The 59760-nt window shown below is 34.5% G+C and overlaps 3 protein-coding genes across 11 annotated transcripts; all 3 read left to right on the top strand.

Moving 5' to 3' along the window:
• The first annotated feature begins 5301 nt into the window (after positions 1-5301).
• On the top strand, positions 5302-10176 carry LOC122307632 (putative serine/threonine-protein kinase). 5 transcript variants are annotated; one of them, XM_043120634.1, is made up of 8 exons: positions 5302-5677; positions 6718-6935; positions 7032-7240; positions 8112-8238; positions 8535-8606; positions 8956-9145; positions 9366-9546; positions 9821-10176. In XM_043120634.1, exons 2-8 carry the CDS (start codon positions 6785-6787, stop codon positions 10082-10084), a joined length of 1194 nt encoding a protein of 397 aa, XP_042976568.1. In that variant the 5' UTR covers positions 5302-5677; positions 6718-6784; the 3' UTR covers positions 10085-10176. The 5 variants fall into 5 exon arrangements, with proteins under 5 accessions (XP_042976568.1, XP_042976567.1, XP_042976566.1 ...); XM_043120633.1 differs by having other exon boundaries at positions 5302-6130; XM_043120632.1 differs by having other exon boundaries at positions 5302-6311.
• A 10806-nt stretch (positions 10177-20982) lies between these two features.
• LOC122308503 (probable magnesium transporter NIPA8) lies at positions 20983-34695 on the top strand. 5 transcript variants are annotated; one of them, XM_043121864.1, is made up of 14 exons: positions 20983-21389; positions 22084-22242; positions 22318-22405; positions 22526-22587; positions 30903-30988; positions 31094-31167; positions 32045-32147; positions 32259-32387; positions 32483-32582; positions 32715-32834; positions 33338-33428; positions 33506-33575; positions 34078-34174; positions 34266-34695. In XM_043121864.1, exons 2-14 carry the CDS (start codon positions 22150-22152, stop codon positions 34485-34487), a joined length of 1335 nt encoding a protein of 444 aa, XP_042977798.1. In that variant the 5' UTR covers positions 20983-21389; positions 22084-22149; the 3' UTR covers positions 34488-34695. The 5 variants fall into 5 exon arrangements, with proteins under 5 accessions (XP_042977798.1, XP_042977797.1, XP_042977795.1 ...); XM_043121863.1 differs by having other exon boundaries at positions 20983-21395; positions 21974-22242; XM_043121861.1 differs by having other exon boundaries at positions 20984-21395.
• Positions 34696-35373: 678 nt separating this feature from the next.
• Positions 35374-36221, top strand: LOC122308505 (germin-like protein subfamily 3 member 4). Its single transcript, XM_043121866.1, has one exon. The coding sequence runs from the start codon at positions 35411-35413 to the stop codon at positions 36047-36049; it is 639 nt and encodes a 212-aa protein (XP_042977800.1). The 5' UTR covers positions 35374-35410; the 3' UTR covers positions 36050-36221.
• The last annotated feature ends 23539 nt before the right edge of the window (positions 36222-59760 follow it).

Raw genomic sequence — 59760 nt, 5'->3', positions numbered from 1 at the left:
TCTGTGGGTGATGATTACAGGTGCTGATATTGGAAAATGTTTGTAAGGCAGTTGTTTTTATGCACTTTGTTGTTAATAGTTGTCAATATATGTAATTACAAGTCCATATTAGCAAGCTGTATGACTTGAGATTATCTATCAAACTTTTCTGAAAAATTTACTTGCAACTCTACAGACACACTTCTAAACATGTTTTTAAAGGCAGCTGTCATTTTGGGTTCTTAGAAAATAGTTATATCAGAATTTATAACTAGTGCCCAAATTGGTTCTGTTTTGCCAGATTTAATATGGCTGGAAATGTATATTTTCTGTTATAAATGCACACAGAAAAAGACCAACCGAGGTTACTAAAATGGAGAATTTAGTATGCATATTTTGATGGAGACAATTTCTAATTAGATGAAGGCCTACATGTTTCTTTTCATATTATATTAGCCCAAAAAACACCAAGATTTTTTCTGCCTCTTGTGTTGGGTAAAAATATATGGTGTGTAACTTGTAACCTCAATATGTGCATTGGAGCACTTTTTCTGGGTTGTGTACTGCTGAAATGAATATGTTAGAGCTGCCATACAGCCATGTTAGAACTTTTAGTTATACTTTATGTGGATGCTCTTAAAAGTAAATCTATTTCAATAGTGGTTGATCATTTGCATAATTATGCAGGTAGACTAAAGTATGAATACAAGTTTTGATATGTGGCCATACATTGATAAGGTATTATCCTATCTCATAGTTATTTTGTTTTTTGGATATTTATGTTAGGGTCAGGATCCCCATTAAGATTTTTTATGTTTGAGGCAATTTGCAGTAGATTAGAACCATAGCACAAGGAATATTTCCAGAGTACATGCATAACTTATAATATAAGCTTTGATGTATTTAGGCCTAATTTCTGGGTTCAGCAGTGATGTAATAAACTGATAAATCTAGAAATCACTTCTGAAGATCATCTAAGCAGAGAACTTTATATACAACATGTACAGCTATACACGTTGTATGTGAGTACTGCATGTAATTGCTTGTAAGATAATTAGTTTCAGATGCATATATATATATATATATATATATATATATTGTTTGTATAAATTGAGTAAAACCTTCTAGAGCTCATGTGTGTGTTTCTTTCAAACATCTTTACAGTGTAATTATTTATATAAGCAGCAAATTTAAAAGTGCTAGTTTCGTGATTAAGGGTGTTTTGCTTAAATGACTGTAAATCCATTTCTAGATTTTAGATTTAGACCTTATGTTCTACTTTTTGGCAATTGGCGATAATGAATGAACATTGATGTTTACAGGCCTAATTGAGTATTATTTTCTTGGTCATTATTCAATGTTCTTATGTGTTAAATTAATCAGTTTACGTAACAAAAATCTATATGGTCATTGACAGAATGGATCGGAGAGATTGAAAGGCTGCAAAATGCTGAACAATGAATCCCCCCCCCCCCACTTGATGCAGACGTCTTGAAGTTGTTCTATCCAATGCCCAGGTGCACATTGTTATCGATGACATGAACTAATTCTAACTATAGAAGAGCAGGACAGTTGAACAATTGTTGATGAATGTGGAGATTTTCAATTAATGTTTAGGAGCAAGAAATAGGATCTATATATTTAGTAGTTTGTATGTACTGTAGGTTTTGCAAGTAGAAATTGGTCCACCCTTGTGTATATAGCCCATGACTGCATATTAATGTGAATTTCCCATTGAGTTTAGATGAATGAATGTGTTTGATTTATTATAATCCTCAAGAAAAGGTTTTTTCCTATAATGAAAGTAGTGAAAGAATTTCTCTATATTTCGTATTTCTAAATTGCGTGTTGTCAAAACTATAAGTGTTATATAGCAATGGAATAGAATTGGATATAGGTTTATGTGTGAATGGTTCATGTAGGAAATTTTAAATTTGTGGTGATGCCAATGAAGTTATGTAATTAATTGTTGTTAATTAACAACAATTAAGCTATTAAAATTAGGTGAAGTTTAAGGTATTAAGAAAAAGTTCATTGATTAAGGGGGCTAGGTAATATCATGATTAAATATGTGAACATTACTAAATAGTTCATTATATTTCTTACTAAGTTTGAAAAATATGGTTATATATATAACAAATATATTAGGCGAGATAACGATCTTCCAACAAAAAAAAAAATGAAATATAATTAATAGCAGCGCTTTTCAGAGTAATTGCAGCGATTTTAAATGCTGCAATTATACTTTAACAACGATTTTTCAGACATTTTCCAAATTTGCAACAGTAAATAACCAAATTGCAGCGCTTTATTCAATTTTCCAGCATTTTTATTACGTTGCATTCACTTATTTGCAACAATTTTCAAATAAATCGCTGCAATTAATTCCCTCTCTTCCAGCGCTTTTAGGCAATTTTCAGCATTTTTATTGCGTTGAAAAATATTATTTCCAACAATTTCAAAATAAATCGCTGGAATTGCCGAACTTATAATAGCGATTTTTATCTCAATTCCAGCGATTTTAGATACTGCGATTACGCTTTAACAACGATTTCACATACAACAATGGACACAATCGTAACAATCTTACCTATTTGCAGCGCTTTTGGCTGATTTTTCAGCATTTATATTACGCTGTAATAGAGAATTAGCAACAATTATTAATAAAATCGCTGCTATTAAAAACTTAATTGCAGCGCTTTTTAGAGCAAATACAGCGCTTCTAAATGCTGAAATTAGATATTAACGGCGATTTTCCAGACATGCAAAATACAGTACCAATAATTTTTCATAGTTGCAGCGCTTTTGGGTTTATATACAGCATTTAAATTACGCTGCAAATACTTATTTCCAACCATTTTTAATAGAATCGCTGGTATTACAGGATCAATTGCAGCGCTTTTCAGAGTATTTGCAAGGATTTACAATGCTGCAATTAAGATTTCTCAGCGATATATGCTTATACAGTTGCGGGCAGTTACAACGATATTTTGTAGTTTTAGCAAGGAAAAAAAATCGTTGCTAAATGTTTTAAAAGCAACGAATTTTTATTTTTCGCTGCTTTAGGCAAAAAAGACGCGATTATAGGGGCGACTGTGCAAGGATTTTTAAAGCGCTGGAATTGAGTATATACAGCAGTTTATAGGCTTTATTGCAGCGATTTTGTGCGCTGCAATAGACGTGATTTCTTGTAGATATTCAATAAGCAATATTTAATTGAAAAATTCTGGTCATCATTCTGACATTACATATTATACATTTTTATTTTTATTTATTTTTTACTAAATATATAGTATATAGATAATGAATAGAAAAAATCAATCAATTTGAAAATAATAAAATTAAAAAAATTAAAATAAATATACTATATAATGTGTGTGGAAGACAATAGCAAAATTCTATTGACCTCATTTATTTGAGAAATGAGATAAGTTGAAAGTTGAATAAAATATTATTAAAATATATTATTTTAATATTATTTTTGTATTAAAATTTTAAAAGGTTAAATTGTTTAATTTATTTTATATAAAAATTTTAAAAAATTATAATAATAAAATAAAATAAAATGAGATGTTTTAAATAAAACCTTAAGGCCTGTTTGAGATTGCGGTGAGAGGTCTAAAAAGTGTGGTAGAACAGTCTAAAGTGCTTAAATGAAAAAATTTATCCGTTTAGTAATTTTACATCAAAGTACTTCTAAATCAAGAAAAAGTAGAAAACTACATTTCAATAAAAGCATCAAAGTGATGCTTTTTGTCAGAAGCACTTCAGAAAAAAGTAGTCCATATTTTACTGTACTATATACATTACGAAATGACACTTATCATTTTAACACAATGACAATTTTGCCCATTTATATTTTTCATTATTCTCTTATAATCTAATCAAGACTTTACCCGTCAATATTTTTCATTCTTCTCCTATCACTTATGCATCGTTGAAAAAATTTTCTTTTTATTATAATTACTGAAAAATTTATTAGACTATTTTTGTTATTATTTTATTATAATATTTGATTTTTATCAAGTATATGTCATTTTGTGTCATTTCTATCTCAAAAAAAAAATTTTTTTAATTTGTTTCCAAATAAATCTAATATATTTGAAAGTGTTTTAAACATACGGATCTCTAACAATAAATAGTTTTTTAATCGTAGAGCTTATTATTTTAAGCTTTAAGATATAAATCTTAAGTTAAAAGTAATATTTTTCACCACAATCTCAACATGCACTTAGAGCATCCTTATTGACTTGGCCAAATGAGATGTTTGGCCAAATTTTACATAATTTGGCTCAAAAACCTTTCATATTAGATTGAGCAAATCTAAAATAATTTGAACTTTTGCTACAGTAGTTGGTTAAAGATAAAAGACCACTATTCATTCACCAAATATTAAAATATTAATTTATCATTCAAAATAAATAAATAAAATTAATTAGAATACAATTAACATTTAACATTTATAATATAATTATTATTAACATTTAACAATACTTTTTTTAATATTAATTTAATTAGAATATAATTACTATTAACATTTAATAATACTTTTTTTAATATTAATTTAATTAGAATATAACTATTACTAACATTTAATAATACTTTTTTAATATTAATTTAATTAGAATATAATTACTATTAACATTTAATTGGTAGAATTACAAAATGTGATAAAATAAATTAAATATAAAAATTATTAATTTAATAATATTTTATTATTATATAGAGAATGAATAACTAATTTAATGTAGAGATTAAATTTAGATAAAATAGATAAATATAAAGAAATATTAATATTAAATAAATTTAAAGATAAATTTAACTAAGCCACTAAAAATACTCTTTAGTTAGGGAGTAGGAGCAACGTCAACGTAGCTGGCTGGTGGGGATGATACCAACCCCACTCCCCACAAGCTGAAGCCACAGCATCGAGTCTTTTTCTCGGTTGCGTAGTACGATATATTTTATTAACACAAAAATATTTTAGAGCCACGCTGGTGGGCCTAGCGGTAGCGGTATCGTTCATCGTTATTCCCCCTGCTCTCTCTCTCTCACACACACGAACAAACGCACACTCGCTGCCTCGCATTGTATGTTACAGCAAAGATGTCCTGTACATGATACAAAAATAATAATAAAAATGTTAAATATAATTAAAAAAACTTATAAAAAATTTACTTTTTTATATATTAATTATTGGTCTCTTGAAAATTATAAAACTTAAATTTAAAAAGAAAATTAAAAATAGTAAAATTACAAGAAGAAGTGCTTACTCAAAAAATAAAACCCTTCAACTTGCAGTACCAGACAACCATTATTCTGCTTTACAGCCAACACATATCTCAAAATTAAATCGGATTAGAACTCCACACAACCACCCCCCGCCCCCCAAACAAACAAAAAAAATTCTCTGTTACTTGTCTTTGCTGTTTCAATTGTACCTTTCGCTCGTATGGGTTTGCTCTCCTTTGAGACATCAAAAGATTAGAAGATCGTATTTATTTCTGGAATATGTGTTTTCTTACGGGTTGTGGGGTTTCTATATTTACTGCTGCGTATTGATGATCCTTTCCAACTGGGTGGTTTGGTAGAGGTGAGAGGGGAGTGAGCGAGAGTGTAATAAACCCCCGAAAGTGTTGTCGGCGCATGGTCACTTTCTGTCGGCATTCTGTATCCAGCGATGATACATAGCGAGAGAGTGAGTGACTCAGAGCATTTCCATTAATTTATTCCAAAGTACAACAACAGAGTTTGATAGAGAAATTAGTTAGAGAGGCTTCCTGGGTTTCTTTTATTACCATTGCTTGGAGGGCAGCTATCATCTGCATCATCACTCCCCGAAGAAGCATATTGATTTGGACCTGGCCATGCTTTGTCTTTATACCAACTGGGACTTCAAAATTCGCTCTTGATCACAACTGGATTTCTGTGCTTTTTATCCCCAACACACATTCTGTTTTTCTTTGATTTGTTAGAAGAGTACTTGGAGTATCTTCTTGATTTGACTGCTGCCTTTGTGGCGTTGGATAGAGGATTGTGGATGAATATTGATTTGGGGGGTAGTGGTATTAGAAGATTCTTTCGTATTGCCTCTGGCAAATGAAGCTGTGGTTCATTGAGATCTGGCAGCATTACTTATCTGGGAATAGAGGTCTGGACCCCGTCCTGTCCATGCTTTAGTTTCATCTAGGTCCAGCCCTGATGGAATCGGAAGAAGATTTCAGATGTTAATTTGCGTTTTTCTTCAATACCTTATATGAATCTCTGATTGACATCCAAGCATTTGCGATTAGAGCCTGGGGATGATCGTATTCAGCCTTGTGGATTGAACAGTTATTGCAGAACTTTCTAAAGATGATTGGTTGTTGGCATTATTCATTTTGTCGTATTTTTAATTTTTTCTATCGGTCATTCAACATCAATGCATACCTTCTACACTAGTCATGTTCTTTGTAGTTTTCTTTGGGAAAAGAAATTGAACTTCCAGTCGTGATTCCGACTGCTGCTTTGTGTCTGATTTACTCCTATTCAGATAATTTTATGAGAGATTAGCTATGATTCTTAACAATTGCCCACTTATAGTTTTAGTGTTGACGGATGCTGCCTGACTTGTAACCAATTGGTTGGGGATATATAATAAATGTGAATGTTGCTCCTTTTTATGCTTTATTTTTGTTGCATTTCTTCTTTTCCCCAGTAGATTTTGATTATTTTTCTTCTGACTCCTTTGCATTCCAGGTTCAATAAATAATTATTTGTGTCCCAATAATACTCTAGAGCATAGCTGAAGTGGCTCCCATTACAGATGTCAGGGCATCTTGCAGCAATAACAGCAGGTGCTGCAGGAGCGGTGGCATTGGTGGGGATAGTAATCTTCTTCATATGGCTCTGCCTATCTCGCAAAAGAACCCCTACAAGAACTTCAGAGACAGGGTCCTCTGATCCGTCTGTTCAAGGTAACTTTCACAACATGTGTTTCTTTGAGGGTGTCAATAGAGACGAACTCAATGTAAGGTACAATCAGTTCAGAAGTTTGTTCTGTTAACCTGCAGTGGGAAGAAATGTTGGTTTTGAGCTGTCCTTGCGTGAAACAAGGCGTTTTGAGATCGAAGAATTGTCTCTTTCCACAAAACAATTTAGTGATAAAAACCTAATCGGGCAAGGAAAGTTTGGGGAGGTATATAAGGGTTTGCTTAATGATGGGATGCTAGTGGCTATCAAAAAGCGACCTGGAGCACCTAGCCAGGAATTTATCAACGAGGTAATAATGATTCTTCCCATCCAGCTAAACTCGATCATATAAGTTGCTACAATACAAGATAGAGGAAGCAACAGAGAGTAAACTAAGATTACAAGCATTCACCACCCATTCCTTAAAGAAGAAGTTCAAGAGAATATAGTGAAATGTTGAAGTTGATTAAACAAGATTCTTTCAAATCTGGAATTTTCTTGTTACCCGCAATGTAAAAACGTGGTGTTTTTTTAACTTTTACCTATAAAAAAAAAAAAAAAATCTGAAATTTTCCTGGTATTATTAGAGTTGCAGTTTAGAAGAGTTCGTGGTATCAGTTGGCTAAACAAACTTTCCTAGGATAGATTAGTGAATAAGACTATTGATCACTATCTGTGTTTTCTTTTTTTCTTTCTTTTTTTGGTTTCCCATATTCGATAGATGCATTCACCCTAGTTTTAGCATTACAGAAAATCCGTGTCGTATGCATAGAGCGGTAATCTTTAATTTTGCTTCACCATGATATATCCAGTTCCTTCCTTGCTTCAAAATATGGCATTTAATTATTAACTCATTGTAAACTCAACAAAGTCCTCCCTGATTAACTGTTCAGATGCTGGATTTTTCTTTCCAATATTCTCAAGACATTCAGTCATTTCAAACAGAACAAGATCTTTTTCTTGGTTGCCACACTCCAACATTTGAAACAAGTTTCTCAAGTTGGAAGTTGTACTTCCTCTTTTCTGCTTTTCTTATTTCTTGAATTAGACTAAATTATAACTTACATTTATATGTTTCCCTGGTTTCTCCGCTCATATCTTTGTACTACAGGATACCTCTTATTTTTAGTATTTTCATGGTTGGATCAGAAGGACTGACTTTAACTGACTTTAACTACCAGGTACTCTACCTTGCACCTATCCGGCACCGGAATCTTGTGACTCTGTTGGGCTATTGCCAGGAAAAAAATCAACAGTTTCTCATTTATGAATACATACCAAATGGAAGCGTTTCAAGTCACTTGTATGGTAACTCCCTGTCTAGTCTACATATTTGCTTTCATTTAGCTTACTTCACTCAATTATAGTGGTGAAGTAAATATCATAACTGTCTCTTTTGCCCATTCGAAATTTCCTCAATTAATTCAATCACGTTATCTTCACCTTAACTTTCATCCGATATGTCAGAAAAATCATGGTGCATACAATTTATAATCACTTTCAAGTTTCTTCCGTTGTTTGTTCTTAGCTTAGCATGTACCCAGACCTTGAATCTCTGATGTTTAATTCTGATGCATGTTCAAACTGTGAATTTCTCTTTGCAGGCACTGGTCAACATTCACCTGAAAAGTTAGAATTCAAGAATAGAGTTTCAATTGCACTAGGGGCAGCTAAAGGTGATCCTTTGCAAAATCAGTGAGCATTTGTGGCTTTCCTGGTATCGGTTTTTCTTTTTTTCTTGTAAAATATCCAAGCATTGATATCGGCCCCACAAATTTCTGTTGTAAGCTACAACAAGACTTTCAGTTGGAAATGCTATTCGTAAGCTTTTTACATTACCCATCCAAAAAACACTATCCAGAAAAAACTATCCTATCATCATCCTGATGCGAAACATCACCGAATGATGGTTAAAAAGTTTACAAAATATCATAATTTTTTTTTCAATTCAAATTTCTTTCTTATATGCAGAAGGTCTTGAAGCACTGCTGTTATGTAAATCTCATTGGCCTTGTCTGTGTGCAGGTTTGGCTCATCTTCACTCCCTAAGTCCGCGTTTGATACACAAGGATTTCAAGACATCCAATGTCCTTGTTGTAGATAAGAATTTTACAGCTAAGGTTGCAGATGCAGGTCTTCGTAATTTCCTTGGAAGAGTTGATATTGCTGGCCCATCTTCTCAAGTGACAGCAGATGAGATATTCCTCGCCCCAGAGTATAACTCCTTGATTTCTCTTATCTTTTTGTGATGAGTGATTGTTCCGAAGGGAGAGTTATCCTAATGATATCCACTTCTTTAGGAGTAGAGTTATCCTAATGATATCCACTTTTTTAGGAGTAGTCTCTATCCCTTGTGCTAATTTAAGGGTTAATTTTCTGTGTTGCTTATGATAATTTAGTTGATACGATAATCTATAAGCTGTTTACTGGTGCAGAGTGCGAGAATTCGGTCGATTTTCTGAAAAGAGTGATGTATATAGTTTTGGGGTATTCCTCGTGGAATTAGTAAGCGGGAGGGAAGCATCGGAATCGCCCTCTTTTGACCCAAATCAGAACCTGGTTGAATGGGTATGCAATTGTATTCGTACAACATTGATACGCTGTTCATGCACCAAGGCATGTGACTCTTCTCATGCGGTGTAAAGAATTTTATCAGCTTCTAGTCTCTAGATTATTTGTTGATAACTAGGTGCTAATATGTTGGTGGCCCTGTGGGTGGCTAGCTGCAAAGATCATTACACATTTATAAAGAAAACCAGCAATCACACGTGTATGTGTTTCTTTGTAGCAACTTTTGCAAAATGAGTGGTGTACACGCAGAGTAGCTTTGAGGTATTTGTTTGGTGGGGGGGTTTATCTGAAACTAAATCATTTTTGTGGTAATGTAAAGGTACAAAACAATCAAGAAGATGGCACCTTTTCCAATATCATTGATCAAAGATTAGAGGCTACTTTTACAGCTGAAGGGATGGAAGAGGTTATAAAACTGATACTCCGATGTGTGGAAGCTTCGAGTGAGAGACGGCCTGCCATGAGCTATGTGGTAATGGAACTTGATCGGATACTCGAGAAAGAGATGAGCTTGACGACAATCACGGGCGAAGGAACCCCAACAGTGACCCTCGGAAGCCAGTTATTCAGAGCTACAAAATAAAAGATACTTGTATGCAAGTTGCAACCCTAATGCCGGGAATGATATATTGCAAAGGGTAACATACTTATACCTTCTTTATTACTGTTTTGCTATTCATTTTTTTTTAAAATAATTTTACTCTTTGAATCTGGATTAAAAATCTCATAACATAGTCTTCTTGTATAATCTAGAATAAAATAAATTCAAAAAGTCAATTTTTATAAAATTAAATTTATTTTTGTATAATTTAGAAAAAAATAAATTTAATCAATTAAACGTAATCATAATTTAATTCAAAATAAATTCAATTTTATAAAAATTGACTTTTTGAATTTATTTTATTCTAGATTATACAAGAAGATTATATTATGGAGTTTTTAATCCAAATTCAAATAGTAAAAAGAAAGGAAAAAAATAGTTGAATTGTAAAGCAGTAATAAAAATATGTAAAGATATCGTTATTATTGCGAAAACATATCATTTAATTTCTATTCTTTAATTTTTAATTTATTTTTGAAACATGAAAAAACAAATAGCCAAGTGTATAAAGAACAGCACCGCTTCTTGTACCTTTTTTTTCCTTTTATAAATGTACGATAATTCTTGTCGTAAATCGGTGGAGGATCTAAAGTTCCATATTTAAAAAAAAAAATAAAAATAAAAATAAAAATAAAAAATAAAAATAAAAATCTAAAAAATAGATATACTCATATTTCAGCTAAAATTTGAAAAGTAAACAAAATTCATGAAATATTTGAGTGTTTCTTAAAAGAATAATGATAGGCTTGAGGCTACGTGTTGAAAAAATAATAAATTTTATTTCAGTTGAGTCCCTTCCAAGTTTTTCTAATATTCCCCCCTTTTTCTATCTTGTATACATGATTTTTTTATTTATTAGAAATTATAATACAAGCCCAAATGTACAAATCTTACGTAAGCTCAAGTTGGACTCCATCACGGAGAAGTGTGAAAAATTTACTTTTTTTGGTTGGATCCATATTTTACAAAAAAAACTTATACAAAATTTGTGCATTTAAAATTTGTACGTATCATTACTTTTTTTTCTTGAGTTCCTTTTAATATTTTTCTTACTTCTCTTAATTTACAGCTTTAAAGGAAGGAAAACGCTGAGTCTATTTTTTATTATACGTAATTTATGATCTCCCGCTGTCCTAGACGTGCACAATATACTTCTTCTAGTTGATAAACGTATTGAAAATATCTTTTAATGTTAAATTTTGGTTAGGATGTTTTTGTATTATTTATAACTCAGATATGCAGAAAATATTTAGCTATTAAGACCCTGTTTGGTTTTACAGATGGTCTCAACTTATCTTATCACATCTCAACATCCAATAATCATTTTAACATATACACTTTTCAATTTTAGATTTTCAACTTTTTCATATAATCATTATCTAATAATTACAAAGTTTCTAAACTTCTAAACAAAACAGAAAAAATAATTTAACTTTTTCAAATCTCAAAATAAAAATAATATTAAAAAATTATATTCTAATAATATTTTAACTTTATAATATTTATATTCAAATTTTTCTCTCTGTTTTTTCAAAATCTCATAAAACATATTAATGCAAATTTTCTAACAACTATTCACAAGCTATATAACTACTATTTATATATTTTTCATCTCATTGCATTCCATTTCATCTATATAACCAAACGATATCTAAGACCCACCATTCAAGCGGGGTTGTGGTTATAGCCATTTCAAAGCATTGCAATTGTCGATATCATGATATAATATATATATATATATCACTTACAAACAGATTTTTCTATATATATATATATAAATCTCCACTCTCAAGGTTGTCTCTTTCTATCAAAATTTTAAATTTTGTTTTGGTGATCATTTTGATTTATGCATTGAAACCATATATTTTAGTATTATTATATATTGGTATTCCGTTTTGAGATACATATATAAATATATATATATATATATTTGATCATATGTAACAAATATTTTTATATATGTCAATTTATACTGAATATGATAAAACCTTAATATAAATCATTTTGTTTTACCACCTTTCTTCAATTCTTGCCCACAATGTATTACACTACAGTGTTTTTCAATTAAAGTCATAAAGAGATATTAAATTCAACATATAAAAATAATATGTTATAACTAATATCAAACCGTTATAATTGGTAGAGTCCAAACTTGCGTATTAAAGAGAAAAAGGGTAACGATAAAAAATATAAAAATAAAAAATTAAGAAATGATATTTTTAATTATAAATGTACAAGTGTCTCCATTTATTTTTTAAAAAAAATACATAAATTTGAGATCTATATAAAAAAAATTAATTTTTTTATAATAAATTTTATTTTTATAAAAATAATGCACGACACAATACATAACAACTAATATTATTAAAAAATATATAATATAAAATAAAAATCATATGCGTAGAGAATGAAACAAAAGAGGAATAGAGAGATATTTTACTGAATTTGGTGATTTAGAGTATTCTCATTGGATTATGCAAATGTAAATTTAATGAGAAATTTAACTAATAGAACTTGAAAATACTCTACATTAGATGATCTAATTTCAAAATTTTTGACTTTTAGCTACAGTAAAACTAAGGTTTACAACCAAATTTAATTATTACTATTTCACATCCAAATGAATAAAAAATAATATCTTTATACACTCTCTCTCTTCCCTCTATTCTCCCTCCCATTCTCATTCTTTCTCCTACATTATTTCTCCATATTATTTAATAAAAATAATAACGTATTTTCATATAAGCTCTTAATTTAAAAAAAAAATTAATAGAAAAGAATTAAAAAAATTATTAAATTTATAATATTTTATTATTATTTTGACTAATAAATGGATAATCCAATTTGAAAATAAGTTTTGAATGAAATGGCCAAATGTAAAATCATGTCACATTATGCAAATTGTACATTTGCATTTAGATAATCCAATGAGAATGCTCTTAGATGGGTGCATTACTGCGTTGGTAGATAGGAGAACATAAATAAATAAAATGAGTCTGCATGATTAGATGGATTTAGGGCTGTACACCGATGGGTTCGGCGTCGGTTTCGGCGCCGAACCGAGACACCACTGAACTCTCCAATGTCCATATTAAACTAGCTGAAACCGAGGGTTTGGGGAGAGAAAACCGATCATATCGGTCTCGATTAGCGTCGGCGCGGTGGTCGGTCTACCGTCGGCGTCTTCTGTGAAGGAGGAGGAGCTGAGGAAGAAGAATGAACACCGGTGTCGTCGTCTGCCATGGATGATGAACGAGTTGCAGAGAGGAAGAACAGGTGCGGGGAAGAAGAAGAAGGGTTGGGGGGGTATGAACTCATTTTGAAACGGCTTTAAGCCAAACGACGCCGTTCTATTATATTTTTTTTAAAACCTACATGATCTAAACGACACCGTTTCACTTACTTAAGTGAAACGGTGCCGTTTTATATTCATATATTTGAAAAAATAAATAAACAGACCGGATCGGTCGGTTCAGCGGTTTCCCAGGGGGCCAAACCGCCGCCGAACCGTCGATGTCGGTTTCTCTGCATTTTCTCTCGCCCACCGGCTGGTTCTTTGCCGGTTCCGGCCGGTTCTGTACTCCGATCGTCGATCTGATCGGTTCACGGCCGGTTTAGTCGGTTCCTGTACAGCCTTACGTAGATTGAGGCAAACAATAAAAAATAATAATTTGGGATGATTAGATGGGTGATAGGTAGAGTGAAAATTGACTGTGGCAGTTTCGGTTTGAACTGAACCAATCACTTATATAAATGTTTAAAACAGATCGAAATTATCTAATAAAAGAGGAGAAAATCAACGACATCGGGTTTGACATGATCCCAATTGATTGTAGGTGTCCCTTTGGCATCGCGATGAAACCGAAACTTGGAAAGAGAAAGACCGAAAGAGAATGATGCCGCATCCACATCTACATTGCGATGAGAGAGAGAGAGAGAGAGAGAGAGAGAGATGTGCGGAAAACGGTGAATTACTGTGCAACTACGTGAGAGGAGAGAGAGAGTCTAAGATGAGAATAGAGAGAAGAACAATGAGGGAATAGGGTATTAAACCTAAATTGAAACAACAACGGTATCTTTTCATTTTAATTTTTTTTCCTAAACAATACATCGATTATTTTTTTCTAATTTTACCTCAAATTTATATAAAAATATTAATATGTATATATATTATATTGGCCGGTTTGGTGTTTGAACCTAGTTTAAACCAAGACCGAACCAGCTGATGTCGGTTCATCAATTTCCTACTGTCTACCGACCAGTTCTCTTCCGATTTCGGCTAGTTCTAGACTCCAACGGCTGGTTCACATCAACGACAGTCTATTCCATGGTTTCTTAGACAAAGAAAAAAAACAAAGCAAAAGGTGTCATGATTATAAAAGATCAGCGACAAAATGACCTAATTGTCTAATTTTTTAGATGAATTTAAAAATTGCCATCCTGCAAAATTTTCAACCGGAATGTACATTTTGGCCATAATTCAAAATTTCAGTCAAAACACTCTAAAATGATTGAGATTTTGGCCAAAATGAAACACACTATACATTTGTATCGAATACTATTTTAGCATAATAGAAAAAATGAAAATAACAGATAGTAAAGTAAAAGGTGATAACAGAGGAATGATTGAGAAGAATTGTTAACAATTCTCATTACTTCTTTGAATATATAATACAAATATCCTTGCCAGTAAAGTATTTACAAAAGAATATTCTAAGAAGTCATATATCAATGGCATAACTTACTATGTACAGATCACATTATAGATACTAAAAAAAGAAAGAAAAATAAAAGGAAACAAAGAAATCAGCTGCTAATTCCACCGTATTCTTCAATTTCCTTTTCTATCTGATTCTTGTGATTCCAACTTCCTTCTAGAGACTTTGATCCATGTTAATGCTGCTGAGTAGGCAAATCTTTCTTCCTTAGCTGGTAATCTTGCTAGCAATTATCATTTTTATCTTCATATTTCAACATAGCACGAAAATTCTCACTATTCCAACTAGAACAGAACGAAATTAAAAATATTGTTTCTTATTATACCTATTCCTCAACCAATGCTGTATATCCCCATGTCTCTCTAATTTATTCTTTCCCCATGCATTCTGGTTCAATAAATAGATTGAATTAGCATGAACTTCGGGGTTGGATTTGGTTCAATAAGAGTTCAAGATTTGTTTATCGGAAGTTATTATTAAATCTATCTTATAATTTGAATCAAGTCCAAATTTTTGGAGTTGGTTTTAGTTTGAAAAAGACTGGAGTAAATATTATTAAATATGTGCTTTAATATTGAATAGATATCATAAAACAATTCCACTTTCAAGACAACAATGTTACAAAAGAGAAGAACCAAATAGTTGTTGGGGAAAAAACAAATTCAATGAGTTTTATCGAGTTCCAAAAACATGCCTCTACTAGTTATGCCATATATTTGACCTAGGGCTTGTTTGGGAAATAAGATGAGATAATAAATTAGATGGTTTGAATTGATTTTGTAAAAGTGTGTGGGTCTCATTGTGATATGTTCGGGTCCACTTGGCATTGGCGTGTATGAGGTGGAGGCAGGGATTGGGAAGTAAGTGCTAAGTTTTCTTGGCATTGTGGAATGGAGGAGTTGGAATGGAATGTCGTATTCACCACAAGCAAAGGGCAACACGGGATGCGATGGAGGATTTTTCGAGCTGAGTTTTGTACTATTGGTATAAGAGAAGTCAGTTTATGGTCTTCTCAATGAATATTTTTGAAATAAATGAGAGATTAACTGAGATGAGAGCATCTCTAAGTAAATTGGTTTGGACATGTGAGTTACTTTTTAACTGTACCAAAATATTTGAGATGGTTTGTGTTTCGTCTAGGTTAGGTTTGGATGCAAAAAAAATTTTCATCTCATTTAATTATTACAATTTTTTTAAATTCCCACACAAAATACAATTAACAATTTAATTTTTTCAAATTCTAAAATAATAATAATATTAAAAAATAATATTTTAATAATATTTTATTCAACTTTCAATTTTTATCTCAACTAATCTCATTTCAACTCACTATCCAAACATCTCCATCCCCAAATGAGCCATTAATGTCTTGGTGAAAGTTGAAATGGTTGCTGGAAATTTTACCTTATTTTGTTTAGGCCGTATTTTCTTTTTGCTTAAGTTGAATATTTGGACTTTCAATAATGATTTGATATCATATCTCAATGGTCTTAGTGTGAAAGCTTCATCATTTATCCAATCCAATTGTATAAGATTACTTCGTTAATTTAGGGTTTGACTCAAGTGTCAAGAGCTTTAATTTTGATGGTATGCTCTTGATATGCTCTTAATACGTCTTAATGCTCGAGCCTTTAATTAGGTGCAAATAATTTCTAAAAGTCATCAAATTAGATTTTTTTTTTTTTAAAATTATCTAAAATGAACTTGTGGAAAATTATTGTCAAGAGCTTGTGCATTCTCGATTAGTTCGAAAATTGTTTTTAGACATCCATTGCCAATAAAAAAATATAGTGTTTTTGGACGCCCATTTACCAATGTATCTTTGGTAAATGTTATCTATTTTTGTTTTTGTTTTTTTTTTTTTTTTTTTTTTTGTTTTTGTTTTTTTTTGTTTTCACTTTGGTTGCATTATGTTGAGTTTATGGTTTTATATTAATTACTCAACTTTTTTCCTTAATGAGATAAGTGATAATACAACTTTGTGGTATCTTGTTAATTGTGATTAGTTCTTTGCATGAGATATGATTGAATTCGCACATTCATGGTTATTTTGGGCATAGACCGAATACAACATGAAAAAAAAGGGGCTTAGAATGCTCATGTTGAAGAAAAAGAGAACACATCCAATGGTCACTTAAAACTATATTTTGGGTATTTTAGTGAAGGTTTAACATTGTTTGAGAATACAAATATTTTTCAGGTATACTAAGATATTTTTAAATATTTTATTCCTAAACACCACTCAAATATAAAATATTTTTCAATTTCAAACATCCAATTAAAAATTTATATTCAAACAATTTTTTAAATTTATAATATTTGTATTCAATTTTTTCTCTCTTATTTCTCAAAATCCAATAAAACATTTTAATCCAAATCATTTTATTACTATTCACAGATATTTTCAAATATTGTAAATGTCCAAACAAGTCTTAAGAAAGTAAATCTAAATGTGTCGTTTGCATAGTGAGTTGAGATTAAATGAGTTGAGATGAAAGTTAAATAAAATATTATTAGAACATTATTTTTTAATATTATTATTATTTTAAAATTTGAAAAAGTTGAATTGTTTATTATATTTTGTGTGAGAATTTAGAAAAATTGTAATAATAAGATGAGATGAGATGAAACATTTCTTGTATCCAAACGAAACCTGTCTCGTTTGTTTTCGCATATAAGATGAGATGAGTTGAGATAAAAGTTGAAAGTTAAATAAAATATTGTTAAAATATTTTTTAATATTATTTTTATTTTAAGATTTGAAAATTTTGAATAGTTTATTTTATTTTATGTGAAAATTTGAAAAAATTATAATGATAAAATGCTGTGGACAACCGTCTCGCGTCCTCGCTGCGGCCTTGCATCCAACGTGGCATAAAAAAGAAACGGCGTTGTTTTCATTTATTTGGGTTGGGTCTTCCAAGGTTAATTATATCAAATTTAGCTGTAAAATACAAGCCATGGTTTTCTGTGGCAAAGGATTATCTGAGGACATCATGGTATCATATGACTTTGACATGGTTCTTGCCTTAATATCCTTTCATCCAATTTACACTGAAGGGAACATTGTTTACGGCCTCTTTGAAGAGGAATTTGTGGAGGAATTTATGTTGAAATTGCTAAATCATATCTTGGAAAGTCAGTTACAAAGATTGAGTCACTGAATTGCATCAGTGCTCCCAACCTTGAGGATATGTTGTTTGAAGGGAACAACAATGTAACAACCCAGCTTGAAGTGCACATTCCATGAGGCCCTATGAGCCTCAATTATCCTTTTTTTTTTTTTTTTAATCTTACATTTGAGCCTTTAGATTATTAGTTGGACTTTACGTTGTATTAATAGTGGGCTTAGGCCCGTAGTCTTGACTAGCTGCAGACTGTGCTTTATTATCTTCTTGTTGCTTTTAAGCCTAGGCCCATTACGTAGGTTATATGTACTGAACAACTTTGCTTTGGAATGATCATCCAAACTGTAAAGAAAGTTCAATTTTTTTCTTCTTTCCGGAGGTACTCACCCTCGAAATGAGATTATCCCTTAACCCCTTTGGGATGTGTTACATGATCTAAGCACCGTCATGCTGACTCAATTTGAGTGTGTTGAATCCAAGATTTTAAATTTTATGTGATTATAAATCTACACATAGATTTTCATGATAACAAATGAATTCAAAGAATAAAGGAGTTTCAAGCTCAAGTTATCCACACAATGGAGTCAAGCACATCAAAGAACCAAACATGAGTAAGAAGAAAACAAGTTTAACAATTTAAGTCAGAGTAATGTTGTAAATCTCTTAAAATTCGAAATTAGAATTAATGTTCAAAATTAATATTTTATCATAAAGCATTAAAATACATTTTTCACATGTGCATGAATATTTTTGAAAATTAAATTTGAAAATTTTGAAAGATGATTGATTGTCATCTTTTGCATGTGCATGCCTTGATTAAAGGGTTGAATTTTGAAAATATTAAAGATGATTGATTGTCATCTTTCACATGTGCATGTTTTATTTGAATATTTTCAAAAGTGACTTATACAAAAGGTAGATGATTTTGTTTGAAAATTTTGAAAAGTAAAGTGTGCTCATTTTGTCATATGCAAAAAGTAAAAGATTAGGTTTGAATTTTTTGAAAAGGAAAGTGTGCTCATTTTGTCATATGTCAAAAGTAAAAGATTAGGTTTGATTTTTTTAAAAAAGTGAATGATGTTGTCTTTGACAATTGAAAAAGAAGAACATTTTATTTGAATTTTTTGAAAAAGTGAATGATGTTGTCTTTGACATATGAATCTTTTTAAATTTGATTATGAAGTCTCATATGCCTATAAATAGATCATTTGAGAGCTTCACATTCACAACACCAAGAGCATACAACATTCATTCAAAACTTTCATTCTCTCTTCTCTAAGCATTGAGCCGTAATCCTTGTTCATTTTGAGAGATATAGTTTACGCTGTATTGTTCTTATTTCACTCATTGAGGAGTGTTTTCTGATAACCTACCCACTATCAACTTTTGTATCAGAAAAAGGGTGTGTATAACCCTTGTGCGTGTAGAAAGTATTCTATACGGGGAATAGTTGAATCACCACGTGTAAGGTGATTGCAAGTGTAGAGAGTGTTCTACACGGATTCTTTGTAGCGGTGTTGTTCAAAGGTGTAATAGGTTTCTATCTCCACCTGAAGGAGGTTGAATAGTGAATTTGAGAATTCTCAAGGGGTAGCTTGAGGTGAGGACGTAGGCAGTGGGGCCGAATCTCGTTAACATACTGAGTTTACTTCTCTCTTACCCTTACTCTTTATATTTATTACTGTTTCGCATTTTGTTTATATTTTATATTATATATTTGATTTATAATTATAATTTTTTTTAAATATAACTCAATTTATCTCCCATTTTATGTTAGTCATCTGGACAACAGAGTGGCTTTGAACTTCAATCAGCCCGCTATCGAGTGACCACCGTTGTTGAGTGGTGCTTATATTTTGAAAGTAACAATTTCTTATATGAAATGATATGAAAAAAAGAAAAAGAAAAAAATAGAGAATTGAAAAGCAGACACTATTTGGGTTGCCTCTTTGGGTTTTGTTAGGTGTGATCCGTCATCCTGTCCTAATTTTTCTCATTTATTAAGAAAATAATTTGTTTACAAGTCCTACTTTTTATACATCAAACACATTGATAATGTGAAAGTCTTCCAAATCAACTGTTTAAAAAAGTTACGCTACTTGTTATTCTAAACTCTTCATTTAAAATAGAGTTTTTTTACATATAAGCTGATGTGTTAATATTCCACTTATTTTATTTCTTAAATTTCTCAAATTTTTGTTTATATATTTCATAATTTTTCTAAAACATTTGATTTGATTTTTAAAACAATTATAGGTTTTTCTATTATTTTTCTTCTTCTTATTATTATTACACAATTTTTTATTTAATATTTTACGCAACTATATTTTAAATGAGGAGCATTTTGATAACATAACTTATAAAAGTAACATAATTTTATAAAATACTCTCATTTAAAAATATTGTTGTATAAATAGTTATAAAAAGGTTTGCTGTGTGTGTCATTAGTCATTTTTAATGGATCAGTACCATTTTGATGATAGAAAGACTTTAATAATTAAAGCTGAAACATGGAAAGTAAAAAGTCGAAATTAAAAGCACCACTTTATATGAGTTATTATATATATGTGCCCGGTATCCAAATCAATGAAATTAATCAGTCAAAAATGAAAAAATTAAGCTGTTGATGAAAATGAATGAACAGTGGAAAATTGGTACCTCGAAGCTAATAGTCACAAGGCCTTGGAACCAATTTTTTATTTTTTATTTTAAAAACATAACCCAAGGTCAAAACGACGGTGATTTAAATTTTGAATTCTCTACACTAACTTATAATAAAAATTTTCATTTTAAAATTATAATAGCCTATTAACAAGTGATTACGACGTCTGAGTTGATTTACAAAATAAGTTGAAATATCAAATATTTCTCAAATTAAATTTTACCTACCAACTATACGAAAGATGCAGTAGAACTTTACAAAAAATAAAACATTATTATCTTTTCTAATAATTGTACATTGCTAATAATCAAACGGATTTACAAACATTAGTTATCTTCGCTAATAATCAAACGAATTTGCAAATGCACACGCCTCCCCGGCGACCACAAATTTGGAAATTGGAATCCTGGTCCCACGACGACCTGAGTCTTAATGCACAGCAGTACGGCGGCATTGGGGTTCGGTAAACGAAGACTGTTCCTGCAAAATTCGAAAGTATCACGTTCTCTCTGCTATTGACTACAGAACCTCCCTTCCTCTCTAATTCGTCTCCTGTCCACGTTCGTGCATACCCGATTACTTTCGGACGAAAGAGCGCATGTACGCATCATTGACATTTTTCTTTGTATTTTAATTAAAATCCCGATTATTGTTCTTCCTCAGCCCCTGTGGATCTGGTGGGACGCTTGAAATATCGGTTCTTCGGGAAAAAAAAAAAAAAAAAAAAAAAAAAATTCAAACCCCTTCTTCTGTTTCCTCCATCGATACGTTTTCTGAAGGTAAAGGTAAAGCTCCGAAACTCCTCCTTACCGTTTCTTTTTCTTTCCTTCTTAAGATTTTTCTGGGTATTTCTAATATACAAAAATAGTTTCTTTCTTTGTTTTACTGTGGTTTATTCGTTTGATGCCCCCTTGAATCGATGTGCTATATCCTGACATGATTGATCTGGATTGAGCTGTCCTTTGTTTCTTGCTTTCTACCATTGGTGCTACTATAGGATCTCATCTCAATTAGCAAACTATTTTGGTTCCTCTTTTCTCTCCTTTTGTTTCCATAATCATCAATCCAATAATTTCAAGTCTTTTTCTCCTTAAATTTCTTTCGTGTAACCATCTCACCTCAATATTACTGCTGCCGTCTAATCTGTGGTCACATCTTTGGGATAACTGCGGCTGTGGCTCTAGCTTTCAATCATACGGCTGCATCTTGATTCCATTTAATGTTAATTGATATGGGATGAGGATTATGTGGGATTATTTCTAGCAATCGTTGTGCAATCTTTGGAAACGTCCTAATTTTTTTCAGAAATACATAATCCTGTTCTGGCAAAATCACCCGCAATATCATTGCAATTCATATCCAGATGCTAGCTTATAAAAGAACTCTGTGGCCTAATCAATTCGTGCGTGACTAAGCATCAGCTTTTTAGCATTTCTTTCACTCGAATGTGATGATGGTTCATATTCACTAAAGGGAAGCTGCTGATTCGGTTTTGTACTGCTTGTGGGATCTCCTTCACGGCTTCACAACTTTTAAACCATGGGGGAGTGGATCATTGGAGCCTTCATTAACCTCTTTGGAAGCATTGCTATCAACTTTGGAACCAACCTTCTTAAATTAGGTCATAACGAGGTAAGGATTTTCCACCATTGTATTATTCTTTGCACTATGTTGTAACCTATTGATTGTCTGAGTATATACTTGTAGAGAGAGAGGCATTCTGTGCTAGAAAGTGATGGAACAAGCGGAAAGCTGCCTTTGAAGCCTATTATATACTTTCACACTTGGAGAGTTGGTAAAATCTAGTGTCAATCCTCTTAATTCTGTATGGTTTTTTTTTTTTTTTTTTTTTTTTTTTTTTTTTTTTTTTTCTGTGCTTTCAGTATGAAAAGATACAGAAATTCTTATTTTGCAGGAATTTTATTTTTCCTTCTTGGAAATTGCCTTAATTTCATTTCCTTTGGATATGCCGCTCAGGTCAGTACTGATTATATATTTTTCTCTGCCTCTCTTTTCTCTCTTCTCTCCTCTCTCAATGGCTATTTCTGGTGATTTTCATTAGAGATAACTCTTCTCTCCTCCTTTCTCTCTTCCAGAAAGAGTGTCATTATTAGTGTCCTGGTTTGTGTTTACGTTATGGGACTTGCGAAAAATTGGTGGTAGTTTTGAATCCGTTTGAGTTCTTGGTGGAGGTTGCTTATGCTTTATGCATCAACGAGAGTAGGAAGGTGGTGAAGGATGCGTACTTTGGTCGAACTAGTGTGGGAGGTTTGCAGCTATGGTGGAAGACTGTGCCCAATCGACGAGAAGAAAGGAGTTTGTCAAAACCCACGCATAGAAACAAAGCCTTCATCGTGCCATGATGCTCTAATGGATATGATCGCTATATGGCACTGGAAGAATATGATTGTGGTATATTGCATGTGTACTTGGGGCCTTGCCTATTTATGAGGACCAATAAATTTTTCTTACTTATCAAAAAAAGAATATGATGGTGGAGGGAGGCATGGATTCATTGTTAATTTGTTATATTGGAAGAGTTGGAGAGGAGGGTGCAATATCCTGAATTATGTATACGAATGTGGTGAATGGGAGCCACATTACTTGTATGGGAGAAGTTCAACCCCTTTATAATTATTATGAGGTGCCCTAGTTGTAACTTTGACTAGTCTTTTTGAAGCATAGGGCTGGACGTGGCTTGAACTTTTTTTGGGGCATTACAAATGGTTTCAAAGTTAGATCCAACCCGAAATGTGGGGCTTGAGCGGTCCTTCTACATGGGCTGTTTGACAAGTATGTTTGGGATTTAAGGGGGTGATTGTAATACCCCGGTTTGTGTGTAGATGGATGGTGAATGCAATCCCAAATTGCTTGGGAGGGAGAAGTTCAAACCTTTTATAATGATTCCAATGTACTCTAATTGTAAACTTGACTAGTCCTTCTGGAGTATAGCCTAAATGTGGCTGAGCCTTTCTTGAGCCATTAAAGAGTGGCTGGAAAAGCTTTGTTGAGGAGCTGCATAAAGTCTCCGTTCTAGTATTGGGCATGAATGTCAAATTGGTTTTAGCATCAGGCACAAATTTGGCAACCAGCTTGCATGCCATCAATAATAAAGGTGATAAAGGTGTTTTGGAAATCTTGGGCTATGGATAAGAAAGTTGGTGGTTGCCTAACAGGGGCAAACCTGTTAATGAAGTGCTAACATTGGTTGGATTGGGACAACTCTAAGTGACCCAAAATCATAGAAGGGGATAAATGGGTAGTAACGTGAGGGAAATATCCATCGAGTATACACACTAGCCAATGTTGCGGAAGTTTGACCCTCCTATTGTTCACAAACCAAAGTTCATGCAATAAATGTAACACCCCATTCCCGTAGGATAGAGACGTTACTAACATACATGATATAATGCCTGGTAAAGAGACTCAATATTCTGAAATACCTCATTTATTGAAAAAAAAAAACTTAATTGAAAAGAACATAAATAGTCTTTGGAACTTGAAACTGAAAATAAGGTAAAACATAAGCCAGTCTTAAACAAGATTAGTTATTGAAATGACATAAAAGAAAGCTAATCATTGTGTAATTGACACTTATTCCTCTCTAAGTCTTTATACTAGAACTACTCTTGGCCATCCAGCTCCGCGTCATCATAATCACCATTTGTGGCAATAAAACATAGAAGAAAAACAGAAAGACAAACAACAACAAAAATGAGTCGAATACTCAGTAAATAGCACATCATAACATAAAATATTATTTAGCTTAGCATAAACTTAATTTTTAAAGCCTCTTCATAACTTACATATAACATTCATAGATTCTCATAATTATAACTTAATTTAATACATGCATATATCGTCACAATTTACATAGCATGTCTATATACCATTAACATGAGTAGAAAAATACATAATCATGGCAAACATGTAACGTGAATGCATGAATAATTTGTTTATCTTGATTTTAATGTATCATATGGTGAATCATGCTTGAGTCTATGGCACCCTATAACTTATCATGTAGTGAAACACGCTTGAGTTCATGTTTCACTTAACTTTGAATAATTTGTTTATCTTGATTTTAATGTATCATATGGTGAAACACGCTTGAATCCGTGTTTTACTTAACTTGCATAACATTGAGTGAAACACGCTTGAGTTTGTGTTTCACTTAACTTGCATGGCCTAGAGTAAAACACGCTTGAGTCCATGTTTCACTTATCTTGCATAACATGGAGTGAAATACGCTTGGGTCCGTGTTTTACTTAACTTGCGTAACATGGAGTAAAACATGCTTGAGTCCGTGTTTTACTTAACTTGCATGACATGGAGTGAGACACGCTTGAGTCCGTGTTTCACTTAACTTGTGGTAACCACGCTTGAGTCCATGGTACTGTCTTAGCATAACTTGTGGTAAACACGCTTGGGTCCGTGTTACCTTAAAATGTTTATCTTTCTTAATGCATGAGAACTTTCTTGGACTTCATGGACTTTTCTAGCATGACATATTCTTGTACATGACATATTCTTGTACATGATATGGCATAATATGATATATTCTTGTACATGGTATAGCATAACATGACATGGCCTAACATGATTTAAACATTTTATGACATTTCATGGCATACATGATCTAGTACTACATGAACATGGCATACATGACTTGAATACTACGTGAACATTACATGGCATATGTGTTACTCCTTTTGATATATAAAATATTTTACTTATCAGAAAAGAAAAAAACATTACATGGCATACATGACTTTTTAATAATATTTAATTCATCAAGCAACAAAACCATACATACAAGTATCATGTTATAATCCATCAAAGATCATGAAAGGAATCTAACCTTGACTTGGCTCTTAGCATAGCATATATAACCATCATAAGCACATCGTATTTTCATACATAACAATAATATTTACAATACACATGCATATATATGATCATACTATTTACCTCTTAGCACTGTTTCCTGATTTTCAACTTGTAGCGCGTTACCTATACGAGATGCTAATTGTCACTAATATTTCTAGGAAAATATATCATAGCATTCTAAGTACTAAGAATCATGCCATAAATTAATTCAACAATTATTCAGCCATACTAAAATAATAAATATATAATATTATTTAAAACTCATAAAATATTCCTTGGTTTTTATATTTAAAAATATAACATAATAATTTACACAATCCGATCTGACCAGTCAATGAGAAAATTGATTAAAAATAATAGGTTCCATAGTATTCATTAAAATATAGTTTAAGACATACTTTAAATCCTTAAATATACTCTAATAAAAGTAAATTGTAAAACTTGGTCTGATCTGCAAGTCAGCCCCAGTCCCAACTAAAGAAAATAATCCAAAGTTACTAAAATAGTTTCAGTACACAAAGAATCAGCCCACTTAAAATCTAACAGTTTTTTAAAAGAAAAGTTGAGTCCAATACATGGTATGGCCCACTGGGCATTTTGTAAAATAAAAAGGCTCTAGGCCGAATGGGCCCCAAGGCCCAAAGGCCTGTTTTAGCTTCAGATGATTGAAGCCCTGTGTGTGGAAAACACATGGGCAGAAACTGAAAACAGAGGCTCCTGAGAGGAGCCTTGTGTGACAGAAAAACAACTCACCGAGGGAAGGGACCAGCTGCGACGAAGACACTGGTGGCTGGGTGTGACCGGCGACGTAATGGGTCTTCTCTGGGTAGGGTGATGCAACAAAGTGAGAGAAAGGAAGGAGTTAGAGTGAGATATGCTGAAACTGAAAAGAAGCAGAGAGGGAGGAGAGTGAGTGCGATGGCAGTGGCTTACCGGAGGAAGTGGGTTTGTTGGAGATGAACTGGCCGGTGAGTTCTGTGGCTAATGGTGGTTCTCTGGCGTCCTGGGGGTGGTTGGCTGAGGGTGCAGGAAAGTAAGCCTATGCGTGAGTTTTCTCCATCCCGTGTAAACTAGATTTATTTATTTTCTTTTTGTGTGATGAACCAGAGTGTAACGTGGGATTTTATGAAGGAAAGAGTTTCTTATTTACGTGGGTCTGCAGGAGATTAGATAGGGTCTGGTTTGAGTGTTGGTTCTAATATAGGAATCTTTTTTTTTGTTTTAAAATTGAAACTCATCCGATAACAACAGAGGAACCAAGATAAGGGGAAACTACCTTATGAGCTAAAAACTCTATTTAATCTGGTCTGTTATCCCATTTGAAAAAAAAAAAATAATAAGAAACCGATAAAAAAAGAAGAAGTAAATAATAAAATGAAATAAATAAAATAATAAACATAATAATTATATATAAATAAATAAATAAATAAATAAATAAATAAATACTAACTAAATTAATCTTAAGTCCTATTCTAGGTTCGTATGTTACAAGAAAGGATGGTGACGGTGTTTTGGAAGCCAACATAGTAGAAAGGGAAGGGAACAATGTTCTAAAAGTTTGCAAAATTGGTTGATGGAAATGAAAGGAGTTGTAATCTGTTTTTTTTTTTTTTTAATTTTTTTTTTAATAAGTAAGGAGTTGTAATCTGTTCATTGAGGCTGGTGGATTCGAGCTTGGATACAACAAACCGGTGCAACAAATGATGAAGGAGCCAATAGGTTATGCTAAAAGAAAGAACAATAGGTCTAAGAGAGAGATATGGGCTTAAACCCAATAAGCTCGAGAAAGGAAAACATAAAACTGGACTTGGCCCAACAACAAACACTACCAGGTCGACCTCTAAGTGGTAGGTTAAATGGTATTTTGGGTCTTCGATTTTTGAAACAGGTTCTACATCAGGTCTTCTCGCAATGATGCTGACAGTAGCACTGCCTCAGTCATGGGTGACATAGAAAGGATTGGTAATTCGCCTCCTGCTAGAGTATCATCATTAGTACCTTTGCCAAAGATGGAGAAAATTGAGGTAATGATACTTAGACTTATTTCAAGTTGTCAAGCACCCCAAGCCTATTATACTCTGCTCTCGAATATGAAACCCACTTTAGAGAGCTTTGAGCTTTTGAAGAATTGGTTGTATACACACCAAATTACTCTTGGGGGGTGTGGGCTTTCGGAGGAGGTCACGAGTGGGATGTAGGGGGACATTGGTGATGTGACATTGGCTTTTGATCATGTTGTGAAGAGGATAGATGGTTCTATATTTAACAACTGTTAGTGACAAGACCAAAGGCTTTGGGTGGTCATTGGTGACTAGAGGAGGGGAACATATTTCTCATGGGGTCATGGTGGACCCAAGTAATGTTATTAAGTGGAGCCAGCAAGGTGGAGATGCAAATGTAGGGGAGGATCATATCTGTCTAAATTCTTTGTCCTAAAAATGAAAATACAACTTAGATATGTCATTAGCATGGGAATAACCAAAGCTTTGAAGATAGAGAAAGCTCTTTGGAAGATCTCAAAAGATTCTTTTGGCAATACTTTATTCTTAGGTCATTGATTTCAATGGTGCTAACTTTCATGATTTTCTTGTTTCTCTATCAAGCACCTAACTCTATCTAGGTGTTTCTTCTTGTATGCCTCTTGTGTCTTTAGGCTACGCTCATTCATTTGATTTAATAAAATTTTATTTTATCTTTGAAAGAAATGTCATTGGAATGGGTATTACAAAAAGTGAAGGAGATTCAAAATTGTGTGGGGATATTGTGTGAGGGACTGGAAGTTCAATTTGTGGATGCGTTTACTCATTGCCATTGAGGCGAGATCTTCCCATCTAGGGGTAGACTCTCTAACCAAATTGAGCAAGGAATGGAGTACTTGGTCTATTTATTACATTGCAAGAGAGGGAAGTTAAAGTCATGGTAGAACTAGGGGGAGGGTTGTGTTGGATATCTTATGATAGCCAAGATTCTAATTTGAAATGTTACAATGCATTGGAAGGTAGATATTGTTTGTTTGTAGGAAACAAAGCTAGAAATGATCTCTAGAAGCAATATTTGGAGTTTATGGGGTGCCATCATTTGGTGTGAACCTATTTAGTATTTCCCATCCAAAGGGGCAGCTGGTGGAGTTTTGCTATGTGGGATAAGAGTGGTGGAGAAATTGGCAATGTGTGAATTCGGAGGTGTGAAAGAGGATAAAGCACTTTCTGAACTATAGCAATTAAGAATTCATCCTCAAAACTGGAAAGGGTTAATTTAATGTGAGGGTTATCATGGAGCGAGGGAGATAACTGCACAAAATTTTGCATCGAGTGGCTAACTTGCATAGGAGGAACAATGCTATTTAGATGCTTATAGTTGATGGTGTAGTATCCTTGGATCAATAGGTGAGATCAAGGATCATATTGTTCTCCTATTCCAAATGGAGGCTTGGGGATATGCAATTTGCGAACGTTCAATAAAGCTTTATTGGGTAAATGGTTATGGAAGTACCACTTAGAGGGGAACACACTATGGAAGGAGATTATTGATTCTAGACATGAGAGTGCATGGGGAGGCTGGTGCTCCAAGGAAGTAAGGGGGAGACATGGTGTGGGCTTATGGAAATTTATTAGGGGGGGTTGGTAGGCTCCGAAAGTCACATACGATTGGTGGTGGGAGATGGTTCCAAAATCAGGTTTTGGCATGATGTCTGGTGTGGAGAGTGTGCTTTATACAGAGCATTTCCAGCACTCTATAGTATCGCAGCTAACAGAGTGGCCTCTGTTGCAGATATGAGAGTATTCTCCCATAGATCTTATCAGGGGAATATTCATGATTGGGAATTGCAGGCTGTGTCTAATTTCTTCAGGTTGCTCTATTCCATGGGAAATAATACGGCTCAAGAGGATAGGTTGCAATGGAGGGCTAATGGTAGTAAAAAATGTACAGTTAGGACCTACTACAAGATTTTGTCAACCCAAGGCCATGTATCATTTCCATGAAAGAAGATTTGGAGATCACGGGAACCTACTAAGGTAGCTTTTTTTTTTTGTATGGACTGCTGCTCTTGGAAGATCTTGAATACGGACAATCTGAGAAAGAGGGGAATCATAGTGATGGATTGGTGCTGTTTGTGCAAAAAAAGGGAGAATCTATAGATCACTTGCTATTGCATTGTGAGGTCATGAGGGGGTTATGGAATGAAATTTTTAGAAGAATGGATATTGCTTGGGTAATGCCTCCGTGGGTGGTGGATTTATGGCTTGTTGGAAGGAGCTTCAAGGCTGTCCTCAAGTGGCGGCAGTGTGGAAGATGATTCCGTTGTGTATCACGTGGTGCACATGGTTAGAGAGGAATGAGAGGTGCTTTAGAGATGAAGGTTTCCTGAGTGATAAGAAGTGTGGCTTAGTGACGCAACAGCATGCCTGGATGGATTTACTCTGGCGTTCTTTCAATCTTGTTGGGATGTGTTAAAAGATGATATCATGAAGGTATTTCCAGAGTTTTTTTTTTCAAACTATGCTTTTGAAAAAACCTTAAGTGCCACTTTTATAGCACTCATTCCTAAATCAATCGGGGATATGGATGTTAAAGGTTATCGTCCTCTCAAAGTTGTTGCTAATCTGCTGAGTGCAGTAATGAAGAAGATTATGTTGAAGCTCTAGAATGCGTATGTTAGAGGTAGACAAATACTAGAGTCGTTCCTTATTGTCAATGAATGCCTGGATAGTAGGCCTAAACTAGGGGTGCCTTGCAAGCTATATATGGAGTAGGCCTACAATCATGTTAATTGGGACTTCCTGCATTATCTGCCTGCGAGATGTGAATTTGGGGAGAAATGGCACTCTTGGATAGTGCATTGTATCTTCACAGTCCATTTTTCTATCTCGGTGAATGACACCCCAGCAGATTTCTGTAGTAGCTTTTGTAGGTCGAGACAAGGTGATCCCATTATCTATAAGGTTGGTAGACGTTCTTGCAAATTGGAGATACTGATATGGCAGTCCCAAACCACGGCAGTAAGAAAGATGGCTCCCATGAATGGACAATGAATAAACTTCAAAGTTTTTTCTTCAATACTTTATTGCTTTGGGAAATTGTTATAGATTTTCATGGACTAAGCTTCTGTGATTTCCTTGTATTTGCTTCTATTTCTTAATTTGGTGCTTTCCCTTGTGTACGCTCCATGTGCTTATAAAAAATTTTCATGGGCTATTCTTATTGTTCTTGTCAATAAAATTTTTGACTACCCATAAAAAATCCTCGTCTCATTGTCTTAAAAATTGTAGTGATTTACAAACTACATGAATTGATTTTACTTTTTTTCAGTGACCAGTACATGTTTTGTGAGGTTCAAAAGTATAATTGTGTTTGACAACTAGAATTCTCTATTCTTTCTAATTTTTTCCCTTCTGATGCAGTCTCTTCTTGCGGCCCTGGGATCTATTCAATTTGTGTCCAATATTGCATTTGCTTATTTTGTGCTGAACAAAATGGTCACTGTCAAGTATGTAAAAATCTGAAGTGAGGACTTACTTTCAGAATGAGCACACAGCACGTCGCATTATTATGCTATTTAATCTCGATCTTATTAATGTTGTTCCTTTTACAGTATACTTGTTGCCACTGCTTTTATTGTCCTAGGAAACATTTTTCTCGTTGCCTTTGGCAACCATCAGTCACCTGGTATGTTACTCGCTTTTGAGACATCTGTCTCTTTAATTAATGCATTCTGCCCTATGCCACATATATTTTCTGACCGACATTTTTTTAATTAATTAGTGTCAAGTACTTGAGCATTACTGTTGCAAGATGTGTGTTATACCCAGGAAGCTATGTTATATGATCCAACATTTTGCCCGAAAATTGGTTCGAGCACAAATTAGCTAGTTTAACCCTACCTTAATGGGCCTGATGATCTCTCTCATCTGTACTCAAGTTGATCTACTCAATTTATTTTAATGTTTTTGGGAAGATTATATTTAGTATGCTCATCAAGAACCCAAAACGTCCCTCAAACTAATTGCAAATCTCTACCACATTGAGAGAGAGCCCAAAAAAAAAGGAAAAGTTGAGGTGTATTCATGCTATATTTTAAAACAAGAAACACGTTCTGGCTGATGTTCCATTAGCAAACAATCTATATCTGTCTTAATCGTTAAAGACTATACTGTAATAGTGGTGGCCTAAGCTGTATTAGTTGGAAGTAAACCTTATGTATAACGATGAACTTACTCAATTGATAAATGGCGAATTTTAGATCATAAACTAAAAGTAAAAGCTTATGGTTTTAGATGCAGTGTTATTTATTCGAACAGGAAAAATATGGAAGTTTCCTGCTTCCACTGGTAACTTGACTAAGTTAAGTTTGAATAGATAATGTTATCTTTTTTGTGCTTCTAACCATGGTAAGAAGTAACTGCCATAAATATTCAAGAATGGATAGAAAAGATAGAAAAAGAAGAGGAGGGAAAAAGGAGCGTCGAAGGACATCACACATACATCAGATAGTGTTGGCAGAAAAATAAAGGAATTGAAGTCTGGCTATATTTCTCCATTTCAGTTTATACACCAGAACAGTTGGCGGAGAAATACAGCAACATTTCATTCCTTCTTTACTGTCTGATTTTGATCGTCATTGTTGCCTTACATCACTCCATCTACCGGTGAGCACTTGAGAGCTGACTGCTCCACTGTTGTTATGTATCTTTATTGATTTAATTGATCCAAATGTCACCAAGCATCTACCCTTTTTATGATCAACATGTTGAATACAGGAGAGGAGAGCTTATGCTTACTGTTTCTGGGCATGATCTTAGACCATTTTGGCATATGCTGCTTCCTTTTTCCTATGCTATAGTTTCAGGTGCTGTAGGATCATGCTCAGTATTATTTGCAAAATCTCTGTAAGTCAGTTACCTTGGACATAATCGCCCTTCTGAGACGACTAATAAAATTGTGCAGTTCCTTTTTTTCTAACTCGAATTCTTTCTCTTTTCAGTTCTAATCTGTTACGATTGGCGATGTATAGTGGTTATCAATTACACGGCTGGTTCACGTACTCCATGCTTCTTTTATTTCTTAGTACAGCTGGATTCTGGGTAAAAACTATAACAGCACTCCTTTTTTCCCTCTTTGTTTTCAAAATGTTTTAGTGGGTCAAATTTATTTAGACGTTTGTTGCATCCAACTTCTAGATGAATTCACACACTCTGTTTCTCCAACTAATGCAGATGACAAGGTTAAATGAAGGATTGTCTCTGTTCGATGCAATTCTTATTGTTCCCATGTTTCAGATTGCTTGGACTTTCTTCTCCATTTGTACAGGATTCATATACTTTCAAGAATATCAGGTTCTCTCTGTCTCTCTCTGTCTCTGTCTCTGTCTCTCTCTAAATTAGCTTATGTGCTTGAACAATGAGCCATGCTCAACTTGTGTGTGTGTGTGTGTGTGAAAGTCAGATATTTATGTTTTGTTGATGTTTTTAAAACTTAACATTCTGATTGGTGGTATTCTTGGGAGTGCTCATTATGCCTCATCTTCCTCTCTCCATGAATTGAATTTCATCCTGAGACATCTCTGAAATGACTCCATAGGAAACCTGTTTCCTTGGTTATATATCTTTCATTTGAGAAATTGTAATACCTATTTTTGAATGGCATACTTCATGCATGCTAAATCAGCTTCCATCAGTTTGACTGTGGAGAATGCCCCATTAGATGAGTGATCCATATAGACATAAAGTACCGGCAATTGATGTCTTTGTATGGGCTTTTTTTTTTTTTTTTACTTATCAAAAATAAAAGTTATGATTAAAGATTTATTGCATTCTTTATCATCTGTTCCCCCAAACAGGTATTTGATGCACTAAGGACAACAATGTTCATACTTGGAATGATGTCTGTCTTCATAGGCATTTCTTTGCTGGCACCTGATGAATCAAAAGGTTATATGGTCGTGGTAGTTGTTGATTTTAATCTAGAAAAGTAAAGATGGGGGGACTTAATTCTGAAAATTTAGCAGGTAGTGACGGCAAAGATAATTCATCTTTAGTTTCTGTGGTGTCTTCAAGCATTTCAACAGAAGTGGATAGGTATGATGCTTTATTTGACCTGCAGAAACATTCTGTGAATTGATGGAACCTTTGGTTTTCCAACGATCTATATTTGTTATGGGTTTGAAATAGAGGAGAATGAGAGCATAATGACTTATATAACTGATCTTACCTAATTCAAGGTTGTCAAACTATCATTAAGATACTTTTGCTTTCTTGCATCCATGTTGCAAAAACGTAAAATAGGGACAGTTTGTCTTAAATAATAACACTGAAAAAGTGAAGTCTAACAGTATATGATTCTGTACTCTACTGGTTATCAAAAAAAAAAAAAAAAAAAAAAAAAGGAAGGAGAAAAGAAAAGAAAAGACAAATCTGCACTCTAGTATTTCAATAGTTTCTGTTGTAGTAATGTTTCAATATTGTAACTTATCAAAAAGTAGTGTTTCGTTATTGGATATCCGTTCATTTATTGTGCAAATTTTAGATGTTTTGAACTGTGCTTTTCACTAATGTATGACGTGTATTTATCTGGTTTTAGGCTGGTTGAGCCATCTGAAGATGCACATAGTAAAGACACGAGATCATTTGTGCAAGTAGTGCTGATGAAGATTACAGATATAATAGCCAAGGCAAAGGTGCTGCTAATTGGCATGAACGCATCTTTTTGAATGATTAATATGTGACTTGAGAATTAGCTATTTGACTTTTTATCTCGTGCTCTTGCAGAGTGCTTGTGCATTGTCACTAGGTATTGGGGAAGATTCAATCAATGCATCCGCAGTTCTTGTGATGCCCATGGTGTCATCAAAGATAACGGGCTTTAGAGGAAGTAGGTTTGACCGGGCCAAGATTATGTCCTTAAGAAATTCCGGTTGGACTAAGATCTCGCTGGATGAAGAAGCTGCAAAAATGACCGACAAAAGCGCAGGGTTCTCAGATAACCTGTAATAGGAGTATCAACAAGTCTTGATCTCCGCCAGAAGTTTATTTTTTTTTAACTCTTAATTTGTTTAGGGTCCATTATTATACCACTTATCCAGAATTCCTCGCCTCAAAATTGTGATATGTTGTAGTATTGTATATACTTGTCACATAATTGAAAGAGGAGAGTATTTTTTGTTGGGACGTTGTATCAAAATAAAATTTTTAACCGAAATATCCATGTCTGCATTAGCAATCTAGAATTTACATACCGTTTGACTTTTATTGTGAGCTGAATGTTAAACGAAATATATTTACGAAGTTTAATTCTAATGCAGGATCGTCTTCCTGTTGTTTGGAGTTGGGTAAGCCCCCAATCCTATAATTTTTCCTTATTTCGCAGAAATAAGATAAGGGGTCTTATGGGTATAAGATATTGGCTCCCAAGAACGTCGGGTTGTTAAGTAATATTCTTGTACAACCTATTTACGTTTTATTTACAACTTATCAATAAAATAGTATTTAAAAAAAAAATTCAAACACAACAAATCAAAATCAAAACTAAAATAAATATTTCAAAACGTATTATTTTATTTGAAGATTTAGGAAAATTTTAAAGAAGTAGCTTTAACGAGCTGGCATAGGCATTTTGCTTTCCTTTTTCTTTGGGCAACGTTTTTCCTTTGCTGTAATCGCAAGGAAGACTGAGCCGGTTTAGTAAATATTACCAAAATGATTTTGAAAAGAATGACATGAACTACATGTGGTCCCTCATAGACTTTTTTTCAAGCACAAGGAAAAATAATCTTTCTTTAAAGCAATGTGCTTCTAAGAACATAATCCATTGCAAATCCAGTAGTGAACTCTAAGCCACCTCAAAAGCATTACGTATACATACAAAAATATAAAGACCAAAGAAGTCCGTCTTAACTTCACAACAGCAACCAAACATGAATTCTTCTCTTCCCTTCCACATTGTCTTTTTGTTTTTTATCTGTTTTTGCACCAGAATTTCCGTACAAGATTACGATAACCTTCATGACACTTGCCCAACGTCTACAACAGGAAAACAAACAGTCTTCATCAATGGCTTCACTTGCAAGAATCCAGCCAACGTTAGTGCTTCGGATTTCAAGACCTCAAATCTGAACCAAATCGGCAATACAGACAACTTTTATCATTCCTCAGTGACCATTGTCACTGCTGCAGATTTTCCAGGCCTGAATACACTTGGCCTCTCAATTGCTAGAACTGACCTAGACGTGGATGGTCTGGTTTTGGCCCATTCCCACCCAAGAGCTTCTGAGATGCTATTTGTCAACAAAGGCGTTGTTATTGTCGGATTTATCGACTCTGGAAGCAAACTGTTCCAAAAACTTCTTAAAGAAGGTGATGTATTTGTGTTTCCCCGGGGCCTGCTCCACTTTTGCTTCAATGTTGGATTTGATTTCGCTACTATGTTCTCAGTGTTTAATAGCCAGAATCCAGGGATGGTGAGCATTGCTGATGCCACGTTCGAGCAACTTGATTCAGATTTAAAAGATAAGCTAGTGAGGCGACTAATCCCTCTTCCTGGATCCAAAGGTTAACCGAATTGAAAATGCGACTTTGGTTGAATTTTCGACTCTATACTATACATATATATATATATATATATATATTCAATTTCAAAAATACTATCTTCGTAAGTTTTTGTAAGTTTGTGCTTAGCAAAAAAATAAATCGATCGCTAATATAAGTGTTTGTTGGTACTTGCATGAATTTGGGAGCAATCCGTACTTGTGATTCAATTCTATTACACATGACCCGGTTGTTTGAAACCCCCCCCCTGTATTTAAAAAAAAAAAAAAAAATCTATTACATATGACGTTTGTCGTCTTTTGGATAATAATCAAAATGTCCAATTCAACCAAGTAGACGACATATTACTAGCAGAATAGAGGCCGTGAAACAGATAGTCCCACAAACTTTGTTGGAACGGCTTATTGTTGATTCGAATGATGATAAATTTGTTCCAATATAATAGTATGTGTTTGCACTACAACATAATTGGTTTTTTGAGTCTCAAAAAATCCAAATTTTGTCCCTAAAAGTTTTTGGAGACAAAATTTTTTTATCTTTATTTTGTCTCAGAAAGACCGTTTCAAAAACTTTTTGTAGAGACAAAAATTGATTTTCATCTCAAAAAAGTATTTTTAGGGATAAAATTGGGCGGAACCAGTCGAAACGGTTTGAACATAATTTTTTTTTGAGACAAAAATGTCGTCTCAGAATCAAGTTCGAATGAAAAAATTTCTGTTTGAACTTACACTTTTGTTTGAATAACATGAAATGTTAATTCGAACCAATAACTATATCTGATCCTTTTCGTTCTAACCAACATATTTTTAAGTGATTTTTGTTTCAAGAAAAATATTAACCGTTCTAACAGACAATCTTTTTTTGAAAATCTTCTGTTCGAACGGAGTTTTGAAAAATAACGTTATTTAAATAAATATTTAATTGTTCGAACAAACGTACGGAATGTATTTCCCGATACGTTCGAATGAGTTTTTTTTTTTTGGTTCAAATGGGTCTATTTTTGTTCAAATGTATGCATAAATGGTAATTTACCATTTGAATCAGTTATTTAAAGTTCGAACAGTATTGGTCAAACAGAATGAAATTTAATTAAAAAGAACATACTAATATTACACAAATTGTAATCATATATACATCTATTATTCAAATGTTTACGAACATCATAAATAAAGGCAATTAAAAAAAATTAAATGAATTATGATTGTGGTGGCATAGAGTTTTGAGACATCATTGATTAGAATTGTTCGAACATTTTTTGGTTATTTAATTGTAGCCTCTTTTCTAATTTTGTCTCTAAATTTGCTGTTTGATCTAATTGGGTTAGCAATTCTTTTTCCTTCGACCTCAATCGTTCTATCTCAAGTGCAGCTTCATCTAATTCTTTAGTCTTGTCGTCATTCGATCTAGTTTTAGAAGAGGATGATGACGTTGAGGATGACTTCACGCAACGTCCTAAACCCCTCAAATATCCAGAATGTGATCCAAGAACTTGAGAAAATATTTGAACAACGTTGAGAGATGATTAATCAGATGGATCCGCAACAGTTTCTTTAAGAGATATCATCTTGTCCTACAAAAAAAAAAAATTAAAATTAGTATAGGTAACAAAAATATCTTTAGACAATGGAATTAAATAAACTTAAACTTACATAATTTGCCTCTGCCTCAGGATTGCTCCAAGCACCATCATAATTTTTATGTGCTTTAGCATATAATTGAGTCAGATTATAGTCAGTAGGACTTTATTCTTGCTGCAAAATGAAAATCAATATCAAAATTTAAATCAGAAAAGTATATATGTTAATATTTAATGGGGATTAGAATAACTAACCATTTTTTTACAAGCGATGAAAAGATCGAGAACCCGCATGATGGTGTATCGTTAAATCTGATCTATTTGCTTTGTTCACCGTACTCTGTTGCTAAAAAAAAGTATTATAATTTTATGTTTAATACACCTATCATATATTATTAAAAAAAGTTAGCATTGAAATTATCTGATATGCAGGATCTTCAAACAGATCACAAACTTTCTCCCATTCGTTTGGTAGCATTGCTTGGAATGAATTTTGACTCGCCTCTGTCATAGTACTGAACTTATGATAGTGTGCATGGCATCGACCTTTATACCTCCGGAATGCATTTGATATCAGTTCCTCAATCGTTAGTTGATCCTCTCGCCGGCCAAAATTTAATTCAAACTCGTCCTTCAAAAAATTATAAATAATCAGTATAATTTCAAAAGTTATTTAAATTAACAAGTTATACAAAGTAACTTATTACCAAGCAACGATTTTTTATGTGGTCTTTCACATCTTGGGGAACTTTAGACCAGAAGGATGTAGCCATCAGTGCATACGTGTGAGTAAGGATACCATCATAAGAATTAAGCCAAGTTGTAAAATCCCCGGAGCTGCCGGTGTGATCATCAGGTATATCAACTTTAATTTTACTCACTTTCCGTACTTCCTCTATGCAGACACCCCTCGTAATGCCTCTAACTCGGCACTGGTTTACAACAGGTATATATATAATAATTAAAGCATATATTTTAATTAAATTATTTTATTTGAAAGATATACAGTGATAAAATACCTTATTCTGGTTTTGGTGATATTGACCCATCATTGTTGGCAGCTGAACCACACGAAGAGTTAGTAAGTGGTGAGGATGACTCACGTGTTCTTTTGCGTTTCGGAGGCATATATGTTTGAAATTATAATAAATTATTATTCGAACAAGATAGATTTCATATTTTTATAGAAATTATACATACACAAATATCTATTTAAAAATAATTCAGTATTAGTTTTGTTGGACCAGTCGCTCTCATCCTCAGTAGACACTTCAGTTGATTCATGTTCTTTCAATATTTCACCTTCAATTACTTCAGGTTAAACATCTTCTCTGCGCAATGGGACCATGTCATATTGGTTTAGATCAACAAATAGATTGATACTTGATTCATTTTCTTGATATGCTTCTTCATGGTTTGGACTATCAACTTCTTCATGTGGTTTGTCTGCTTTTGGAATATAATCATATATATTTCTTGGTGCAAACTTCTCGACTACCCGCCTTGGATTTCCGTACTCTGGATCATCTAAATAAAAAACTTGATTTGCTTGGCAAGCGAGAACGAAATGATCGTCTTCATACCATTTGCGAGATGTATTGACATTTACAAAATATTGATCCTTACGCACTCCCAACCTAGGATTTGAGACATCCCACTAATTACATTTAAATAACCAGACCATATATCCCCACATACTTTAACGCTATGATATCTTTCACAATTCCGTAAAAATCGATATTATCAACCCCATGGCTTCATTCGATTACGACCCCACAATTTTGAATTTTGCTATATCGTTCTCTGTCTGCTGTATGAAATCTATATCTACGCACCAAACATCCTAAATATTGGATGGCCTGCTTAGACGGACCAAAGTATATACTTCTGGTGAGATTTCACCTGAATGTTTACTATATTTCGATGCAACATACATAAATAAATATTATTATAGTTATATCAATATCATACATAAATATGGTGACATTCAAATATTTATGATGTTCAAAGTAATTGTGCATGCTTTTTTTAGTAATATCGTATGTTCAAACCACGAGGTAAATTCTTTTTCGTGTGTCTTTTCTACTTCAGTCACACCATTCATGCGAAGTAGTTGTATACGTTTCCTATGTATGTTAATGTGAACTATTAATTTGTATCAATATATACTATATTATTATAAATGCACTTAAAAATACTATTAAATTAGATGATCATCACTAACCTCAAATAGTGTTCAATCTCTACATAGTTATTCAAGACATACTATCGAGCTCTTTCAAACTCTTGCCCACATAGGTCATAGCCCCCTTGTGCACCTATGGGACGTACTTTCTGAGAAAACACGATAAATGCTGACGAAACTTCCATTTGTCCACCTTTATAATTTCGATCTGGTTTCGTAAATCTAGTATCAACCCTACGAAAATACATTGAGCAAAATGTATGCCACTCATTATGAATGTATGACTCTGCGATCGATCCTTTTGGACGAGCCTTATTCCCCATAGATCCTTTAAGTTTTTTAAAAAACCGTTCAATAGGATACATCCATCTATATTGAATGGGGCCAGCAACTAAAGCCTCACAAGGTAGATGCACAGCCAAATGAACCATTATATCAAAGAATGAAGGTGGGTACAAACTCTCCAACTTGCACAATATCAATGCAATGTCAGCTTCCATTTTTAATAAGGCATTAACTTTCAACGTTCTACTACAAATACTCCTGGAAAATCACTCTAATTCTGTGAGAGCTGTATAAACATCTCGAGTAAGCTTTCCACGCACACCAACTGGCAACAATTGTTGCAGAAATATATGGCAGTTGTGACTTTTGAGACCAGTTATCTTCCAATCATGAGTTCGGACACATCTTGACATGTTCGAAGCATAACCATTGGGTAATTTGATTGTCGTGAACCAGTCACAAAATTTCTTTCTCTCATTACTTGAAAGTGTATACCATCCAAGGAGCATATAAGCTGAAGACCCAGTATCTTGCAAATGCAACTCCGATCTTATCCCCAACTCTTTCAAATCTTTACGAGAGTTGACTGTATCTTTTGTCTTCCCTTGTATTGACATCAGGGTGCCCAAAATATTCTCACATATATTTTTTTCAATGTGCATAACGTCTATATTGTGACGTAGTGTTAAGGTAGACCAGTATGACAACTCAAAGAAAATACTTTTTTTTGTCCAATTCAATTCCATTGCTTGTCGTTTCCTTTTTCGACATCTTGCAGCCTTCTCAAATCTGTTATCTGGAACATCTTCCAATTGTGTGAGAATATCACCATCAGAATACTCTGGCGGTGATGACCTGCGCTTAACCCTTCCATCAAACATTGTTCTATTTGGACGCCATCTATGATCATGAGGTAAATATCGACGGTGTCTCATGAAACATAATTTTCGGCCATTCATTAACCACTGAGACTATGTATCTTTATTACAAACAGGACAAGCCATTTTTCATTTTGTGCTCCACCCAGACAAGTTCCTATATGCTGAAAAATCATTTATTGTCCAAAGTACTGTAGCATGCATCTTGAATTCACACGACAAGATCGCATCATATGTATTGACACCTTGTTCCCACAACTCTTTCAACTTTGCCATCATTGGCTGCAGATATACGTCTATTTCATTTCCTGGTGAACTTGGCCCTAGGATCAATAGAGTCATCATAAAATAATGATCATTCATACACTTCCATGGTGGCAAATTATAAGGCATTAATATGACAGGCCATGTGCTATGAGAAGTGCTCATATTGCCAAATGGATTAAAGCTATCAGTTGCTAAACCAATACGCACATTACGAGGTTTTCCGGCAAACCATCGATACTCGTCATCAAATTTCTTCCATTGTAAGGAATCTGCAGGATGCGTGAGGAATTGATCATTTTGAACTCTTTCTGTGTGATGCCAAGTCATATCTGTCGAAGTCATCCGGGAAGTAAACAATCTCTGAAGTCGAGGAATTAACGAAAAATATCTTAGCACTTTATGGGGTACATTATGCTTATCTGATGTCCATCTTGACTCAGGACACACTGGACATGAATCAAATTCTGCATATTGCTTCCAGAAGAGAACACAATCTTTCTTACATGCATGGATGATATTATAATCAAATCCTAAACCCTTGCTTCAATTTCTTTGCTTCATAAAAGTTTCGAGGTATTACGTTATCTTGTGAGAGAGCCTATTTAAATAATTCAAACCGCATATCGATGACTTTTGCAAAAATATGACAAATAGACTTAATATGGAACAGCCTAACAGTGAATGACAACTTACTATGACAGGTGCACCATTCGTACAATTCTCGTTGTGCATCATTCCACAGTGATCCAAAGTCTTCATTTCCCTCAAATAATTGTGTAGATGTTCATTCTCCATCCCTGGCACCAAATATGCATGCACCAAGATCCCCTAACATCTCAGTCATATCTTCTCTATTATCATAACTATCATCAGAAACATCAACATTTATGTCATCTCCATGTCGATCTCGTTACATTCGTCCATTTGATTAAACTGACTGCCAAATCTAACTCCTTTAGAAAATGGTTCGCCATGTAAAATCCAATGTAAGTATTTAAGATCAATTCCATTTAAGAATAAATGATCCTCCACTACGATCATATTATATGAACTAAGGTTTTTGCACTTCTTGCACAGGCATCTTATTAATCCTCGACTGTCAATACTCCCACAAGTAAATTCTAAGAAAGACTTCACCACTTGTGCATACTCTTTATAGTCTCGATCAAGTCTATCTCCCAAGAATATCCAACTCTTATCCATCTATAAAAAAACCTAATTCATGGGATAAACATTATCAAGAAACTATTACAATATACATGTTTAATTACCATCTATTTTTAAGGTAGTTAGTCTTATCCCATTCGAGAGACTATCATCTATATCGCATATATACTCAGTCCAAAACTCATATGTTAGTAAAAATTTCGACATCATTTCCCTACAATTCTCTAAGTATGCTAGTCACGATAAGTCGTCGACCCTATTCATGGGCCGAGACACTTACGAACTACATACCTGAAGAATGTAAGAAAATGCTAAACCAAAATTTTAATTGACTAATACAGGAGTTTTAACTGAATATATATACCATATAGATAATAGAATCCCAAACTGTTCACTTTGGACAATTCAAGAGTTACACCCAAACATTATTTAAGAGAATATTTGGCTACAACTCTCGAACGGGTCTAAGATTTAACTGCATGTAAAAAAAACTAGCAAATTCAATAGCTCGGTAGTAAACATAACAATTGTTATAATCACATTCCAAATCACAAATACATTGCAAAATTACATTACAAGTATACATTCGAGTGCTTAAAGATTTTTAATTATACATTATAATTTTTTAATTAAATCTCTTATAAGTATATTTTAAGTATTTTAATCATTTTAATTAGAGTGTTTAAAGATTTTTAATTATACATTATAATTTTTTAATTAAGTATTTTATAAGCATATTTTAAGTATTAATCATTTTAATTAGAGTGCTTAAAAATTTTAATTATATATTAGAATTTTTTAATTAAGTAATTTATAAGTATATTTTAAGTATTAATCATTTTAATTAGAGTGCTTTAAGATTTTTAATTATACATTAAAAGTTTTTAATTAAATATTTTATAAGTATATTTTAAGTATTAATCATTTTAATTAGAGTGCTTAAAGATTTTTAATTATACATTATAATATTTTAATTAAATATTTTATAAGTATATTTTAAGTATTAATCATTTTAATTAAAGTGCTTAAAGATTTTTAATTATACATTATAATGTTTTAATTAAATCTCTTATAAGTATATGTTAAGTATTAATCATTTTAATTAGAGTGCCTAAAGATTTTTAATTATATCTTATAATTTTTTAATTAAGTATTTTATAAGTATATTTTAAATATTAATCATTTTAATTAGAGAGCTTAAATATTTTTAATTATACATTAGAATTTTTTAATTAAATCTCTTTTAAGTAGATTTTAAGTATTAATCATTTTAATTAGAGTGCTTAAATATTTTTAATTATACATTATAATTTTTTCATTAAATATTTTATAAGTATATTTTAAGTATTAATCACTTTAATTAGAGTGCTTAAAGATTTTTAATTATATATTATAATTTTTTAATTAAATCTCTTATAAGTATATTTTAGGTATTAATAATTTTAATTAGAGTGCTTAAATATTTTTAATTATACATTATAATTTTTTAATTAAATATTTTATAAATATATTTGAAGTATTAATCACTTTAATTAGAGTGCTTAAAGGGTTTGATTCTGTTCGAACAAATTAGCCAAATGTTTGAACCGAGTTCTGTTCGAGTAAGATTCAGTTCGAACTGGGTAAATTCAATTCGAACGGGATTCAGAGTGTTCGAGTGGAACCAAGCCAGAAACCAGTCACGAAACAGAGCAATAAACTGAACCACAAAATCCAATTTTCATATACATGATGGTATATTTCAATACAATACATTGAAAACTATATGATTATACCTAAATATGATTATTAAATAACTTAGAAAACTATAAAAACGTACCTCTAATTTTTGCAATCCAATAAAAATATCAATCCACAATACCTATATAGGTATAAAACACATTAAACCTCTGTTCTATCTCAGGAATAAATGCAACAAATATCAAGATAAGTATAAATGAAAATTGGAATGAAAAATAACAAATAAAAACATATTACCTCTTGGTGCACCTCTTTTATCTCTCAAGAATCTCTTATCTCTCACTTCTTTCAAGCTCTCTCTCTCCATAACACTCTCTCAAAGCTGTCTGCCATGGTCTCTCTCTCTCTCAAACTTCAATTCGAATGAAAATGAAATGGAAGAACCGGGTTAATAATATGTGAATTTCCGTTCGAATGGATTTTTTATAAGTTCGAAAGTGAAAATCAAAATACCGCCAATTTTTCCCACAATATTTTCACGTTTGAATTGATAATATTAGCGTTTGAACAAAAAAAAAAAAAGAAAAAGAAATAGTCTCCAGTATATACTGATAATTTGGCGCGAACTTTCCCCCCAAATAAAAAAATTTGTTCGAACAGATTTTATCTCTATTCGAACTATTTTGTTAGTTCGTTCGAATAGATAATTATAGCAATATATAAATATACATAATACACCCAATATTATTATTAAAACATATTAAAACTATATACACTATATAATACTAAGTGTCACTAACAGTATAATACTAAGTTTCTTATAAATCTATAATATTAAGTATTACTAATAGTATAAAATTTTATTTAGTATCACTAATAGTGTTATACTTATTAGTATCACTAATAGTATAATACTAAGTGATATTATAGTACAAATAGCATAAATATATGAAAACTAATAGTACTATAATACTTTATAATATATTCTAAGTACTTAGTTTATTACTAATATACAATATAAGTATATTACATATATGTATTTTATACTTATATTTAATGCAACGTTTTACTATTTACTTAGTATATTACTTTATAATGCAATGTTTTACTATATACTATTTCATACTCATCTAATGCATAATATATATAGTATATTATATATATACTAGTTACTTATAATATATATATATATAGGATATATATAATACTCTATACTATATACTATATATAGTTATCTAATATATGTTATATATATACCATATTATATATACTAGTCCAGAATTTTTTTATTATTACTAATATTAGTATTATATACTAGTATTAGTAATATAAAACGTATTTTTTTACTTGTTGTACTCAGATATATTTTTTTCTCATTATTATATATTTCATTCGAACTAAAACCTTTACCGTTCGAACTTATACCCTTTCCGTTATAACGAAATGACGTTATATAAGTCACGATATAGTTTCTTTTCCGTTCATTTCGTGCTTTCTCATTCAAACTGTCGGATCGAGTCCTTTGCCGTTCCTAGCCACAATGCCGCCACCAACTCTGACCAAGTCCTCAAATCTCTAAGAACAAGATGTATGAGTCCTCATCTTGTCCGTTGGTTTGTTATTTTTTGAAAATAAACATTGGTTTTGGGGGGTCGGATTTTGAATCAATCTGATCCCATTTTGTTGTTTGGGGCCAAATGACACAAAAGTAATCGGTAGAAATAATGGGGCTTCACTCCTAAATCATTTCTACCGATTAAAACCAAGGATTACAGGTGAATCCAAGATTTATAAATTTGGGACAAAGTCAATTTAGCCATGTCTGTTTGGCTCAGTTTCGTTCGAATGAAATTTAATGTCATTCGAATGAAATTCAAGGCCATTCAAATGGGAATTTCAGGTCATTCAAATGGAATATAATTTCATTCGAATGGAATTTAAGATCATTCGAATGGTGTTTTATAAGGTCATTCGAATGGATTTTAAGATCATTCGAATGGAATTTAATATCATTCTACACCATAAAAACATATAAATTAAAGCTTCAACTTAGAAACTAAAAAGAAGATTAGCTACTTTTCTTTACCAAACATCCTGGCAGGCGGTCCTCTCCTCTCTGGGTGAGGTTTCTCTCTACTATAGAGTGAGTCTCTTGAACTAGTCTCTACTGGTTTGAAGAGTTAGTGATGGAGGAAGACTTAGCAAGACAATGGGAGGGGCTTTGTCTGACTGAGAAGGAGAAAGAAGGGCTGGTTCTACCAGCAGAAGTACTGCACAGTGCACTGCATTATGGCAAGTATTGCCTATTAGCAATGATAGTGTCAGAGAAGTTTGTAAACAAAGAAGCATTCAAAGTCACTATGACTAAGATCTGGAAATGTGATAGCTGGATCCAGTTTACAGAAGTTGGATCCAACAAGTTCCTGATTGAGTTTAACTTGGAGGAAGATATGAAAAGAGTAATTGCAGGAAGACCCTGGTCCTTTGATAGATGGCTGATATGCTTGCAGCCATTTGATAGCAGCAAGTCAATTGGAGAAACCACCTTCACGAAAGAGGAGTTCTGGGTCCAAGTTTTCAACATGCCTTTTGGGTGTATGACACGGGAGATTGGAATGCAGGTGGGCAATAATGTTGGAAAGGTGGTAAAAGTTCATGTTGACCAACGAGGTATTGGATAGGGGAAGTTCCTAAGGATAAGAGTTGAAATAGACATAACAAAGCCTCTTCTCAGGGGGATGTTCATATCAGTGGAAGGGAAGCAAACATGGATCCAGTTGAGGTATGAGAGACTACCATCTTTTTGTTTTAACTGTGGCACAATCAAGCACACAACACAGGGGTGCATTTTAAGTAGAAATGAAGAAAAGCAGCAGTATGGAGCATGGCTAAGGGCAGCTGCTTCTAGAGAAAGTGACTTGCTGTTCAAAAAGTATGGCAACGACATGAGCTCAGAAGCTGAACCAGAGAGGCAGTCATGGAGGAAAGAAGAGGAGGTTAGGGATGAAGTCCAATCGAGGCAACACAGTAGTCAGAAGGTAGATCAGAAATTGACCAGGGAAGTCACAGACCCACGTTTGGCTACTGCAACACCTACTGATAAAGGACCAGAGCAGAGTAGACAGCAGAATGACAGGTTTCTGACCTCTCCAAAAGCAATCACCAAAAAGGAAAGTCTGACACCACCTTTCCAAGAGAGGCTGTCTACTACCAAAATAGTGAAGGAACAAAACCAAATGTTATTAGCACAGACAGCTGAAATGAAAAGCAAAAAGGATGGCTCAGCACCCTTTGTAGCTGTAACCTCGATGGACATTAAGGCCCAAGCAGAAGCACTAAACCAGCTTATGACTGACCAAATTAGGGAGTTGGAACAAACTACAAAAAAATCCAGCTGGAAAAGAAAAGCTCAGGAAAACTGTTTTGTAGGCCTCAAGTTAAGCCCAACAAAGATACATGCAGGCGTCCCAAACCACAAGAAAAGGCCCATCAAATTGCTTCAGGGAAGACAAACCAGATCCATAGCCAAGAGAGCAAGAGGGGAGGAGAAGGTACCAACAGAAACACAACAATTAGATATGGTGGAGGCTGATTTACAGCCCCACCAAGGCCTATGAAGTGCCTAAGCTGGAACTGTCGTGGGCTTGGGAACCCACTGACAGTTCAACACTTGCACCAATTGGTGCAAACAAAGATCCCAACCTTTGTTTTCTTGATAGAAACAAAGGCTAGAAGGAGCAGTGTTGTAAGGCTCCAGAGGCAATTGCAATTTTCTAGCAGTTTTATAGTCGAAAGTAGGGGTTTTAGTGGAGGTCTGGCCCTGTTCTGGAGTGAGGATGTGGCTGCTGAAGTTTTGTCATACTCTCAGCACCATATATCTTTACTTATTCGTGGGGACTCTGGTGGTAGAGAGTGGACCCTTACAGGATTCTATGGAAATCCTGACACAGCAAAGAGAAGAGAGAGCTGGCATTTACTACAAGCCCTCAAGCCTACCATGGGGATGGGCTGGATGTGTATTGGTGACTTTAATGAGGTACTTAGCTCAGGGGACAAGAGTGGAGGTAGACAAAGACCTTTCAACCAGGTGGAAGCCTTCAGAGCAGCAACTGAGTCATGCTCTCTTTTTGATATGGGGTACGTTGGTAATAAGTTTACATGGACAAATGGCAGGTCAGGACAAGCTTTCATCAAGGAAAGGATTGATAGAGGTTTGTGTAATGTGGAATGGTCTGAACTATTTCCTTTTTCTAAGGTCTACAATCTTCCCATTTTAAGTTCAGATCATTGCCCCATCCTCGTTTCTATCGAACAATTTGAACTTGACTCAACCAGAAAAGACAGACCATTCAGGTATGAGGCCAGCTGGGCCTTGAAGGAAGATTTCAATGAAGTTCTGGAGAAGGCATGGAGTAAACCGAGAAGGGTTGATGGCAAGCTAAGTCAAGTTATAGAAGGACTGAACAAGTGCAGAGTGGAATTGGTAAGGTGGCACAAGCAGTATGCTGGTAACAACAGAGCTGAATTAAGGACACTTTGGGATCAGGTGACTGAATTACAAAGGGATAATGAAGGCCACCTCACAGAAAAAATAAAGCAAATGCAAAGTAAGATAGAGAAACGGCTTGAGGAAGAACACATTAGGTGGAAACAAAGGGCCAAACAAAAGTGGTTGAAAGAAGGGGATAGAAATACAAAGTTTTTTCATCAATGTGCTACACAAAGAAAGAAAGTAAACCAAATCAAGAGGCTAATCGATGATAGTGGGCAAGAGATCACATCAACACCAGGGATATCTAATCTATTCCAAGAATACTATCAGGATTTGTTCTCCTCTTCTAACCTTGTGAATATTGGAGATTGTCTAGAACCAGTGGAGGTCACTGTCACAGAAGAACAAAATGGAATGCTGATGAGGCCTTATACCCAGCAGGAGGTAAAAACTGCTCTCTTTCAGATGGAAGGGCTTAGTTCACCTGGCCCTGATGGGTATCCTGCACTTTTTTATCAAAAACATTGGAACCTGGTGGGTGACCAACTCAGCAATGCAGTATTGCATGTCCTGAATGAAAATGGAAGCCTATCTGAAATAAACAGCACCTACATCACCCTTATTCCTAAGAAGAAAAATCCAACCAAAGTCTCTGAATTCAGACCCATCTCACTGTGCAATGTCCTATACAAGTTGATATCCAAAATCCTAGCCAATAGACTCAAAAAAATACTCCCTTCCGTGGTGTCCCCAACTCAATCAGCCTTTGTTCCAAACAGACTAATCACAGATAATGTTATTGTTGCCTTTGAGGCTCTACACACAATGAAGGCTAGGATGAAAGGAAGGGAGGGTTATATGGCCTTAAAACTCGATATGAGTAAGGCATATGATAGAATAGAATGAGAATTCCTTAGAAAAATCATGCATAAGATGGGGTTTTGTCACCAGTGGGTGGAACTAGTTATGAAGTGCATAGAAACTGTCTATTATTCTATTTTGGTAAATGGAGTACCACAAGAAGCCTTTCAACCTTCAAGAGGGATTAGGCAAGGTGATCCCATTTCACCATACCTTTTTATTCTATGTGCAGAGGCACTTAGTAAGCTCATAGGTAGAGCTGAGGCAACAGGTGCAGTTCATGGAGTACCAATAGCAGGGGGCTCCCTTCGAGTGTCTCATCTCTTTTTTGCTGACGATAGCCTTTTGTTTTGCAAGGCCAATGCTTTTGAGTAGGGAAGGCTGATTAACCTACTGAGAATCTATGAAAAAGCTTCAGGGCAAAGGCTAAATATGGACAAGACATCTATAATATTCAGCAGAAACACCTCTAGATTAACCCAACACTACATCCTTTCTGTGGCAGGAATGAGGACCTCTATGACCTATGAAAAGTATCTCGGCTTGCCATCCATTGTGGGGAGAAGCAAAGCTAGCTCTTTCAAAAACATTCTAGATGCAGTCAGAAGAAGGGTTAGTGGATACAAAGTGAAAAGCCTATCTCAAGCTGGGAAAGAGGTATTCATCAAAGCAGTGGTTCAAGCACTTCCCACCTACACAATGAGTGTTTTCAAGCTACCCAAGACATTGCTACAATCCATCAATAGTGTCATCAATAATTTTTGGTGGGGCCAAAGGGAAAGGGAACACAAAATCCATTGGATTTCATGGAAAAATATGGGAAAAGCAAAATCTGAAGGGGGTATGGGATTTAGAGACCTCGAGTGTTTTAATATGGCAATGTTATCTAAACAATGCTGGAGGATTATACAGGAGCCTGACTCACTTGCAGCAAGAGTTCTGAAAGCTAAGTATTTTCAAAATAGTCCTTTCATGTTGGCCAAACTGGGGTCAAAACCATCATTTCTGTGGAGAAGCTTTATGGCAGCAAGACAGGTGGTGAAAGCAGGATCTTGTTGGAGGATTGGCAATGGCAGAGAGGTCCAAATTTGGCAGGAAATGTGGCTTGGCCATCCAGTGCCCAGGAAGGTTACAAGTCCAGTAGCTTTACTTGACAGCAAGGCAATGGTCTCTGAACTAATTGACCAATCCTCAGCTCAGTGGAAGGAAACACTCGTGAGAGAGGTCTTTGAGGAGAGGGAAGCAGAATTAATACTACAAACTCCTCTAAGCTCAATGAATGCTAGGGATAGAGTGAGTTGGCAAGGGACAAAGGATGGCAGGTTTTCAGTAAGGAGTGCTTATCATATGGAAAAGGCACGGGAGCAAGAGGGGAAGGGTCAGGCATCTTGTAGCAACAGCCTCAGACAAATATGGAAGCAACTGTGGAAGCTAAGGATACAACCAGGTGACAAGGTGTTTGTGTGGAGGGCATGCCTGGAGGCTCTCCCAACTCGAACCAACCTACAGAAGAGAAGGGTGGTGGATCATCCACTATGTCCTGTGTGCCATCAAGAGGAAGAGACAGTGGTGCATGCAGTTTGGAGCTGTGTTTCAGCTAGAGATGTCTGGAGCCTAGCCTCTAAGAAGCTTCAAAAAAGGAGCCAGTCCCCTGCTTTGTTTGTGGATCTTTTTGAATCTCTCATGCAAGAGTTGGATGAGGTATCTCTTCAAGAGTTTGTGGTGGTGGCTAGGAGGGTTTGGTGGAGGAGAAACTGCTTTATTTTCAATAATGATTTCAAACACCCCAAGTCAGTGATAAGAGAAGCTCATGCTACCCTGACCCTGCTAAATGGAGAGAACAACAGCGTAACCACTAGCCCCTCTCTGACCTGCAGGTCCCCTGATGTATGGACTCATCCACCACCAAATTGGTACAAAATCAATTGGGACAGCTCAGTGAATAAGCAGAAGTGCCAAGTGGGAGTGGGAGTGATTGTGAGAGATTGTAAGGGACATGTCATGGCAACCATGAGACACAACAAGCAAATGTATCCTGACCCTTTACTTGCTGAGTCGTATGGAGCACTTCAGGCTGCAAAGCTTGGGGTGGATTTGGGTTTAAGGCAGATTATCTTGGAGGGTGACTCCCTGCAGGTGATAAACACCCTTCATGAAGATAGAGACGGTCTTAGTAGTGCTTTAATGTTCTTGTATGAGACAAAGGTCTTGCTGAAACAGTTTGCTAAATGGGAAATTTCTCATGTTAGGAGAAATGGTAATGTGTTGGCCCATGTTTTAGCAAAAGATTCTCTTTCCATTTCTGATTTAGTTGTAACAGTGGAGGATGTTCCTCAGTGTATTTTCCACTTGGTTCAATGAAATGGTTACAAGAGTTATTAAAAAAAAAAAAGGTTATTCGAACTAAAGATGATATTTGCCAGCGCTTATTTGAATGGATTGGAATCCATTCGAATAAGCAATTGCCAAACACTCCCAAACAACATCAAACTTATTCACTTTAATTAGATTACATAAATATTTTTTGGATCAACAATATACTAATGGCAAGCAGCAGAGGAAGAAAACGTTCTCGACCCCAGACAGGCCAAAGTAGCGGAGTAGCTCATTCTTGGATGGTCGGTGAGTTTTACTATGCCATGGGAGAGTAGTCTGGTGATGCTCTGTGCTACAACTTAGTAGTCTGGGGAGTGAGTATTATCTTCTCTCCTCGTGTTATTGTTGAGTTTCTTGATCTGCGGTGGGAGCCCAGTGCATATCTTGCAGGAACAGCGGCAGCACCGAGAGCAGTAAGGTTGAAAACCAACTGGCTGGTTTCGATTTTCTGCCTAAACTGAAACCGACCGGCACTTCAAGAATATTAAGTTAAACCGGCCAAAACCGACCGTGCATGGGGGAGAAAACTGGCCGGTTCCGGTTTGGTAATTCGGTTTGGGCCGTGGGTTTTGGGCCTTTTTTCCAAGACATGTTTGGGCTTTTTTTTTTCTTTATATATATATATATATATTTCTTGAATTCATCATCCAATATCTTTTTAAGTTTTTGTTCTTAACTAATAATTCAATTCATCATCCAAGATTTTGTAAATTCATCATTCATCATATTAAAAATAAATAAAATAATAAATAACTAAAGCATTCATCATATTAAATAACTAATTACTATATTACTTACTACATAATTAAAAAAAAAAAAAAACTTCATTAGATATTTAGTATTACATATTACAAATTTGGAAAACAAGCCAAGTTGTCTTAAGCATAGCAAAAATGCAAGAAAAAAATAACATAAATAAATGAAAAAAAATTGTCTTAAAGACTTAAACATAGCAACAATGCAAAAAATTAAGAATATTGATCTTCATGTTCGCTCATTATTGCTTCAAGCCTTCAATCTTCAATCGTCAATACTTGTCACGTTCGATTGTGCGGCCAACTCTATAAGAATAAATAAGAATAAAATATCAAATGTTAGTGAATTTATATTATGAAAAATATGCAAAATTAAATTACAATGAAAACAAAGAAAACATTACCCGATTCTACTACAAAAATCTCCAGGTGTTGACGGATGCCTTAACCAATTTTGAGTACAAATAAGTGCCTCAACAGTTCTCAGAGCCAATGAACTCCAAAAAGGATCAAGCACACGACCTCCCATACTAAATGCTGACTCGGACGCAACCGTGGAAACAGACATGACCAATAAGTCTTGTGCAAGCCTCGCAAGTATAGGATAGTTAGTCTCATTTATTTTCCACCAAGTCAACAAGGCAAACGATGCCCTGAGTGCCTCACAACCATCTGATAAATATTGATCCACTTCAGTTTTGGCAATACTAGATCCCATGGCGGAAGATGCCCTATACAACTCCTGGAACCATTTGGTCTCACATTTGCCATCACCTTCATTCATAGATTTAGATGTTGGAGGGGGTTGAGAAACTGGTGTACTCGTGGTGGAACCAAATGTAATATCATACTCTGCATACAAATATGTTAATACCTATTTCACATTCGAAACCAACTCCTTAGCACGAAACTCATCATGAATTTTCTTCAAATGGAAAGTAAGAAGCCCTAACTTGCTTCGTGGATCAAGCACAACAGAAATTAACATGAACAAGTTCATCCTATCTAATGACCTCCAATACTTATCATATTTGGTTCTCATGTTTATGGCCATACTCCTCAAACAAGTATTAGTACTATTGCTCAGCATAATCAATTCAATTTGGAGATTACAGATCTCTAAAAAATTGGTGTTGACTGTCACATATAAAGATCTAGAAAATCTAGTAGTGGCTTCATAAAACATCTCTAAAAACTTGACAAACACCCGTACTGTCTCCCATTCTGTAGCTTTAGGAGGTCCCATATGCCCATCATCAAAGTAAGAGAAGAAATTATAATTCTCACTCTCCATTCGCCTGAAAGCCTTCTCAAATTTCTTAACCGCCTCCAATATCAAATAGGTTGAATTCCATTGTGTCTGTACATCAAGTCACAACATTTTCTTACAATCAATTTTTTCTTTTTCTGCATATCTCTTAAACTTGTCTAATTTTGTGGGGGTTGAACGCACATATCTAACTGCATTTCTAACCATTGTAATGGCATCATTGCATTTCTTCAAACCCTCACTCACAATAAGATTCAATATATGAACACAACATCTTATGTGCATATACTTACCCCCAACACATTCCCTGTCAAAAACTGTTTCAAATAGAAAATTGCAGAATCATTCGAATTTGCATTATCAACAGTTACAGTAAATATTCTATCAATGCCCCAATCAAGCAAGCACGACTCAACATATCTTCCAATGGTATTCCCTCGATGATTAGGGATTAAACAAAAATTAATTATTTTTTTTTTCTGCAATTTCTAATTCTTATCAATGAAATGTGCAGTTAGACACATATAATTCAAATTCTGTATTGATGTCCATGTATCTGTCGTCAAGAAAATCCTCATGCCACCATCTTTAAACACTTTTTTAAGTTTTCCCTTTTCTATTTCATACAATCTCTTGCAACTGTGACACGACATGAAACTTTAAACCGGGGTTCAAGAGACCAAGCAAATTTTCTAAATCCCTGTCCTTCAACAACCCTAAATGGCATTTCATCAATAATTACCATTTCTGCAATAGCCAACCTCGCAATCTCTTCACTAAATTTGTGGGTTACAAGAGTCCTTAATGTACTACCATCATTCTCTCCAACCCCCTCTTCAAGTGATGCCTCACCTGTCAATATTTTTTGATACCTATCCAAAGGTCCACGTTTATGAGGATTTTTACGACATGAAGGCAAATGATTTTGCATCGTTGAAGTTCTGTTCCTTGAGTGACAAGCGTACATCTTGCCACAATAATTACATTTAGCCTTTGGATCATCTATAGGACAACCATCCATCTTCGTAAAATGATCCTATACAATCGACTTGTCTGTCCCTTTTCGTTTCTTAGGTAATGGACAAGTACTACTAGTAGGGGCATTAGGGGGGTTTTGATATTTGGGTCTCTCTCATATCTTCTTCCAAATTAATTGTTGGTTGAGATTTATTTATATCAACATCAATCGGAGATGAAGAAGAATCCATCTAAATTATAAAACAAAATATAAATGTTATATGTTTATAATTTTTAAGATCCCATACAACATCACAAGTTTGAAACATGGCAAACATAACATAAAATATCTTAGCAGCTAGTTTGCAACATGGCAAACATCACAAGTCTAAGACTCTAATCTAAGTTGTTCACTCATCTTCTCTCAATTTATATAAATAATTAACAATAACTAATAGATTATATATTAACAAATTATATATATAACAGATTATATGAGATTGCTATATATATAACAATCTGTTGTATAAGCTAATATATATATATATATATATATATATATATATAACATATTATATATACAATCGATTTATGCTAAAGTAAGAGTCTGAGTACAACTACCTTTTTAACTGCTAATTTGTTTCTGTCCCATTTAACATTGCCTTTAGAAAGATATGGTAAACCAGAATATTTCTCAAAAAGTAAAGCCCAAATTCAAACTTCATGATTCGATTATATAAGTTAATATATATATATATATATATATATATATAACATATTATATATCTAGCTGTATATATATAACAGATTATATATCTAGCTGTATATATAAAACAGATTATAATTTATATATATAATAGATTGTATATATACAGATTATATATATAATTTATATAATAGATTATATATATACAAATTATATATATAATTTTTTTTGGATAGGTAGTCAAAGATGCATTCCACCAAAATCATTGATAGAAAGAAGTTTGAATCAAATCTGAATGGAGCTCAACTTTCTTGTTAACAATATCGAAGCAAACATGTAAACAGGGAATTAATAACAGGAAGCCAATGAGAAATTTCCTGGGCTCACTGTGTCGCAGACCTGTAAGTAATTCAATATATGCCCTAGAAATGAAACGACCAGCCACAACAATGTACAAAGTCTGGACATCAGATACCATGGGCAAAATAATTTATATAACAGATTATTAAGTATAACAAATATGGGGGTCAGAATACTCATAGAGGCCGGATGAAAATGGGGTCACTGCTTCAGCTCTGCAGCATAGTTGAATGGAAAGAGTCACAGAGTGAGAGACTTAGAGAGAGAGAGAAAATTGGGGGGGCAGAAGAGAAAAGGGCAAAAGGGGGGGGGGGGGGACTGGGAAGGGGAATAACCCTAACCCGTTCCTAACCAAATGATGCCGTTTGGTTGAGACCAAACGGCGTCGTTTTATATAAGCTATATAATATATATATATATATATATATATATATATAAGGTCGGTCGATTTACTGGCTTTCTGTGTGGTCGAATCGGGATTGAGCCGACGGAAGTTGGTTTTCATTAATTTCTACTGCCAGTTGACTGGTTCTTTGCCAGTTCCGGCGTTCGGCGGTCAGTTGCCGTCGGTGGAGGTTGATTTTCCAGTTCCGTGTACACCTCTAAAGAGCAGCGACTGCACCATCTGATGAGGACACACTAGCCGTATCCTCATCGCCAACGCCGGGTGTAGAGACTGCAGAGCTGGATGCTGGCTCAGATGATAGTGAGAGCGGCCCTGAGGTACCTGATGATAGTCTAACAGACAATTAGGTTTGTGAGCTAGTGCGAGACACTTTGGCTCCACCATATGACGACAGTAAAGTGATCTGACAGGTCGACTGTATAGCATTTTTCAGAATGTTTAATCTAATTGTCGGGGTTTAGGGTTTTAGGGTTAAAGGGTGTAGGGTTTAGGATTTAGGGTATAGGGTTTAGGGTATAGGGTTTTAGGGTATAGGGTTTTAGGGTATAGGGTTTTAGGGTTTAAGGGTGTTTTAGGGTTTATGGTTTAGGGTTTAAGGGTTTAGGGTTTAGGGTTAAGGGTTTAGGGTTTAGGGTTTAAGGGTTTATAGTTTAGGGTTTAGGGTTTAGGGTTTAGGGTTTTAGGGTTTAGGGTTTAGGGTTTAGGGTTTAGGGTTTAGGGTTTAGGGTTTAGGGTTTAGGGTTTAGGGTTTAGGGTTTTAGGGTTTAGGGTTTAGGGTTTTAGGGTTTAGGGTTTTAGGGTTTAGGGTTTAGGGTTTAGGGTTTAGGGTTTAGGGTTTAGGGTTTTAGGGTTTAGGGTTTAGGGTTTAGGGTTTAGGGTTTAGGGTTTAGGGTTTAGGGTTTAGGGTTTAGGGTTTAGGGTTTAGGGTTTAGGGTTTAGGGTTTAGGGTTTAGGGTTTAGGGTTTAGGGTTTAGGGTTTAGGGTTTAGGGTTTAGGGTTTAGGGTTTAGGGTTTAGGGTTTAGGGTTTAGGGTTTAGGGTTTAGGGTTTAGGGTTTAGGGTTTAGGGTTTAGGGTTTAGGGTTTAGGGTTTAGGGTTTAGGGTTTAGGGTTTAGGGTTTAGGGTTTAGGGTTTAGGGTTTAGGGTTTAGGGTTTAGGGTTTAGGGTTTAGGGTTTAGGGTTTAGGGTTTAGGGTTTAGGGTTTAGGGTTTAGGGTTTAGGGTTTAGGGTTTAGGGTTTAGGGTTTAGGGTTTAGGGTTTAGGGTTTAGGGTTTAGGGTTTAGGGTTTAGGGTTTAGGGTTTAGGGTTTAGGGTTTAGGGTTTAGGGTTTAGGGTTTAGGGTTTAGGGTTTAGGGTTTAGGGTTTAGGGTTTAGGGTTTAGGGTTTAGGGTTTAGGGTTTAGGGTTTAGGGTTTAGGGTTTAGGGTTTAGGGTTTAGGGTTTAGGGTTTAGGGTTTAGGGTTTAGGGTTTAGGGTTTAGGGTTTAGGGTTTAGGGTTTAGGGTTTAGGGTTTAGGGTTTAGGGTTTAGGGTTTAGGGTTTAGGGTTTAGGGTTTAGGGTTTAGGGTTTAGGGTTTAGGGTTTAGGGTTTAGGGTTTAGGGTTTAGGGTTTAGGGTTTAGGGTTTAGGGTTTAGGGTTTAGGGTTTAGGGTTTAGGGTTTAGGGTTTAGGGTTTAGGGTTTAGGGTTTAGGGTTTAGGGTTTAGGGTTTAGGGTTTAGGGTTTAGGGTTTAGGGTTTAGGGTTTAGGGTTTAGGGTTTAGGGTTTAGGGTTTAGGGTTTAGGGTTTAGGGTTTAGGGTTTAGGGTTTAGGGTTTAGGGTTTAGGGTTTAGGGTTTAGGGTTTAGGGTTTAGGGTTTAGGGTTTAGGGTTTAGGGTTTAGGGTTTAGGGTTTAGGGTTTAGGGTTTAGGGTTTAGGGTTTAGGGTTTAGGGTTTAGGGTTTAGGGTTTAGGGTTTAGGGTTTAGGGTTTAGGGTTTAGGGTTTAGGGTTTAGGGTTTAGGGTTTAGGGTTTAGGGTTTAGGGTTTAGGGTTTAGGGTTTAGGGTTTAGGGTTTAGGGTTTAGGGTTTAGGGTTTAGGGTTTAGGGTTTAGGGTTTAGGGTTTAGGGTTTAGGGTTTAGGGTTTAGGGTTTAGGGTTTAGGGTTTAGGGTTTAGGGTTTAGGGTTTAGGGTTTAGGGTTTAGGGTTTAGGGTTTAGGGTTTAGGGTTTAGGGTTTAGGGTTTAGGGTTTAGGGTTTAGGGTTTAGGGTTTAGGGTTTAGGGTTTAGGGTTTAGGGTTTAGGGTTTAGGGTTTAGGGTTTAGGGTTTAGGGTTTAGGGTTTAGGGTTTAGGGTTTAGGGTTTAGGGTTTAGGGTTTAGGGTTTAGGGTTTAGGGTTTAGGGTTTAGGGTTTAGGGTTTAGGGTTTAGGGTTTAGGGTTTAGGGTTTAGGGTTTAGGGTTTAGGGTTTAGGGTTTAGGGTTTAGGGTTTAGGGTTTAGGGTTTAGGGTTTAGGGTTTAGGGTTTAGGGTTTAGGGTTTAGGGTTTAGGGTTTAGGGTTTAGGGTTTAGGGTTTAGGGTTTAGGGTTTAGGGTTTAGGGTTTAGGGTTTAGGGTTTAGGGTTTAGGGTTTAGGGTTTAGGGTTTAGGGTTTAGGGTTTAGGGTTTAGGGTTTAGGGTTTAGGGTTTAGGGTTTAGGGTTTAGGGTTTAGGGTTTAGGGTTTAGGGTTTAGGGTTTAGGGTTTAGGGTTTAGGGTTTAGGGTTTAGGGTTTAGGGTTTAGGGTTTAGGGTTTAGGGTTTAGGGTTTAGGGTTTAGGGTTTAGGGTTTAGGGTTTAGGGTTTAGGGTTTAGGGTTTAGGGTTTAGGGTTTAGGGTTTAGGGTTTAGGGTTTAGGGTTTAGGGTTTAGGGTTTAGGGTTTAGGGTTTAGGGTTTAGGGTTTAGGGTTTAGGGTTTAGGGTTTAGGGTTTAGGGTTTAGGGTTTAGGGTTTAGGGTTTAGGGTTTAGGGTTTAGGGTTTAGGGTTTAGGGTTTAGGGTTTAGGGTTTAGGGTTTAGGGTTTAGGGTTTAGGGTTTAGGGTTTAGGGTTTAGGGTTTAGGGTTTAGGGTTTAGGGTTTAGGGTTTAGGGTTTAGGGTTTAGGGTTTAGGGTTTAGGGTTTAGGGTTTAGGGTTTAGGGTTTAGGGGTTTAGGGTTTAGGGTTTAGGGTTTAGGGTTTAGGGTTTAGGGTTTAGGGTTTAGGGTTTAGGGTTTAGGGTTTAGGGTTTAGGGTTTAGGGTTTAGGGTTTAGGGTTTAGGGTTTAGGGTTTAGGGTTTAGGGTTTAGGGTTTAGGGTTTAGGGTTTAGGGTTTAGGGTTTAGGGTTTAGGGTTTAGGGTTTAGGGTTTAGGGTTTAGGGTTTAGGGTTTAGGGTTTAGGGTTTAGGGTTTAGGGTTTAGGGTTTAGGGTTTAGGGTTTAGGGTTTAGGGTTTAGGGTTTAGGGTTTAGGGTTTAGGGTTTAGGGTTTAGGGTTTAGGGTTTAGGGTTTAGGGT

Source organism: Carya illinoinensis, chromosome 4 (assembly GCF_018687715.1).
Source record: "Carya illinoinensis cultivar Pawnee chromosome 4, C.illinoinensisPawnee_v1, whole genome shotgun sequence".
NCBI lineage: Eukaryota > Viridiplantae > Streptophyta > Magnoliopsida > Fagales > Juglandaceae > Carya > Carya illinoinensis.
The sequence above is the reverse complement of the archived record's forward strand: the minus strand, read 5'-3'. Positions and strand labels throughout refer to the sequence as shown.

Excerpts from the sequence above, each read along its gene's own strand:
- LOC122307632 (XM_043120634.1), top strand. The coding sequence starts at position 6,785 with ATGTCAGGGCATCTTGCAGCAATAACAGCAGGTGCTGCAGGAGCGGTG. Across the intron at positions 6,936-7,031 it reads CTCTGATCCGTCTGTTCAAG|TGGGAAGAAATGTTGGTTTT; the intron begins GTAACTTTCACA and ends GTTAACCTGCAG. Across the intron at positions 7,241-8,111 it reads GCCAGGAATTTATCAACGAG|GTACTCTACCTTGCACCTAT; the intron begins GTAATAATGATT and ends TTTAACTACCAG.
- LOC122308503 (XM_043121864.1), top strand. The coding sequence starts at position 22,150 with ATGGGGGAGTGGATCATTGGAGCCTTCATTAACCTCTTTGGAAGCATT. Across the intron at positions 30,989-31,093 it reads AACAAAATGGTCACTGTCAA|TATACTTGTTGCCACTGCTT; the intron begins GTATGTAAAAAT and ends TTCCTTTTACAG. Across the intron at positions 32,148-32,258 it reads TTACATCACTCCATCTACCG|GAGAGGAGAGCTTATGCTTA; the intron begins GTGAGCACTTGA and ends TGTTGAATACAG.
- LOC122308505 (XM_043121866.1), top strand. The coding sequence starts at position 35,411 with ATGAATTCTTCTCTTCCCTTCCACATTGTCTTTTTGTTTTTTATCTGT.